General features: G+C 37.7%; 2 protein-coding genes across 3 annotated transcripts in view; one reads left to right on the forward strand and one right to left on the reverse strand.

Moving 5' to 3' along the window:
- Calx (sodium/calcium exchanger 3) overlaps positions 1-11,517 on the forward strand; it is a 94,175-nt gene extending 82,658 nt beyond the window's left edge. For both annotated transcript variants that reach the window (XM_034978250.2, XM_034978251.2), the window contains exons 7-8: positions 1,781-1,952; positions 3,563-11,517. In XM_034978250.2, coding sequence (XP_034834141.1) covers positions 1,781-1,952; positions 3,563-3,767 — 377 coding nt within the window. In that variant the 3' untranslated portion in view covers positions 3,768-11,517. The remainder of the gene's footprint in view (positions 1-1,780; positions 1,953-3,562) is intronic.
- A 19,793-nt stretch (positions 11,518-31,310) lies between these two features.
- Gcn2 (eukaryotic translation initiation factor 2 alpha kinase Gcn2) lies at positions 31,311-59,737 on the reverse strand. Its single transcript, XM_034978247.2, has 28 exons — positions 59,592-59,737; positions 59,048-59,208; positions 58,354-58,489; positions 57,502-57,618; positions 57,194-57,321; positions 56,433-56,578; positions 55,573-56,077; positions 53,856-53,975; positions 53,371-53,500; positions 52,478-52,600; positions 51,848-52,123; positions 50,993-51,102; positions 50,151-50,371; positions 49,218-49,355; positions 48,633-48,676; positions 47,903-48,135; positions 47,014-47,278; positions 46,043-46,194; positions 44,939-45,069; positions 44,154-44,333; positions 42,498-42,718; positions 40,863-41,002; positions 39,100-39,268; positions 38,647-38,864; positions 36,016-36,104; positions 34,037-34,155; positions 32,687-32,868; positions 31,311-31,893 (listed from the first exon to the last, which is right to left on the reverse strand). Exons 1-28 carry the CDS (start codon positions 59,643-59,645, stop codon positions 31,746-31,748), a joined length of 4,656 nt encoding a protein of 1,551 aa, XP_034834138.1. The 5' UTR covers positions 59,646-59,737; the 3' UTR covers positions 31,311-31,745.
- Between the last annotated feature and the right edge of the window lie 12,352 nt (positions 59,738-72,089).

The following is a 72,089-nucleotide window of genomic DNA, read 5'->3' on the forward strand; positions in this document are numbered from 1 at the left end:
ACTATTTGTTCGTTTCCAAATAAGCGCTTGACTGCGTTCTCGTTAACTGGTAAGTATTTAATGATGCACTCTAAGATGGAAAAGTGCAATCGGTTTATACGCGAAATTGTACTGGAAAATTAAGTCACTTAGCGGACAGATAATATATCAGTGGCGTTTTGGATAAGGACTTATACCAATACCCAAATCAAATGTATTAATTTCAGTTATCGGAATGTAAGCTATTGTGGATCTGGTTATTAGTATTTTTAGGGTTCCGTACCTCAAAAGGAAAAACGGAACCCTTATAGGATCACTTTGTTGTCTGTCTGTCTGTCTGTCAAGAAACCTACAGGGTACTTCCCGTTGACCTAGAATCATGAAATTTGGCAGGTAGGTAGATCTTATAGCTGACATTTGGGGAAAAATCTGAAAACCGTGAATTTAGGGTTAGATCACACAAAAAAAATTAAATTGTGGTCATGGACTAATAATTAGTATTTTCAACTTTTGAAGTAAGTGACCATATCAAGTGGGGTATCATATGAAAGGTCTTCACCTGTACATTCTAAAACAGATTTTTATTTATTTTTATGCATCATAGTTTTTGAATTATCGTGCAAAATGTCGAAAAATACGACTGTAGTACGGAACCCTCATTGCGCGAGCCTAACTCGCACTTGGCCGGTTTTTTATATGTGCCGCTACTTTCTCAAGGCTACACTTTCAACCGAAGACGACAGTTCTAGACGTACGTGCATTCATTCTTTGGAAAGCCTTTTTATGTAAGCTATTTTATTTCCAAATCTAAACAATAAAACTGGCAAGATAGTTGATGTAGGTGCCTACTTTTACAACTGTTTATTAATTGGTAGCATCCATCATGACACACCGCCGTAGATAAGTGGTTATCCTCCGCGACTATGATTTATAATGACATTATAATAGAGTGGCTGGCTCAAATGAAAAAAAATAGCATGCTCAAGAAAAAAAAAATTGTTAGAAATATCTTTTTGTCTCAGGAAGTCGCTTATCTTTAAAACAAAAATTGACTTTAAAAATATTATCGCTGTTTTTCTTTAGTGAAAGTCCAAGCATAACAATATTAGTATAGGTAGAGGTTTCTTATCCGGCCCTAAGGTTGAGATCTATAGAGCTCACTTTGACTTTGCTCAGACTTGAGACACTGCTAAATCGAGAAAGTGTTATATGTAGTGTATGATAGTGTTATATCGCTGGCATAAATCTATCTCGTTCTAACTGAAACTTAATTCTGAGCAAAGTCAAATTGCGCTATTATAGAGTTCAGCCTCAATGTTCACGAGATGGCACACGTTTTGATGAAGTTACTTACTCAAGAATCCTGACAATCGGTAGTTTGGATTGTCAATAGAACCCCTTTCATTGCATTATTTTAATCACGGATTAGAGAAATGTACTCTCGTGATTTTAATGAATGTTTCTGTGTTTTTTTTCGTGATTAAGTAATCCATATCCATACTAATATTATAAATGCGAAAGTGTGTCAGTCTGTCTGTCTGCTAGCTTTTCACGGCTCAACAGTTTAATCGATGTTGATGAAATTTGGTACGGAGTTAGCTTACATCCCGGGGATCCTTCCCCTAGGCTACATTTTATCCCGGAAAATCAAAGACTTCCCACCGGATTTTTGAAAACTCAAATCCACGCAGACGAAGTCGCGGGCATCATCTAGTATTAATATAATCACGCAAATTGGTTCAGAACTCTTGGAGGAATTGGTGTTTGTTTTTGTAGTTGTTGAAAAGCCTGTTCCTTTCAGATACCTTTGCAAGTAAGGTAGCAGCCATCCAGGACAAGCACGCGGATGCGTCAGTGGGCAACGTCACAGGGTCCAACGCTGTGAACGTCTTCCTGGGAATCGGCGTCGCGTGGACTTTGGCTGCCATAGTCCACTGGAGTAAAAACGAAACGTTTCACGTAGAACCTGGGAAGTAAGTATTGGCTGAATGTTCATAATATGCCCTGTTTGAAGTCTTGTTTCATGGAAGGCTCTTTAGGCTTCTGCTTGTCCCGCCAATTGCAATATTGGAACATTCAAGAGAAGAGTGAATAGACACCATCCTAAAGAGGCATTGCCTCGCAATGGATTTATTCATTGTGTTGTGTTGATTATCTAATGTAGTAAAAATCAGGGTGTAACCAAAACGCTGGTAAAACCGAAAACAGGTGACGGTACTGACGATTACTAATATGATACCATAAAAAAATCCTATAATTTTGTAAAACTTTACGATATATTGCAAATAAAATATCTGACTGAAGCGGGGTATTGACCCAAGTTTTGCACGCTAAACATTGCGGGTTTGAAAAATACTAAATCACTAAAACTACAAAATGAGGCAAATGGTTATTGGTATTGGATTGTGTTTAGGTAGTATAACAATAACGCTAAGTTTTTACTAGCGTTCTGGTTTGGGTGTACCCTGTGTGTATATCTACCTCAAGATGCCAGAACAAGTCGGTACATTTCATTTCCATGCGATTTCATTCTCATTTGCGAAATGTCCTATTTAGTGCTTAATAGACTTGTGCAAGCAATCGCAGCGCAATGGATGATGATGTAGCCTAATGTACTGCGCGCCTCGGAAATTTTCGAAAAATCTATTCAATGCCTTGAACGTACATTAGGAATGGAATATAGGACGAATTTTCGAAGGATATCTCCCTTAGAATGTGTACCTATCTATTAAAAATCTCTTGGCATAGTTTATATTCTGAAAATGACATCAGTACCCTTATTATAAATGCGAAAGTGTGTTTGTTTGTTGGTTTGTTGGTTTGTCCTTCAATCACGTCGCAAGGGTGCAACGGATTAACGTGAATTTTTGCACGGGTATAGATAAAGACCTTGAGAGTGACATAGGCAGAGATAATATATTAACAAGTATAATATATTATCTCTGACATAGGCTACTTTTTATCCCTGAAAATCATAGAGTTCCCATGGGATTTTTAAAAAACTAATTCCACGCGGACGAAGTCGCGGGCATCAGCTAGTAGGTTTTTAATTAGATTAGCTAGATAGATACATGTGTAATCTGCTCTGGGAATATCATAAGCCTACATTGTTAGATTAGTGTTTATTCTGCTGTAACAGATGTCTAGTTATATAAACGAGGTACTGGATACATGCGAAACCGTGTTCTGTGGAAATACGTTCTCTGTGCAGATCTACCTTACTACCTATATCTAGCCGTAGACGATAATTAGTTAAAACGACATTTATCTGTACCCTTATTATAAATGCGAAAGTGTGTTTGTTTATTGGTTTGTTGGTTTATCCTTCAATAACGTCACAACGGTGCAACGGATTAACGTGATTTTTTGCATGGGTATAGATAAAGACCTGGAGTGTGACATAGGCTATCCCGATATTTTTATCCCGAAAAATCAAAGAGTTCCCACATGATTTTTAAAAATCTAATTCCACGCGGACGAAATCGCGGGCATCAGCTAGTTATTAATATTTCGATTTTCAATCGGCTTTGAGATGTTCCCCATGTTAGTATGTTCCCACTTTTAATTAATATTTTGTTTACAGTTTAGCCTTCAGCGTTACCATGTTCTGCTCAGAAGCCGCCCTGGCTGTCCTAGTTCTAGTATTAAGAAGGAGAAAGTCCGTTGGTGGCGAGTTGGGAGGACCCCGTGGTATCAAAATCGTTACATCTATGTTCTTTTTCTCTCTATGGCTCATCTATCTTACTATGTCCACTTTAGAAGCTTATGGTTTTATTAAAGGGTTTTAAATCTATTGAAAGATATTTTATTGATGGTATAAAGTGCTGTTCGTTCAAGGATCGTAGTGCTATTCTCTAACACAGCTTCGACAACGCTGACACAACGATGTATCATGTAATAAAACACTTTGTAAAACCAACAGTTTTTTACACGATATTCAAATTAAGTTATTATATTATTGGTTGTCACTGAATCATTTTTGATTGTGAAGTTATCCAATCATCGAGAAAATGTATTTAAATTAGCGAATCGAAAAAATTACTTTGATATACTTAACTATCATATTATACTAAGTCGCTAAGTATTCGCCAAATCGTCCATCATTGCAGCCCACTTCGGAGATGGTGATATTTTTGTATTTGGCATGATAACTAATTTGATCATCGAATAGCGTTTCGAAAAATATGTATGAACGGCAAATTCAACGACGATACAGTGTTAGAGAATAACACAGATCAAATGAATGTGCAAAAAAGAACATATAAAATGTTTTACATGTGGGAATAGATATTTAAATAACGTTTTTTTGTGAATAGAATGTAGAAGGCATTAAAATATTTTCCTATTTGAATTGGGCGTCCAATTATTGTCATTGACAAACTAACGGCTTAGTTAAATACAAGACTAAAGTTCTTGTTACTCAGCAACGGGAAAATAATAATTCTTGTAGGTCGACAGTCGACACCCAGCAAATATTTCTGGTGGTTAATAATATTTATTGCAGATTACATGAAATATAATTTTGATCTAATCCCAGGCGAAAATCTATGGCTGAGCTGAGGCTGAGTGAGATTTATAGAGAATATTTTGACTTTGCTCAGACTTAAGATTCAGATAAAATGAGACAGATTTATGCCATAGATATAACGCTGTGTCGTTTTAACAGTGTCTTAAGTTTGAGCAAAGTCAAAGTGCGCTCTATATATCTTAACCTGAAGACTCACGTTCTTTGGCTTTGCTTAGACTTTACTTCTAAGTCCTAAAATGAGACAGGTTTATGTCAGAGACCACTGAAATGGACACTACAAGTACGCTGGAAAAGGTGTGCCATACCAAATGACATATTTTTTGTGCCGATTCGAAGCGCCCCACCGAGCGTACCTGGAACTAAAATTGAAACTTTGAGTCGTATGGTCTTCGCAATGACATTATGTTGACAGAACAAGCTAATCAAATCATTATTATTGCTACCTCGACTCTAATTGATGGATCATTCTAGTAGCTCAATACTAAGCAATTGATTATTGTGCGTCTGATAACAGTTGGAAGCTCAAATTGAAATGGGAAATCAGCGACAAAATTGAGGCAATGTGCTCAAATGTACAGATGTAGAGTCCATTCATGTTTCTTCTTCCTCTAGGCGTTTCTCTCTTTCACATTTCTGATATCATTAAGTATTATATAGCCTTAAAGGCTGTGGTATGAAGGTCTAATTAGATTACAAAATGAAATATATTATATAGATGTATGTAATTAAATGTTTTAAGCATAGGTACATTTGAGTTGACGTAGTCCATTTTTAGAGTATTTATTTAGGATTTATATTACTATCATACAGATTTATCTTGTGAGATTTTCTGCGATTCGAAGCGTATAAGCAAAGGGCCGATTTATACAAAAAGGAAGAATTAAAGATAAGATAAATAGCGAATCAATCGTACTATAAATAGGTACGATAGATACTATAGGCATATTTAGAAGATTTTGAGTAGGTACCTTATAAAGAGATCTGGAACTCTATCTGACCTTTGCTTTAAAAATAAGCCTGTTGGGTTACAGAATTGACACTTTTGAGTTTTGTCTAAACATACATAAGTTTAAAGGTAATCTAATCATGTACACATCATGTTTTTTATTTTAGTTAAAATTTTGTTATCGCATTTAATTATATATTATATCAAAGTTTTATAAGTAGATATACTTAATATATTATTGTATAAATAATAATACAAAAATAATTTTTGTCTCTATATGGCTCGCGTCTATGCGTTCGCGCATCATTCATCCGATTGAACTAAAACTTTGTGGTTCCAGTTGCTGTTGACACTTCTGTTAAGGTTTTTGACATAGTAATATCGTCAATAATAATCACTAGATGATGCCCGCGACTTTGTCCGCGTGGATTTAGGTTTTTAAAAATCCCGTGGGTACTCTTTGATTTTCCGGAATCAAAAGTAGCCTTCCCCGGGATGCAATCTTACTCTGCAGGTACCAAATTTCATCACAATCAGCTAAACTGTTGGGCCGTGAAAAGCTAGCAGACAGACAGACAGACACAGTTTCGCATTTATAATAGATATATTGCTGAACTAATATGGGATGACCTAATTTTTAACTTGAATATAAAAATAGTTGTGTACTCTAGTTAGCTTCAACATAATACATATTTAAATAACAAAGCCATTATAGGTGATAAAGACAACATCGTCGATAGATTTAATTAAAATTATTTATAGCGAGAATATGTGACGTTAATATGTGTTTATAAATAGTGTTTTTGTATATAAGTGTAATAGATATACTGTTTAGATAGATTAAATGTACGCTAATAGCAACTGAGTAGGCTGAGGTCTATAGAGCGCACTTTGATTTTGCTCAAACTTAAGACAGTGTTAAAACGAGATAGATTTATGTACAAATGTAAATCTATCTCGTTTTAACTCTGTCTTAGGTCTTAGGTCTGAGCAAATAAGTACGCTCTGTAGATCTAAGCCTTAGGCTGAGATCTATAGAGCGTATTTTGCCTTTGCTCAGACTCAAGACACTGTTAAAACGAGACAACATTAGGTATATATTATATCGCTGACGTAAATATTATGTCTCATTTTAAATTATATAATATTTATAAACTTAATTCTGAGCAAAATCAGAGTACAGTCTATAGATATCAGCCTAATACGTTAAGCGAATATAACATATGGCTGGTGTGTTCATTTTATAGAATTTTTGAATCAATTTAGCGTCGTCTTTATCATGTACACTTAATAAAGCGCATTAAATATAAATAAAGATTTGTTGTAAATTGTTATTATGAATAATATTGTTTATAATACTATATTATGTACCTACCTAGTATACGAGTAATTTCATTTGCCCATTTATTTTTACGTAATGACTTTAATTAAAATATGCAAGAATATGATATTATAAAAATAAATTACCTATATTATATTTTCAGCGAATATAAATAAATAATATTGATACATAGTATCAATCTTAATATTTTTTCTTTTCACAGTCCTATGTTCTTACTACATATATATATTGTTACTATCATAACAAGATTAAAAAAAAACCAATTAATCGCTTCAATTAAGTAAATATTTTACGGTTATTTTGCTTATTATTATTTCCGTAGGTAGTATTTTCTCCTAGAAATGTACTACTATTTCCTATTTCAAATAACTGCCTAATAATAACGACTTAGGTATCTGCATAAATAAATAAAATATGAAAAAGATCCTACGCTTTATAATGTATAGAAATATAATGTTAACAAGTTCACTATGACTGCGAGTTATTAAAAATTAGAATTCACTGTCCAATCACCAATTTATAAATCAATAAATTGCATCGATCAATCAAATTTTATGCTTGTAGTGTATAAAACTATCTATCACTAGTAGAGATCTCTTGATGAGTGCTTCCCCCTGTTCACCTCTTATCTTTTTATTTTTACCGTTACAGTTCTTGCAATTCACGAAGGCGAATCCATGCTTGTGTTTAAGTCGTATCGGTATAAGTAACGTACACTGAATGTGTGCATTTGCGAGCGCTCGCTCGCGACTGATTGGTCCGACATGCACGCACACTTACGCAATGCCCGTGTATCTGACGTAACCACAAGTAAAGTCCACTGGCCTTCGTGAATTGCAAGAACTGTACAAATTTTTGATACGAATAAAACATAACATTATAAGTATAGACTGGTGAATACATAACACTCTTCGCGTTGCGCAGATTTTACGGGAAAAAACGTACGGAATTTACCGTGGTGCGCGCTAGAGTTCTTAATTTTTGAAAGTTTCTTGTCTTGTCAATTTAGTTTGTTAACAGAACCGCAGCTGTTTTTCTTTAGTACTAATTTTGTGTATGGTGTCATGCTTAAAGTTTAGTTTCATGTCCTATCACCAATCTGTAGCTACACCAATACATACCTATTTGTTAATTTTTCCGTTCTTGCTATACATTCTCATCATTCTCTTGTCAAAATAAGTAAAAAAAATTCTCTTCGTTTATCTCATCTCGCTGGGAAGTGTAATAAACGAACACGTTCCAAAAAATGTTTTATGGTTCTAATCTGAATTTATGAATTTTTAAATCTATATTTACTGCTTCAGAACATTTTAACAATTTAGATCTTTGAATACAAAACTTGTCACTGAATATTAAAAAGAAAAATTATTAGCAAGTTTTTTGCCGGACTCATTAATTCATTTTATACACTTTACAGCCGTACTCAGAGTCGCTAATCGTTACTTTAGATTGAGTTAAAATGAGACAGATTTATGTGTGAGATATAGCTCTGTCTCGTTTTAACTAAACTTAAGTAACGATTAAGCGACTCTGAGTGCGGCAGTTAAAGTCTCTGTAGCTTTTTCATAAATGGACTTTCTACTCTGCCTGGTTTGGACCAATTCTCTTTTTTGAATTTATTAATCTATCTATTGGTAAATCTTGTACTATCTTTATTACTGTTTCTATGATATTTTAAAAGTTTTAACTATGAAATTTTATCATATATATTTCTACTCACTTTAGCAAAGACTTCGAAATGTTTTAACTCTTCACAGATTAATAAACTGTTTTATACATAGGTACTGTCTTTCTTTTGTCTTCTACACTACTTAGGTATATAAATTTTAAAAAATTCGCATTAAAAATAAGAGATTGCGATTTAGAGGATGTGTTATTTTGCATAGCATGGCTTGAAATGCGCTTATTTTTGATGAACTTAGTTTTTGATATGACCTAATATATTATTCTAGTCATATACCTACTACGCAAAATATTATCTTAATAAATGTATCTTTAAATACCTAATTGATTAACGGTTCTAGAGAAAACTCGAACCCATTGTTAGATTTTAAAAAAATATCGTGATATTTTGTGTGGCAGATAACTATGTCTCTATTTCTAATATGTTCTAAAAGAATGAATTTTATTTTATAAATATTGAAATTCAAGTTTATATTTAATTTTTTATGCCGTCCGCTTTTGAAAAAATGAAAAGCATAAATTAGTATATATAAAAACAAATACATACCTAGTCAGTACACATCGAATTAGAGTTAATAAAGTAATATATAAAAATAAAATGCTAATTTACCATTTTTATTTCCCAGAAAAATAGCAAGATTTTTGGTAAAACTAAAGTAGTAAAAAAAGACATTATGAATGTTGTAATAATATAATATGTAATTAATAAAGTTACAACTTGGTATATAATATTATCATATGTGAACATAAATTATTATTATATATTGCGTTGTATGTATTTTTAGTAATGAAAAATTAAATATTATATAATTATTTTTAAACTAAGGAATGAATGGAGTAGTACAAAAATGTTAAAATTATTGCAGTATTGGTATCAGAACAGTAATTATTAAGTGTATAATATTTTAATTTTTGTTTTCTTTTAAATGTCTTAAGCTTCATTCATTTTTAGTGTAGGTAGAATCCTAAATCAAATCAAATCAATTCATAAACTCTAATTAATTATGTACTATTATTACGATATGATCTGCCTTTTATAATATTAGCGTAACCACGTTCTAAAACACCATTCTTGGTAAATGCAATCTATGAAAAACCAAAACATGTCGCGATATCAAGTAATCAACCTCTCACCCGATTTACAAGTCAAATTACAAAAAAGTAGGTATCATTCATTCATTCCATAGGAATGAATCCCTATTCCATTATTCCTTTTCCATTCGTTTCTATAGGAGCTTTTTGTATTCCATACGTTGCGCTGAATTGCTTATGATATTCACTTCGAATGCTCGTTTTGAAACATTTCTTTGAGATTCTTAGTATGATATTTCATAAAACGACAAGATAATTGGCTAAGGGCGGTTCTTATTCGATTCGTTTTCGTTTTTGTAAAAATACGATTCAAAGTGGTTGATTTGTATTTTGACGGACACGTATAAATCCGAATCAAATGAGTGCAAATCGTATTTTTTACGAATCTAAATATATAAAAGGAAAAGGTGACTGACTCACTGACTGACTGACTGACTGATCTATCAACGCACAGTTCAAACTACTGGACGGATCGGGCTGAAATTTGGCATGCAGATAGCTATTATGATGTAGGCATCCGCTAAGAAAGGATTTTTGAAAATTCAACCCCTAAGGGAGTGAAATAGGGGTTTGAAATTTGGGTAGTCCATGCGGACGAAGTCGGGAGCATAAGCTAGTATGAATATAAATCGAATTCAAATGAGTACATAAAATAAACCCCGTCAGGCTAAGAACCATAAAGCGCAGTTTGACATTGCTCAGACTTAAGAGTTAAAACGAGACAGATTTATATGGGGATATAAATTTATCTTGTTTTGATTGTCTTAGCAAAGTTAAAACAAGCCATATAGATTTCAGTCGTAAAGTCATATATTTTTGATTCTGTACGTTTCACAATGTTCTAGCTAGGGGCACTGACTTTTGAAACAAGGCAGTTTAAGTTTTCGATACTTAGAGGTTAAGTTACGAAGAGCATAGAACGTGACGCTATTACAACCAACGTATGTCTAATAAAAACATGAAGCACCAATTAGGGTGGCATTTGAAATGAACACTTCACCTAATGAAGCAATAACATTTTATACTGATCGCACTTCAATCAGTTCGCGCCATAACCCTGCCCCTCAAGTTGTATCAATGTAAACCTCATCTGACGTAACGTTTGTCGAGGATCTTAAATGACATTCAAGTTTGAAACGCGTCCGCAATCGCATTTTTCATACAATAATTTTTATCGATAGTGTAAATGAACTGTCAAATGAATGATGTCTCTAAGAACCGTGCTACAAAAACCATATTTTGACATTGATGCACTCAATAAATGATAATTGAAAATTTCCGTATGTAAAAAGTACTCTGTGATGAAAACACTTACGGCGCGTACAGATGCTTAACACATAAAAATATTAGTTACATCATTAATCTTTTCAATATCTCAAGTCCGTATTTCAAAGACAATTTCAGTTTAGTGTTACTAACAATAAATTGGATTAACACTCTTAGAATGTAATAAATAAATACTTAAATAAAATAAAATAAAATATTATGTAAAAATTCTCTATACATTTTCTTGTTCCTCCTTACTACGTAGTTTTACTCGTACTATTAGTGATAAATTTCGGATTCCTGTCATTTCCAATTTATGTTATGAAGCACCGATTTCTCAATCGCCAAATGGATTTTATCTGACGAATAATTTTGACAGTTTGAAAGGTTTTTAATACAATGATGCCTATTCGGACTTACAAAATCTGCGAACTAAACTAATAGGCACCAACTGTCAAAATGACAAACTTATTCTACAGTGGAACATTTTACTGGCAATTGAAAAATCGGTTCTAAAAAGAGTATTGCTTAGTTATTATTACTTGTAATATTTATCTTTGATGTTGTAATAATATGTGTGTTGTAATTAGGTATTATATGAACGGCACGCCAATCAATCGTTGTAGTTATTTTGATAATTATTATTGTTATATATAAATTAAAGTGTTTGTTAAGTACTTAGAGTGGAGTTTTATTTTGAGACGACTCTATGCCTTTTCCAATTCAGGTGCTGTTTTTGGAAACTCTGTTCATTTAATTTAAGCTACGGCCTGACGTGCGCGTCATGAACGTGGGATGCGTGACGCGATGCGGGAGCGTCCACATATCACTACCCCTATTATAAATGCGAAAGTGTGTTTGTTTGTTGGTTTGTCCTTCAATCACGTCGCAACGAAGCAACGGATCGACGTGATAGTTTTCATGGGTATAGTTTAAGACCTGGAGAGTGACATAGGCTACTTTTTATCCCGGAAAATCAAAGAGTTCCCACGGGATTTTTAAAACCTAATTCAAGGCGTACGAAGCCGCAGGCATCAGCTAGTTATCTATAAGTGCACACCTACGCGGCTACAATGGGAATCGCGTCATTCGTTAGGGCATTATTGCTGATCACGAGATGTGTGCGTCACACTCTGCAGACGCGGTGGACTCTCGTTACTTCGCGTAGGTGGGAGGCGACAGCCACACAGCTCACGTTCCGCCTTCGTAGTCGCTTTGGTCGCGCAGGTTCGGATGATGCTTTACATAGGCCTACCTAACAAGCGCTTATGAAACGACAAATCTGATTTATAGGATTCCATAATAAAATAAGCCGTGATAGATTAGTAGTTACGAAGTCCGCCTTCTATTCGGAAGGTCGGGGGATCGATCCCGGGCAAGCACTCCTAACTTTTCGGAGTTATGTGCGTTTTAAGAAATGGGTCTTAATTTCTTTAATTTTCTAAAATCTTTATTGGTAGATTTAAAAAGGGGATAGACAATTATTCTATTAAATAAACTTAAATCTAAAAACAACATTAAATTAAAACTAAAATAAATTAAATATCACTCGCTTTAACGGTGTAGGAAAACATGGTGAGGAAACCAGCATGTCTGAGAGCTCTGCATAATGTCCTCAAATTTCATCCAACCAATTTATAGGGAAACAGATACATTATTTATTTTTACCGAGAATTTTCTTTGAATAACATTATCCCTAACCAAACATCGAAACCCCGTATTTCTATGCAAAATATTATGTATTACACGTAGGTATCTATTTAGGTAAATTGGATATCTACATAATCAAGTGATACCTCAAAGCACGCTACTAAGCTTGAAACACACAAATCGCACGACGGTGATAAAAAGACTATTCGGCTGATCATATTGCGGGCTCTGACCTGGGCGCGTTTGGATTTGGAACCCTGGTAGCTTTAGTTTAAAGTTTACTTAATAATTAATTATCGCCATTACATCATTATCTTCCCGGAGACAGTCATAGGCTACTTTTTATCCCGGAAAATCAACGAGTTTCCACGGGAGTAAAAAAATCTTAATACATAATATGCAGACGATTACGCGGATATCATCTAAATCTAAATATATAAAAGTAGAAGGTGACTGACTGATCTATCAACGCACAGCTTAAGCTACTGAACATATCGGGCTGAAACCCTTCAACTCCTAAGGGGGTAAAATATGGGTTTGAAATTTGTGTAGTCCACGCGGACGAAGTCGCGAGCATATAAGCTAGTTTAGTACAAAATAATAGTAAGAAAACGCATATTTTCCGTCACGAGTCGTGTTTGTTCCCGCCTTGCCCGACATTCGTGTATAACAAGGTATACAATTCCAAGGCAAAGCAATTTCTAGGAATGACGGAACGAGCCCAATTCAAGATAACCTCGTTGAAGGATAGGTAGAATAGGTTCTATTGTGTATACCAAACTTTTCGCACTGCGTATTGCGTGTACTGATAATACAAAAGATTGTAAGTAGGTAAACTTATAGCTGACTATTCTTTTCTTTTTCTTTAATTTTACGACTAGCGTTTGACTGCGTGATGGTACAAGAGTCATGAATCGTACTGAGGGATTAAAGTAATTATTGAAGCTGTGATAGCCTAGCGGTTAGGACGTCCGCCTTCTAATCGGAGGTCGTGGGTTCGATCCCGGGCACGCGCCTCTAACTTTTCTGAGTTATGTGCGTTTTAAATAATTAAATATCACTTGCTTTAATTGTGAAGGAAAACATCGTCAGGAAACCTGCATGCCTGAGAGTTCTCCATTATGTTCTCAAATGTGTGTGAAGTCTACCAATCTGCACATGGCCAGCGTGGTAGACTATGGCCAAAACCCTTCTCACTCTGAGAGAAGACCCGTGCTCTGTAGTGAGCCAGCTATGGGTTGATCATAATGACCATGATGAGCCACAGCCGAAGTCTTAGCCGAAGATTAGATGGCGGACGTCCTAACCACTAGGCTGTTACAGCTCCCGACTCAGCTCTGAGATTTCGGCTGTGGCTAGTGAGATATTATTTTCTTTAGCAGACTGTGTTCTAAATAAAATTTTAGAGGTTTAGTCATTGTACAATGTACATTAACTTTGCCAGCAGATATAACTTTTTGAAACAAACTTTACAACAACCAACGAAGTTTGAGACGTAAATCCGTAGCTTCGTAGACAGTTCGTAGAATGTATTTATCTCGTAGACCCTGATGCGCGGAATGCCTTCTCGTTTTTACCCTAATATTATACAGGGTAAAGTTTATAAGTTTGGATGTAGGAGGTAATCTCCGAAATGTTATGGTGGTAAAAAGGTGAAGGGTGGAACAAGATAACAAGAACAATTTTGATTTTAATGTAGTATAAGTAGTAAGCTGTGGTGGCCTAGTGGTTAGGACGTCCGCCTTCCAATCGGAGGTCGGGGGTTCGATCCCGGGCACGCACCTCTAACTTTTCGGAGTTGTGTGCGTTTTTAAGTAATTAAAATATCACTTGCTTTAACGGTGAAGGAAGACATCGTGAGGAAACCTACATGCTTGAGAGTTCTCCATAATGTTCCCAAAGGTGTGTGAAGTCTGCCAATTCGCACTTGGCCAGCGTGGTGGACAATGGCAAAATCCTTCTCATACTAAGAGCAGACCCGTGCTCTGTAGTGAGCCGGCGATACCTCTTATATCTAGCTACAGCCACGTAATCACAAACATCAAAATTCTACTGTAATTAAAAGAAATCTCATCACGTTATTAAAAAAATATCTTACGTTATTTTTTACGAAAAATCGTAATTTAGAAAGACTTAATTATTCAGAATCCGTCAAAAAATAAAATACAAATGTATCTCGCGGCTGTTCGCTCACAAATTCCCTCCGAATTCTAATTAGGGCCAATTAAGAAACGTATTCAGAGTTTCGTGTTTCTACTTGAGCAATACTTGGTTCATTTAAAACTCCTGTAGGTATAATATTGCAATAACTCAAAAGCATAATGGCCCAAAAAACCCATAAAAGAATACTACTTAGCGTCAATGAAAATAATATTCGTATTATTACGCGACAAGTTGAGATGGCAATCGGGTTGGGGACGCCCCGCACACCCGTGCAGTCCCCGTGCTAACCCGGTGCGGCTAAGCGTGGGTGACGTGCGGATGTACGGGGCGTCCTCCCGCTTCATACCCCGTGGGCCGTGTGCCATCCCGACCTGTCGCGTAATATAAGGTACCTAGTAATTTTGAATAGGTAAATACCTACCTTTGATTTTGTCTTTGACAATCAATACCTACGCGGCAGAAAGCATAGAAAGTTAGTAATTTACATCGGCCTTTAGAATGACATTTCAGCTTTGTAGAGCGTTGTCTCTGTCACTCATACCTATATAAAGTTTTGTCGGTCTCAACGACAGGGACAACGCTCTACAAATCTGCTATCTCTTTGTAAAGGTCGATGTACATTACTTTCGGCCGCGTACTGTACAAGATGGCGCGTGTGTTGTGACCACGCTAGTTTACGATAAATATAGCAAATCCGAAAACAATTGACTCACAAAGTTATGAGGTTATGATATGGAACAGTTGTTTACTCAAGGCAAAAAGGCAAAGCCAAATAGGCTCGTTGTTTGCAAAGTGCGTCCACACTCACTCGGTTGTTTGCACTATTTGTTTTGTTTTCATTTTCTCACTGTATTGTTTATAGTTTCATAATTCGGAGACTTGCACAACGAATTATTTACAAGGTCATTCTCTTCTTAACAAACTTCGGTGTGCTTCGGTTAAACCGTAAACTTGTCGTTACTTGCATCCTTACTTATTTTATACTTAATTGTCATTTTTTCGTCAAGTTTATTTATTTATTTATAAACATAATTAAAGTTTAAAAAAACATAATTTTACTTAACGTCGGTTTAGAGTCGCCGTCGCGTCGGCTGAAGGTTATTACAATAGCCGATTAATCGGCTTCGGCTTCGGCCAGAAATCGACCATCATCGGTCAGACACTACTACAATGTGACAAGTATTTTCGGGAAAAGTTTTTCGTAAAAAAAACAGTTTCAGAACATTTTCATAACAGATGTAGGTATTTATTCGTACCCCAAGTTAAACCATGCATCATAGTCATACTCATAATCAACGGTAAAGCTAATTTTTAACTCTCTTATTTAGGTCCAAAGCAAGCCTCTAATTTCCACTAGATATGCTTTCAGTGCGGAAAGTTAAAAAACTACGGACCGTATTAGGGCAGGCCCAGATAAGCGACTTTTTGTTACGAAACCTATTGTCTTGATGCTAAAATCTGCCAATTTGCAAGTTCAGAGTCAGAATTTAAAATGTTGCTGAAGGACTTTGTTTTAAAATAAATATTAAGTATAAAAGTATAATTTTTATTTATGTACTGTACATTGTACAATGTAGTAAGGTAATATTATAATATACGATCTTATACATCGTCTTCGTGGATTTAAATTTTTAAAACGTCATGGGAATTTGAAATTTTGCTTGCTTTGATTTAGCTGGACAAAAAATAGCCTATGTCACTCTCCGGGTCTTTAACTATATACACGATTGCCCACTATCTTAAATTTTTACATGAAAACCTAGCTTATGCTCGCGACTTCATCCGTGTGGACTACAAAAATTTCAAACCCCTATTTCACCCCCTTAGAGGTTGAATTTTCAAAAATCCTTTCTTAGCGGATGCGTACGTCATAATAGCTATATGCATGTCAAAATTCAGCCCGATCCGTACAGTAGTTTGAGCTGTACGTTGCTAGATCTATCAGTCAGTCAATCAGTCAGTCAGTGCTTTTATATATTTAGTCACCAGTCACCTATTTCTTTTATATATTTAGATAACAAAGTTCACATACATACATGAACCCTGCCTGAAAATATTACAACACTCTTTTTTGGGCAGTCGTCTAAAAATCAAGGCGATTTGTTACTCAGTTGCAGCGTGATTGAATGACAAACCAACAAACAAACACACTTTCACTTTATAATAATATAGATAGCCAAACCTAAACACTTTGTCGAGCGACAATATTGTCTGTGTCGCTAGTGTATATTTACGTGAAAGACGAAAAACTCAGAACCACATTTAATATCGGGTTTTTCGCTCCAGTAAATGGGGCGGGAAATTTAAAAGCTCACTTCGACTGCATTTCTGAAGTAAAAACTACATTTTCATGTAGCTTCTGACCTAGGCACTACTTTTCAGCTCTTTTACCTGCGGTTTTGCACGTGTGGAATGGCACGTGTAAAACAAAGGCAAAGACCCTTGTACACATTGGCCTAACGCACTCGGCCAACATACCTACACTACACGTACTGTAACAATCATGGACTCCCATACTAATGGTCTCCCATACTAATAAAGCAATAAGAAAATTTGTTGTAAAGAGTACAAAAATATTAGGTTAAAGTTTATAAAAATCAGTTTAGTAGATTATAATAATGCTGTACTAACACATAAAAACATAAAATAAAATGACTATTTTAGAAGGTCAAATTTACAAAACGTTATAAACACTCGTATAACGAGGAAAACTGCAGTTGGGAAGGTAGTACATGGGAACGACCCAGCGGTCGATGCCTAAATGCCAAATGAGTTGTCGCGGGTGTTGACGGACCACCGGCGCGGCGGTGCTTGCATACATTGAGTGCTAAGTGCAAGGGAACGTGCACAGAGGGAACACGTTCTTATCTGTAGGGCCACGCATGTGTCTGAAACTAGAATTGAATTGACTAGAGACACAGATAGGTCTGTTGATCTCTATGTTAAACAGATATTGCTTAAGTGCAAGGGAACGTGCACAGAGGGAACACGTTCTTATCTGTAGGGCCACGCATGTGTCTGAAACTAGAATTGAATTGACTAGAGACACAGATAGGTCTGTTGATCTCTATGTTAAACAGATATTGCTTGGAGTTCTGCACTCTTCTGATGGTTTTTATAAATACAAATACATAAATCAACTTTAGCGTTTGAAGACACTCATGCGAAGGAGGGTCGGAGCGCTCTGATGTTTGTACGTCCTGCCTAAAGGAAATCCTAGCGTCTCGGTGCTCTGAGAATCTTTTGCTAAAGTGATTTCTAACGTGAAATATTTTATCGCTTACATGTATAATACAAATACATCTAAAACCTAAAATTGTGTGGGGATAGTTATATACCCTTCTGAATGGCAATAATATATTAATACAAATGCATACACGACAAACTCGAAGGATTGGGGTCTGGCCTGCGAATATAGCTCGTTTCGACGATACCGTAGTGCTGCCGCTCATCCTTGCGATCTTCTAAAGATCAACTGTGGGAATGCACCACGATAAAAATGCAACTCATGTTCATATTCATGATCATTATCATTATCGTAATCATCTATTCTCGATCGAACATAAGCGGGACGCACCGCTTTAAATAGTATGCTTGCATACGTTGCGCTATACAAAAAATGATGACGTGTTGTGGGGGGGGAACTACTGTTCGTTGGTATTTCATGAGATAAATTGCTCTCTCAATAACTTGAGAAATCAAGAACAAACGATGGGATACTAAGGGAAGGTAGAAGTTCACCGTTGATGGCGTGGCGGAGCGATCAACCATCATTTATCTTTTAATCTTTTCACCCATAAGATAAATGATGCCAATACACAAAGCTCTTCTCCTGCTTCACCGGAGAACAGCTTGCACACGTCTAATAGATTCGGGTTTTAACTAATGTGTTCTTCTCGTTGTTTACGGCATGATTCTATCTTGTTGTCCATACAAAATTAAAGGAAGATTTACTTATTTAGATTCATGCTTAATAGGACTTAATACGTGAACCAACGGATTATTGTTTAGACAAATCCAATACACGAACGCACGTTTCAAAATAATGCGCGAACACATACTTTCAAAGCCCGAACGCGGTAGTCAGTTGAATTTCAATACGCAAACAACCGGATGATTGATTAGACAAATCCAATACACGAACGCGCGTTTAAAAATAATGTGTTAGTTATCAATATGTGAACACCCACTTCCTTTGCTCAAACCCCGTAAAATCATTTGTCTGATGAACTCATTACTTCTGATACTCTAAAAGTTCTTGGTTTATTATGGGCACAACACTGCCAAAAGATCCTTCTGCTAGATGATGCACGTGCCACTTTAAAATTAAATTAGGAGTAACATTTATAGGTAGTTCTGTATCTGAGGTAGGGCAGGGCTTTCTTAGGGAGGACCACAGGTTAGTTACAGTACCCATAGTCCGCGGCAGGTTGAGACGGCAATCGGGGTATGAGGCAGGGGGACGCCCGCGCGTCACCCGCGCTCGCCCGCACCGGGTTAGCGCGGGGGCTGTGCAGTTGTGCGGGGCGTACCATACCTACATTTGCCGCATACGACCATCACTGGTCCGCTTACTGATTATTGTGAGTTTTCGTACAAACATCAAAGGATATTGGCTCGGCGCAATTCGCAAACAATGTTTTACATAATATTGGCTAAAGTCTAAACCATTGTGCGATTGTGTACCTATTGGAGCATTCATTTTGAGATATGAAAAGACATTTCAACTTTGGCTAACGTATTGACATTGGCCATTGGGTCATTTTTACCCAACTACGACAAAGCCAAAAGGAAGGGTTATGATTTTAGCAGTCTATGAACCCTCGTAGCTTTAGTTTTAAGTACGTATTAATTATCACCACTATATCATCTTACAAATTAAAATTTTGACCATCAGTACCTAAGCGTAAAATTTTACCTATTCTGAATAAATAATTTGAGTTTGAGTTTGAATTATGTTATAATGTGAGTTACCGAAATAAGTTAAAGTTACAACTTGTCTTATGAGGGGATTATTACTTGATTATTCACGGAACTGTGGCACCCTCGTCGAGGCTCAGATGTCCTTGGCTTTCACTTAGTGCAAATTGAGAGTAAAACTCACCAGAACAGCCGTGAAAATTACCGCGCGGTTCGCGGGCTGACATGAAAACCTACTTTGCAGTTGTGTTAGTTTAGATAATTGTGTTTGTTGAACATAGGTACCTACCGTGAACTTTGAGTGACAAAGCATTCACCGCACGTTTTTTGCACCTATCTTGCCGAATACTTACAGTAGTGAATATACTTTTTTTTACTTTTTAGGGTTCCGTACCTCAAAAGGAAAAACGGAACCCTTATAGGATCACTTTGTTGTCTGTCTGTCTGTCTGTCTGTCAAGAAACCTACAGGGTACTTCCTGTTGACCTAGAATCATGAAATATGGCAGATAGGTAGATCTTATAGCTGATATTTGGGGAAAAATCTGAAAACCGGGAATTTAGGGTTAGATCACACAAAAAAAATTAAATTGTGGTCATGAACTAATAATTAGTATTTTTAACTTTCGAAGTGAGATAACTATATCAAGTGGGGTATCATATGAAAGGTCATTACCTGAACATTCTAAAACAGATTTTTATTTATTTTTGTGCATCATAGTTTTTGAATTATCGTGCAAAATGTCGAAAAAATACGACTGTAGTACGGAACCCTCATTGCGCGAGCCCGACTCGCACTTGGCCGGTTTTTTTTTTATTGTGATATAAGTAAGCCCTTGACTGCATTCTTACTGATGCAATGGTAAGTGATGATGCAGTCTAAGATGGGATGAGGGCGAACTTGGTAGTGGTACGGCAGTTTCATTAAAAAACCCATAATATACCTACCCCTGATTGGTTGCTACACGGTATTGTACCAGAACGGTAGGGTGGTAACTAGCCACGGCCGAAGCCTTCCACCAGACCGGACCATAGACTTATTTCATAAAATATAAATTCCCAAATCGCCGAGAATCGACCTACCTTATAAGACCACAGCGCTTACAACTGCACCTGGAAGATCGTCAAAAATATTATACTAAGTATAGAACCGTTTATCATCATCGTCAACCGATAGACGTCCACAGCTGGACATAGGTCTCTTGTAGGGACTTCCACACTGCATAGGCAGGCGGGCAGGCGGGTAGGTGGGCAGTTTAAAGCAAGCTCGCTTCTTGTCATAAAAAAAATTCTAGGTGTCCTAATTGCGATTTGCGAAAGTCTGATTTTTAATCTCGAAGCCAAACACGATTTAGGAGCGCTGTAAATTATTTTTCATTTTATCCCGGGTGTAATTGGGCTGACTCGTTTTCGTTCCTGCGATATTAAATAGCAACAGTGATTATTAATCAGGAAAGTTTCAGGGTAATAAATTATTTCAATTTTCAACGTTCGGACAGTATGCTTTAGCTTTAATATTTGTAATTTGAACTAAGAAGAATCTTCTTCATGTTCTTCTCCATTAAATAAATGATGGTTAGCACCTCTTAACTCAAAAATGGGTCACTGTATACCCATGGACATAGGTATAACGGTTGATATCCCGACTAATATTATAAAGGCGAAAGTTTGTATGTGTGTGTGTGTGTGTATGTTTGTTACTCCTTCACGCAAAAACTACTGGACGGATTTGGCTGAAATTCGGAATGAAGATAGATTATAATCTAGCCTATGTGTTAATCCAGGGTATACCCTGGATGAACGGAAAACGAAAGAGTTCCCGCGGGATTTTGAAAAACGTAAATCCACGCAGACGAAGTCGCGGGCATCAGCTAGTCATTATTAATAGCAAAATTATTATGCGTCATCATCATTGACAACGCGTAAAAATTTTGATTTTCTCCTTCACACCTAACCTACAGTTTTACTAAGGCTAGCATCCAAACGAAGTCTCACGCAAATATTATGAAGTCATTTTTGTGCGGCTCGAGATTTATGGCTCACTCTTTTTTTTTTTTTTTTTTTTTTAGCATTTTCCTCCCTCCGCATTATTGCGGGACCGCTTTTGTCTTTATGCTGATTATTGCCGCTTCGCTTTTGACGACGAGAAAGCTAATATTATAAAGTACCGATTTACGGGGTTTTTCATCTTTGTCCCTTGTAGATTATAACGCTCTATCTAAAGGACGTCTCCATGACTAAGTACTCTTTAAGGATGCGTTCCACTGATGCGGAGCTGGACGGAGTGGCGCGGAGAAGAGCAGTGAAAAGTGCCAAGTGTTTCTATTGAAGCGGAGTAAGGCGGAGTGGAGCTGAGCTGTGCTGACTAGAGCTACATTGAGCTTTAAATTTGTCTACCCTACTCGCTGCGCCACACCGTCCCGCTACCCTCCGCTTCGTGCCCGCTCGGCACTGACAGCATGCTCGACTCCGTTGGAAACGCACCAGCTGCGATTTATAAAGTGGTTCCGTGTCATAGTAAGATGGTTTCCGCAAGTCCAGTGATTTTTAGCGTTCTGTACCTCAAAAGGAAAAAAGGAACCCTTATAGGGTCATTTCGTTGTCTGTCTGTCCGTCTGTCATGTCTGTCAAGAAAACCTATAGGGTAGGTACTTCCGGTTGACCTAGAATCATGAAATTTGGACAAGTAAAGGAAAAAAATCTAAAAACAATACCAAAGTTATACGGAACCCTCGGTGCGCGAGTCTGACTCGCACTTAGCCGGTTTTTTTTTAATAATTAGTGTCAACTAGCGATACCCCAGTAGGTACAGCAGATTTCCGTCAAAATATCTAGTTTTAATTTTAAAGTTCGTTTGTGACGTTTCGCTCTATACTAGGGTTGCCATATTTGCTGAAAGGAAGACCGGGACATCCATCTATATGCATACTGATACTGTCAATTCGAAAGTGTCTGTCTGTTTGTTACGTTTTCACGGTTCTTTTAAACGGAGAAAAGAGAAGAAAGACACAGAGAAATCTTCATCTATACCTACCTACTAATATTATTAATGCGAAAGTTTATATCAAAACTGCCTACCAACAACAACAGAAAGATCAAACTGAACCGCTGAGTTCGCGCGGTGGACACACGTCATTCCGAACTCTCTCTAAAATAATCTCGTTTTTCGTTGCCGTCGCTTTGACGGCGGCGGTGGACAAACGCACTGACTGCCAAACCGGCGGGGTGATTACGTAGAACGTTGCAGTAGCGACAGCAACGCGACAGCAGTAGCAATGCGACAGTTCATTTGCTGTCGCTCTTCTTCTTCTTATTTAGCTTTGTGGCTATTGCTGTCTCTCTCTAGCCGGACCGGACGTTTGACAGCAATGATCGCGAGATACGCCTGTCGCAAGCCTGTCGCGAGATACGTAATTACCCCGCGGGACAACTAACTTATTGACCGGGACATCGGGACACAACGCTTCAGACCGGGGCTTGTCCCGGTGTACCGGGACGTATGGCAACCCTACTCTATACGTCTGTTAAAGTAGATCCACACATGCACACTTTACCGACGGTATGGAGCCAATTTTTTATATCATTGCTGCTGTAGGCCGCAGAAACCGCAGGATTAGAGATGCGACATCGCTCTTAAAAACATCGATGTCTGGAAACTTCGATGTTCCCACGACAAACATCGATGTTAAAAAAACATCGTTGATAACAACGATACATCGATATTTTTTGGGCATCAGTTTCTCGGACTTTCACATCGTGTGCCCTCAGCCTTAACTCCTCTTTAGATAATGTCTGAAATTGCGAATCGTTGAAGCTGTGAATTTCTCGGAAGGGGTGTCGAGTAGGTAGGTAATCTTCGCGAGCAAACAGTAATATTTTACCCACGATGACACGTTTATTCCAGCATTTCTTTGTTCTCGCAGAAAATTTATTTGGTTTAACGTACCTACCGACTTCCTGAACATTACAGTGCATAAAATACCTAAAGGATGAGGATTTTTTAAAAAGAATATTAGCCAATCCAAGTTTATCATGCTGACTAATATTCCCCTTCCCCTCCAATTAAGCGTAAAGCTTGTGCTAGGAGTAGGTACGACAATAGTGCAACGGGTGGAGTTTGAACCGGCGACCTTTCGGTTTTCAGTCCGCTCCTTTAACCGGTGAGCTATCAAGCCTTTGACAGGGATTTTCAAGGCAGCTACGCTCTAAAGATAAGATCCTAGTAGTAATTTTTCACATTGCTTTGGCCAATGTGTAGTAGGATCTTTATCGCGTTCGGCTCATGATTTTTGACGAATGTGAACAGTGTCGTTTGCATGAGATTTTTACACCTCACCAGTCACCAACGTCTAGCGACGAAATAGTTTAACGTCAGAGTAAAATGGTCCTAAAGGTCTAAGAAATTTCAATAGGCAGGTAGTTTCATTTCACCTGTTTCATACCTATATTACTTTGAAAGTACAACTTTCGTGATACAAAAACTGGCATCTTCATCATCGCCAACCGATATACGTACCTACCTACACTGCTGGACTTAGGTCTCTTGTAGGGACGTTCGATGTTACCTTCCTCCTAATGGGAGGTCTGCCACGCTTTCCTTTGCATGATCGCCATTCTAGCATGGTATGGCATATAGGTATGCCATTGTGCCCTTCTCATTGCCACTTCAGCTTTGCAACCCGTTGAGGTACGTAAGCTGTGATAGCCTAGTGGTAAGGACGTCCGCCTTCTAATCGGAGGTCGGGGGTTCGATTCCGGACACGCACCTAAAACTTTTCGGAGCTATTTGCGTTTTAATAAAATAAATGTCACTTGCTTTAACGGTGAAGGAAAACATCGTGAGGAAACCTGCATGCCTGAGAGTTCTGCATAATGTTCTCAAAGGTGCGTGAAGTCTACCAATCCGCACATGGCCAGCGTGGTAGACTATGGCCAAAACCCTTCTCACTCTGAGAGGAGACCCGTGCTCTGTAGTGAGCCGGCGATGGGTTGATCATGATGATGATGATGATGAGCTATATCACTTAGTCCTCATCACAACAACTATATAGTTAATAGTAAATAGCAGTCTGATAATAATGTGTTATTAATGTTTAGAGCGTTGTAATAATATTCCCTAAAAGACAAATAGGTCATAGGTTCGTGGTCACCACGTTAACGAGCGTGTTGAACTAAATAAACAATTATTAATCTATATTCTATCAGTATATCCATTGTTTCGTTGTTCACGACTCATCAATTGAGCGGACTGTCCAAATTATTGGAACTATTGGACAATGCCTGATTAGTTGTGCCGGAAATAAGTAGAATAAACAAAGCTATTTTGGTAGGTAACTAGGTAAATTGCATTTAAATTAATTATAGGTAGCATTCGTGAATTTGTCCGCGTGGATTTAGGTTTTTAAAAATCCCATGGGAACTTTTAGTAGTAAAAAGTAGCCTATACGTATGTACAAGCCGGGATGCATCATGCAAGCAATATAAAGCTAGAAGAAGTATCTACCAAATATCAAAATCTATTAAATGAATGGCCTGTGAAAAGACTTAAGAGACACAGACAAATTGTTATTTTATTTAACAGAGAATATTAACTATCAAAAACACATATATATATAAAATTTAGTTAGAGTTCGATTTTTAGCAAATGTTTAGTTATGTTTTCTTTCATTATAGTACCTAAGTACAGGTAATGTCTAATAGTAGATAAGTATAGTGACACGTCCGATTATAACTGCTTCTCTACACACTTTTTTTTGGAGTTACTAGTTTTATAATTCATGGCATATATTACTCAGTTAGTTATTATTGTCATAATCTGTATTGTGTGTTTAATCCATACTAATATTATAAATGCGAAAGTGTGTCTGTCTGTCTGCTAGCCTTTCACGTCCCATCTGTTCAATCGATTTTGACGAAAATTGGTACAGCGATAGCTTGCATCCCGGGGAAGGACATAGGACTACTTTTTATCCCGGAAAATCAAGAATTCCTGCGGGATTTTTAAAAACCTAAATTCACGCCGATGAGTCGCGGGCATCGTCTAGTAAATAAATAAATATAGGTAAGCAAACGTATTGACTATTGACGCTTCCAAAAACCAAGTCAATTTTCATTCACTATAAGTTACGTTAACTAGATAGGTACCTAAGTAATCTGTGCCGATATTAAGTATAAATAAATTACTTACCTAATTAATTTAAAGTATTTGATTAGAGTTTCAGAGCCTCAATAGCTCAACCGGCATAGGAGTGGACTGAGAACCGAAAGGTCGACGGTTCGGGCCCCGCCCGTTGCACTATTGTCGTACCTACTCCTAGCACAAGCCTGACGCTTAATTGAAGAGGAAAGGGGAATATTAGTCATTTAACATGGCTAATATTCTTTATTAAAAAAAAATATTATTTATATTGGTTCCTACGAACTACTACTTATCTACTTAATTACTATTGATGAAAGTTAATGGTAAGTAATAAATTACTTATATAAGTATTTTTAGATACCTAATGATTATAATCACCCACATTGCTGACTAGTTTTGTGTTAATTTACTACACAGATTTACTAATAAAAAAAATGTTCTCGGTGGTGTGTGAAGTCTGCCAATCCGCACTAGGCTAGCGTGGTCTACCACGAATGAGAATCAGAATGAGAATGGTTTGTTTATTTATTTTAGTGAATCATTTATTGCTAGCGATAGAATGAGAGCTGTGTAGGTCTGAGTTTTTGGAAAAATAATTGCCGTTTTCAAAATTTTAGGCGCTTCCACTCTGACGCACATTGATGTGTAGCTATTTAAACTAGAAAGTCCTCAGGTTCGATTTCCATCTGGTTCAATTTTTGTATTCATAAATTATGTAGGTAATATATTTTTATAAATTGGATCCTTAAAATTTTCATACAAAGCAAGTCTTGCTATTCAAGTTCTCCTTTCTACTAGTAAGTAGTTAGGTACTCGTATACATAGAAAGACATGTAGGCACAACACATTCGTATTGTTTCATCCACCTTGAACCGGCAGTCTTTCGATAACCTGTTTATGATAACTTTAGCGGATAACCCACCTCTATTCTTGAGTTTAATTAATAAGTCATACTTACCTACTTTAATTACCTAATTAATTAAAATAAACCTAGGGGTTCCGTACCCGAAGGTTTTCACGTGATGTGTATTGCCATTATAACAACAGATTTACAAGTAGGTACCTACTTAAGTAAAAATTTCAAAATGGCCGACATGAAAATTTTAAGTGTTGTTCCTTGTAATGTGCTGGGTAGGTAATTCCCTTCGTGTACCAGTCCGACTCGCACTTGACCAATTTTTCATAATGTAAGGTACCTAGCTATTGGATTTTTATGACGTCGCATTTTAGGTAGCAGTTACCTATCTACCTACGAATATAGGATAGGTCGAGATGGCAATCGGGGTATGAGGCGGGGGGACGCCCCGCAAACCCGCACATCACCCGCACCGGGTTAGCGTTCCCTCCCCGATTGCCAGCTCGACCTGTCGCGTACTATACACACAAACATATACCTAAGCGTGGCAGTCTGCTAAAAGTTTAAATTCCCTTATCTATTACTACTTAATTGGGTAATAATATAAGTACTTACCTACATAATTAGATAAGTATAGGTTCAATTAAGATATATACTATAGTAAGACTAAGTATACTGTTGTTAGGTGTGCTCTGAGGCACTTGACTGTGCTATTATTAGGTCCGCCACCGCAGAGTGCATGCGGGTTCTGTAGGTACTCTTTCACACTTATCAGAATTAGCAGGTCAGATCAGTCTTGTTGCACTCAAGTGGGTCGTGTTGAGAATAATACATTAGACTTACCTACTTATTTATAAATTATAATAAAATTTAAATATTAATAGACTCCCAATAAATTTGAATTTTAAAATCACAATAAATAATTGGCGCGTGCAATAAAACCAAGAATGCATAAAAACGAGCACAGCAATCCAAAATAATTCAAAAAACTGGACTGGTTTTAGGAGGTGATCAAGTGTTTTTAAATGTCAAAAAATTTTGGAAAACGCAGTGTGATTATTACTTAGATTATTATACGTAGGTAGGTCGTAGCAGTTTGTGTATTAAAATATATAAAAAAATATTTCGTGATTCTACGTTAAAATCAAGACCTTAGTTTTCGAAGATTTTATTGTGTGACTTGTTTTTATTATGGATCCAGAAAGACAGCCTTTATTAGCTCCGACAGCCTCACAAGTCGCAATCAAAAAGTCTAGGTAAGTAGGTACCTACTGATATCTATTGACCTATAGGTATGATCGATGCCTACATACAGTGTGCGGCCGAAAGTAATGTACATCGGCCTTTAGAATGACATTTCGGCTTTGAAGAGCATTTTTTTTAAAGAATATTAGCCATGTTAAATGACTAATATTCCCCTTTCCTCTCCAACTAAGCGTAAAGCTTGTGCTAGGAGTAGGTACGACAATAGTGCAACGGGCCGGGTTTGAACCGTCGACCTTTCGGTTTTCAGTCCACTCCTTTACCGGTTGAGCTATTGAGGCTCTGTTACTTATTATAAGTTTCACTGATTTAACTAGTCTTCATAATATACCTACTGTTTGTTAATTTCAGACCACTGAACTACGAACAGATCCAGCACTATCAAGCCAACCTACCCTGGCGTGGTGCAAGACTCGGCCTGGTGCTGGTATTCTGGGCAACCCTGGCTTTGCTCCTCTCCATCATCGCATCGTTGCTGATGCAGCATGACTGCTCCCTGCAGCTCGAAACCGTGCCGTCGGTCCCACCTGTGCATATGTCCTTAGTGCCCTTGATGCATTGATAATATTATCGTGGTGATTCGATAGCTCAGTGTCTAACACTGAATGATAGCCACCGAGCTCGTTTGACATTGGTTGGTACTACGTTGCTGCTTCATTGAGTGATATTAATTTTTTTAATAAAAATAAAATGTCAAATGAGCTCGATGGCTAAGACACTGAGTTAGCAAATCAGTAGGCTGGAGTTCCACAAACCGACGCCAAAATTTATGTCTATTAAATTAAGTATTAACTCATTCAAATGTATAATATCAAGGGTGGACGACGCTGCTGGATAAAGAAGACTGAGAACAGGGTGTTTTTTAATTTTTTTTTAGCCAAGTTCATCATGATGACTAATATTCCTTTTCCCCTTCAACTAAGCGAAAAGCTTGTGCTAGGTGTAGAGATGAACCATTTTACAGGTAGCATGTAAAAAGCATTTTCATATTATGTAACACCTGTGAGTCAAGCACTAACTTGTGATGGAATAAAAAAATAAGACTGGCAGAAACGTTTTGACTCACAAGTTATGTAGTTTTGTGTATTTTGCATATACATTTTGTATATACCATTGCACCTTGAATAATTTTTGTTTTTTGTGTTTTCACTATTTTGGAAAGTTTTAGCTACTTTTTGTATTATTTTACTTATATGATTAATAATTGTTCCATGTAAATTGTGTGAATGTGCATGTAGTGTTTGCTTTCAAATGATTTTACATACAACGTCATGTAATTTAACTTTATGTAATTTAAGATCATTTTTGTAAAAATCGCTAGCGAACCTAAAAATAAAATAAAATTTTTATGTTACGTATGTTTATGTAAGTTGTTTTAATATATGTGTATGCCGCAGGCTAAGTATTAGGTAGAATGTCTATGTTAAATAAAACTTTCTGAGTTTTATATTATGTATTTTATTTAAAATATAAATTTCTTTTGTACTCATACAAAATGCCATTTAGTATGACTGCGTAATCAATAGGTACATTAATATTAAAGATATAAAATGTATAAACTTAAACATTTATTTAATAACAAACATCTTTGTCTATGAGATGAGATAATCTATGATATACATAGGGTGTAACCAGAACGCTAGCGAAAACTTAGCGTTATTGTTATACTACCTAAACACAATCCAATACCAATAACCATTTTCCTCATTTTGTAGTTTTATTGATTTAGAATTTCTCAAACCAGCAATGTATAGCGTGCAAAACTCAGGTCAATGCCCCGCCTACGACGCAGCATTGTATCCGAGTGGCTTACTCACGCAACGTTCGTTGACTTCTAGCGTCAGTCAGATGTTTTATTTGCAATATATATTGTTAACTTTTACAAAATTACAGGATTTTTTTATAATTTTTTCCGGTTGTTTTTGCGGCATCATATCAGCATTTATGTAATTTTGGTGAAACAATAAATGATTATGATATTTTTTATAGCAATCATCAGTAGTATAACATATCTTCATTTTTGCCAGCGTTCTGGTTACATCCTGTATATCATAATATTATAAATTATTGTTCTCTATCACAAAACTGAATGGATTATTATTACTAAAATACTTTTCAGAATTTCCATATAATAGTACAATCTCACTAGCAAAAGATCATTAGATCAGTTTAAAATCGAGACCATGGCTTTGAAGTTACGCTTACACGGGCAACTGAAAATCCGCAATTTCAGGCAATTTACTTATGGATCATCGGGAACAATTATTTTGCATACCATTGCTGAACATTTTTATTATTGCTGGATATTGCAGTAAATTGCTTCATGTGGTCGTGACGTCATAATTGGCTAAATTGTCTGGAATTGCGCAATTTCAATTGCCCGTGCAAGCGTACTTTAAGCACTAGGAACACACAGGAATTCAATATGAGGCCGTGATTTAGATTTTATATGAAACTAGACGATGCCCGCGATTTCGTCCGCGTGGATTTAGGTTTTTTGAAATCCCGTGGGAACTCTTCAACTTTCCGGGATAAAAAGTAGCCCCGGGATATAAGCTAACTCTGTACCAAATTTCATCAAAATAGGTTAAACGGTTGGGCCGTGAAAAGCTAGCAGCCAGACACACAGACACACTTACGCATTTATAATATTAGTATGGATATTTGCCCGGTAGGTACACGTAAAAAACAGCAAAACAAATCAATTATTTCTTTTAAATACTTTAGTCAACATAACCTCACTTCACGTCGTTTGTCAAGATCTTACGTACAAATAACAAAATACATCTTGAAAAACAAAAAAAGTGACTACGGTGATAAGGAAAAAAACATAATCATTTTGTCACGTTCTAATAAGAGCTTTTAAATGCACTTAGCTATCTCGCTCTAACAGTAAGATTCACAATAGGGCTACTTCTAAATGTATTTATTCTGAGTTCGAAACCCATTTGAATAGAATAGAATAGAATAGAATAGAATAATGTTTATTCGAGGTATATAGGTGGTACATGGTGTAGGCAATATCGTCCTGTACAGCAGTGCAACACCTCGAACAGGTAGGCCACTCAGCTTGTGTTGAGACGTCGGGCCCCTCAGACACAAACCTCTAGAGCAAATATCTGAGGTACCAGATGCCCCAACGCTGATTTTCAGTGACCGCCTTTTAAATATTACCTAAACGTCAGTGGCATAGAATATATAAAGTTGGCGAGTAAATGGATAAATAAAATGAAATAAAGTGTTTACAGTTTTTAAATTTATAGTGATATAGGACATAAAAGAAGAAATAAGAAATAATACATTGAAATAGATGTTGTAAATTGTAAGAATAGGAAAATTGTACGATATTTTTTTTTTGTAAGTATAATAAAGAAAAAATAAAATAAAATAAAATAGCTCGCAAGGTGTGGATGAGAAAGTAAAGTTTGGTAAGATAAATAAATTAAATATTTGCTCATTTGCTCGCTGTTTTATAAAAAAAATCGATTAAAGGGTGCACCCAACACGGATACCATGGGCACCCAACACGGATACCATGGGCAATCGACATGTTTCACACAGAATTAGTCCTTCCCGTGTGACTAGTGCTTTATAGGTAATTAGGTATAGTGCATTCAAAATAAACTGGCGTGTTTCCACTTGAGATCGTCATTAACAATATCAATAGGATTAACTCGTGGCGGGTGAATTCAAAAGTATCAACACCAACACAACAAAGGAGCCGGTTCAACCTCATAAGGTTGAACCGGCTTTAAAAATGGACTATATGAGTGTGGTTTATTACCCCTATTGTTTACGTGGCATGTCGAATGTAATCCTATTGTTATTGCTAATCACGGTCTAGAGTGGAAACACGCCAGTTTATTTTGAACGCACTATACTACATTTTGAATCGAGCATATATTTTCCTATACAAATATCAAGTAATCATACGACATAAGGAATCGGGTATTGAAAAGAGAGCGTATAGCTGCGTCTCATCTGGACTCCTGCTTTGATTCACTTGTTTGGCGATGTTGGTTAACTCTCGGAGGGCTTCTTCTAGAATGTTCTGGCGTTTGAAATACCTGGGAAAGAAGTAATATCATTTTAATGATGACGATGATGTGAAGCTGTGATAGCCTGGTGGTTAGGACGTCCGCCTCTCGATCGGAGGTCGGGGGTTCGGTCCTGCGCACGCACGTCTAACTTTTAAGAATTATCAATTAAATATCCCTTGGTATAACGGTGAAGGAAAACATCGTGAGGAAACCTGCATGCCTGAGAGTTCTCCATAATGTTCTCAAAGGTGTGTGAAGTCTACCAATCCGCACATGGCCAGCGTGGTAAACTATGGCTAAAACCCTTCTCACTCTGAGAGGCGACCTGTGCTCTGTAGTGAGCCCGCGATGGGTTGATCATGATGATGATGGATTTAATAGTAATATCACCTGTATTTTTTGGTATTCACAAGCACCCTATCACAAATCTTCAGACGAGAATAGACGTATTGCAAAGTGCATAAAGCCGAGTCTTACTTATCAGAAAGAAATCGGCTCCCCTTCCATCTCTATCATCTAAGCGACAGCGAAGCGAGCGAAGCGAGCGAATGAAAAGGGTTTAGGTTGACCTAAACCCTTTTCATTCTGAAAGCTTCAATAGCTCAACCGGTAAAGGAGTGGACTGAAAACCGAAAGGTCGACGGTTCAAACCCCGCCCGTTGCACTATTGTCGTACCTACTCCTAGCACAAGCTTGACGCTTAGTTTGGAGAGGAAAGGGGAATATTGGTCATTTAACATGGCTAATATGCTTTTTTAGAAAAAAAGAGACCGTGCTCAGTAGTGAGCCAGCGACGGGTTGATGATGAAGTAATACTGACGTGTCACAGACGGGCTGGAACGCATGTTGGAGGTATGGCAAGTCGATGGGCACGCTGAGGTTGGCCGCTAGTGCGCGCACGCAGCTCGCCTCGCACGCTAGCGCCAGCACGTTCACTCGCACTCGGCTCAGTACTGGCAGGAGACCTAGGTTCACTAGGATTGAGGTCATTTGGTTGTTTATCTGTGAAACAACAAATTTTTAAATATATAAAAGGAAAAGCTGATTGACTGACTGGCTGCAACAGAAGCAATTAATGACGTAACAATGCGTAAAATACAAATATTTTTCTATTTTTTAACATAAAAAAAAATCCAACAGAAATTACTCTATTTTTTATGTTAAATAGTTGAAAAATATTTGCCGTTTACGGATTGTAACGTCATTATTCGGTTTCCGTACAGCGTGACGTTAATAATTAATTATGTTAAAAATTAATAAAAATCATGAAAAAAAACAGTGTAACTAATTTCTGCTGGAATTTTTTTTGTTAAAAAATAGAAAAATATTTTCCGTTAACGGATTGTGACGTCATTATTCGGTTTCCGTACAGCGTGACGTTGATAATTAATTATGTTAAAAATGAATAAAAATCATGAAAAAAAAAACAGAGTAACTTATCTGCTGGAAATTTTTTATGTTAAAAAATAGAAAAATATTTGTCGTTTATCATGTGTTTTTTAAATTATTCTCTTCAATAATGATTTCTAGTCCCATAAACTACGGCTATAGACCTGGGCGCGTTTGGAACCCTCGTAGCTTTAGTTTTAAGTTTGCGTAATAATTATCACCACTATATCTCACAAATCCAACATCTGACCTATTTTGAATGAATCACATTTGGCTTTTGACTTTTGACTTTTACACAAAAAGCTAGCTTATGCTCGCGACTTCGTCCGCGTGGACGACACAAATTTCAAACCCCTATTTCATTCCCTTAGGGGTTGAATTTTCAAAAATCCTTTCTTAGCGGATGCCTACGTCATAATAGCTATCTGCATGCCAAATTTCAGCCCGATCCGTCCAGTAGTTTGAGCTGTGCGTTGATAGATCAGTCAATCAATGATAGATGAGCCTCATAATAGCTCAACCGGTAAAGGAGTGGACTGAAAACCGAAAGGTCGACGGTTCAAACCCCGCCCGTTGCACTATTGTCGTACCTACTCCTAGCACAAGCCTGACGCTTAGTTGGAGAGGAAAGGGGAATATTAGTCATTTAACATGGCTGATATTCTTTAAAAAAAAAACAGTCAATCAGTCAGTCAGTCAGTCACCTTTTCCTTTTATATATTTAGATGACATCATTTTATTACTACAGTCCAAAACCCTTTTCTGATAATCTCACACTTACTTGTACTTCGCATTGTCTTTTGCTGCTTTTGGTGATCCTTTCGCTCGCGGTGATGAATGTGACAGCTATGGTCGGACTGTTCGACTTCTCACCCTCGGGCCAACTTGTAGTTCGAGTCCCTGTAAGGAAAGCCTTTTGTGACTAGCTGATGTCTGTGACTTTGTCCGCGTTATTTCAGGCGTTTCGAAATTCCGTGAAGTCTTGGAAGTCAGGATGGAGATCTGGTGGGAGGCTTCAGCCGTGGCTAGTTTCCACCCTACCGGCAAAGCCGTGCCGCCAAGCGATTTAGCGTTCCGGTACGATGCCGTGTAATAACTAAAGGGGCATGGGTTTATTAAAAATTACCATACCCCTTCCAGGTTAGCCCAGTTCCATCTTGACTGCATCGTCACTTACCACCAGATGACATTGGCTAACTTGTATCTGAATAAAATAAAGTAAATCTTCACTCTGGCGGAATTCCTGCAATTTCTTTCTTATCCTATTGCTGTGGAATGTCAGGGCCTTTGGGACAAACCGCGTGTTATCTTGACACACGCGGACCTAGTAGCGCAGTGTACGTCGGCTACGGATAAAGCCCGAATTTTGGCGGTATCCGAAAAGGAGTCGGATCACTGGCTACACGCTCTGCCATCTCATAGCTTGGGGACGATTCTCGACCAGACAGCGCTTCGTGTGGCCGTTTGCCTACGCTTGGGAATCAAGGTATGTGAGCCTCATTATTGCCCTTGCGGCAGCCACGTGGATCGGTTTGGTCACCATGGACTCAGTTGTATTCGGAGTGCAGGCCGCTTATATCGACATGGTGCTATTAATGATATAGTCCGTCGCGCTCTGGCCACTGCCTCCATCCCAGCTCAGCTAGAACCTTCCGGCTTGTTCAGGGATGACGGCAAGAGGCCAGATGGGATGACTATAGTACCATGGTCGATGGGGCGTGCGCTGGTGTGGGATGCGACCTGCGTCGACACGTTGGCAGCGTCCCATTTATCGGGCACGTGAAAAAAAGCGGCTGCAGCAGCCGAGTCAGCTCAAGAGCTTAAGCGCCGTAAATACTCAGTCATTAGTAAGGACTATGTATTTGCGGCGCTTGCGTTTGAGACTCTGGGCCCATGGTCAACGGACACGAAAGCTTTTATAAACATCGTGTCCCAAAAGCTGATCCACGCGTCTGGTGACCCAAGAGCTGGTGCTTATTTCGCTCAACGGTTGAGCCTTGCCGTTCAGCGAGGTAATAGCGCCAGTGTTTTGGGCACAATGCCCATAAATGACCATTTGGACGGCGTATATTTTTTGTAAAAATGTAACATGTACTTTTAAATATTATGTTTTAGTCATTGATAGTTTCTTAGTTAAGATCTTTGTTATAGAGAAAAACCTATATGCAAAATCCCAAGTCTCTAGAGAAAGCGGTTTGAGCCACACGTTGATACGCCAGTCAGTTAGTTTTTGCTCTATACCAGGGTGAGGAAACTTTCGGATTGATCCTGAATCAACGATATGTCATTGGTGACGTGAAATCAAAGAAAAATAGGAACGTTTGACGCCTACCAGTGACGTCGATGCCTCGACATTCTGATACAAGGTACAGTACGCGACAGAAAGTAATGTACATCGGCCTTTAGAATGACATTTCGGCTTTGTAGAGCGTTGTCTCTGTCACTTATACCTACATGACGTTTTGTCGGTCTCAACAATGCTCTACAAATGTGCTATCTATAAAGGTCGATGTACATTACTTTCAGCCACGAACTGTATGTAGCTAACTGTCGTGAACTGTGTCTTGTACCTATATCAAATATTTGAAAAGAGCAACCGCCGAGTTTCTTGCTGGTTCTTCTCGGTAGGAAAGGCATTCCGAACCAGTGGTAGATGCATCCGACTATTCGTAAGTACTTGTAAAAGTTTATTCGAATAAAAAAGTTTTTTATTTTATTTTATACAAAAGCAGAATTCAAGAAAAATAAATGGAAACTTACCACAATCAGGATTCCGAATGATATCAGGACTCAATTTCTGTTTGACAAACTCTATTATTTCTGTTGCACATACTTTGAATTCGCGTACTCTGAAACATACAGTAAAAGAGTTTCTGGTCAGCTTAGTCACAGAATCTGCTTTTTGAATCAGTATAGAGTCCTGGCATAATCTAAATATATAAAAGGAAAAGGTGACTGACTGACTGACCTATCAACGCACAGCTCAAACTACTGGACGGATCGGGCTGAAATTTGGCATGCAAATAGCTATTATGACATAGGCATCGGCTAAGAAAGGATTTTTCAAAATTCAACCCCTAAGGGGGTGAAATAGGGGTTTGAAATTTGAGTAGTCCACGCGGACGAAGTCGCGAGCATAGCTAGTATTGTTACAAATACCAAGTCCCGAAGCATCAAGTACCTACGTGTTTGGGTTCTTTTTTTATTTTATTTTTATTCACATACAAGTTAGCCCTTGACTGCAATCTCACCTGGTGGTAAGTGATGATGCAGTCTAAGATGATAGCGGGCTAACCTGGAAGGGGTATGGCAGTTTTTAGTAAACCCATACCCCTTTGGTTTCTACACGGCATCGTACCGGAACGCTAAATCGCTTGGCGGCACGGCTTTGCCGGTAGGGTGGTAACTAGCCACGGCCGAAGCCTCCCACCAGACCAGACCAGAAATTTAGAAATTATAAAATTCCAAACCCCTGCCAGGAATCGAACCCGGGACCTCCCACTAATAAGACCACAGCGCTCACCACTGCGCCAGGGAGGTCGTCAATACTTTGAACCTACCTGACTGTTTTCATTGTTTCGTATTTTCGAGTACAGTTCTTGCAATTCACGAAGGCGAGTGGACTTTACTTGTGGTTACGTCGGATACACGGGCATTGCGTAAGTGTGCGTGCATGTCGGACCAATCAGTCGCGAGCGAGCGCTCGCAAACGCACACATTCAGTGTACGTTACTTATACCGATACGACTTAAACGCAAGCATGAGCCACTCGCCTTCGTGAATTGCAAAAACTGTACGTTCATTTGTTTACATAAAATTCAAAGTCCTGACTGACTGACTGACATATATATCAACGCACAGCCTAAACCGCTGGTCCTAGAGACATGAAATTTGGAGGGTGTGTTCTTTGTAAAGAGTAGGCATCTACTAAGAAAGGATTTTTTGAAATTCCACCCCTAAGTGGGTTAAATGGGGGATGGAAGTTTGTATGAAAGTCCGTCATTTTTCAAGTTATTTGCATGAAAATTGGTATTTGAGTTTTCGGCAACAAATGAAGAAATATGTATTTCAGGATTTTTGGAAACTCCATCCTCACCTCAATTTTCTAAATTCCACCCAAGCGAAGCCGGGGCGGGTCAGCTAGTTTGTTTACATAATTTTAGCGTAGGTACCTTTTTAATTGCCTTGTTGGAAGCTTCGAAGGTTGTTTACGTTTCATATAATTTTATTTATATATGAAGGACAGTTTACAGTTTACAGTTTTTTTTTTTTATTCAGATACAAGTTAGCCCTTGACTGCAATCTCACCTGGTGGTAAGTGATGATGCAGTCTAAGATGATAGCGGGCTAACCTGGAAGGGGTATGGCAGATTTTATTAAACCCATGCCCCTTTGGTTTCTACACGGCATCGTACCGGAACGCTAAATCGCTTGGCGGCACGGCTTTGCCGGTAGGGTGGTAACTAGCCACGGCCGAAGCCTCCCACCAGACCAGACCAGAAATTTAGAAATTATAAAATTCCAAACCCCTGCCAGGAATCGAACCCGGGACCTCCCACTAATAAGACCACAGCGCTCACCACTGCGCCAGGGAGGTCGTCAATACTTTGAACCTACCTGACTGTTTTCATTGTTTCGTATTTTCGAGTACAGTTCTTGCAATGCACGAAGGCGAGTGGACTTTACTTGGTGTTACGTCGGATACACGGGCATTGCGTAAGTGTGCGTGCATGTCGGACCAATCAGAGCGCTCGCAAACGCACACATTCAGTGTACGTTACTTATACCGATAAGACTTAAACGCAAGCATGAGCCACTCGCCTTCGTGAATTGCAAAAACTGTACGTTCATTTGTTTACATAAAATTCAAAGTCCTGACTGACTGACTGACATATATATTAACGCACAGCCTAAACCGCTGGTCCTAGAGACATGAAATTTGGAGGGTGTGTTCTTTGTAAAGAGTAGGTATCTACTAAGAAAGGAATTTTTGAAATTCCACCCCTAAGTGGGTTAAATGGGGGATGGAAGTTTGTATGAAAGTCCGTCATTTTTCAAGTTATTTGCATGAAAATTGGTATTTGAGTTTTCGGCAACAAATGAAGAAATATGTATTTCAGGATTTTTGGAAATTCCATCCCCACCTCAATTTTCTAAATTCCACCCGAGCGAAGCCGGGGCGGGTCAGCTAGTTTGTTTACATAATTTTAGCGTAGGTACCTTTTTAATTGCCTTGTTGGAAGCTTCGAGGGTTGTTTACGTTTCATATAATTTTATTTATATATGAAGGACAGTTTACAGTTTACAGTTTACAACAAGTTCAGGTGTAATCATAAACTCATACTATAACCTATTCTAAAACTTCTTAGTTCATTAACTTGAAACGCTTACCGATTCCCCTCCCAGCAAGACACCAACACGTAAAGGCTGTCATGCACCAACACCATAGGAGACTTCGTCAGGTCGTGGGCATCCGACGGATTGGCAGACCAACATAAAGCTGAATGCCCACTGGCCCAGAGCTCGCGAGCGATCCGCGCACGTTTCACCTCTGAACCGTCGCGAACAGCCTTGTTGCCGTTGCATACACAAACGCAGATTGTGTTGCACTGTTTTGAAAAAAAAAATGTTTGTAATAAAAAAAGCTGGAGCGAAAAAACCGGCCTAGTGCGAGTCGGGCCTCGCTCTTTTAGTGTTCCGTACATAATTCTGACTGACAACTTTAACAACCCCCCCCCCCCCATTTTATTTTTTATGGGGCGTATTTTTGCTATGAAAATATAAACAAATCAGCGTATCAATTTAGGACCAACACTGTCCAACGTTTACTTTACAAAGCCTTACCTCACTGTTTTTAATAACAGGTGGTATTTCGATCTCCATGTTTTTCAAGATGGCCGCCATCCTCTCCAGAGACATGGAGAAGCCGACAGAGGTACATTTCAACTCTGCGTTATTATGGTCCTTTTCTACGCGGGCCACTTTCCAGAATTCTTCTACTAGGTTGTCATATCTAAATTAATACAAATATATATAGGTAATTAGATTTTTGATGATTAACGAATTATATTATTTAAACTAGCTTATGCTCGCGACTTCGTCCGCGTGGACTACACAAATTTCAAACCCCTATTTCACCCCCTTAGGAGTTGAATTTTTAAAAATACTTTCTTAGCGGATGCCTACTTTATAATAGCTATCTGCATGCCAAATTTCAGCCCGATCCGTCCAGTAGTTTGAGCTGTGCGTTGATAGATCAGTCAGTCAGTCAGTCAGTCACCTTTTCCTTTTATATATTTAGAAGATTAGTAGTTATATAAAAGCAGAAAATAAAGTAGTGTTACATTGTGGCTAATTCCGTTGTACACAATCTCTAAACTAAACTAAAATGGCATGTCTAAATCTATTGCTATCCCTTTCATAATGTTGCTTGCGGAAAGGGATAGCACCAGATTTAGACCTGTTAATTATTTTAGTTTAGAGATTGTGTACAAGGGAATCGGCCCCATTGTGGCTAATTCTGTTGTACGAAATCAGGTCAAACGTATGGCTATCCCTTTAATAATGCTCTCTGCCGTGGAAAAGAATAGTACAAGATTTAGACGTGCCAATTTAGATAAGAGATTGTATGATAGATGTAGATGTACAACGAATTAGCTACAATGTTTCTTGAGGGAAATAAAAATACTGATGTTTAGTAATTATGAAATAGGTAAGATTAGTGTATATACTATACTAGCGACCCGCCCCGGCTTCGCATGGGTGCAATGTAGATAGGTACTAATGTGGTGTCATTGAGGTGTATTTGCTTTGGAAACTCTCAAATGAGAGGATTTTTCCGACCTAATTCACATTATTTCAATTTCTCTAGGGATCTCAAATTTTTTGAGAACTAAACTATAGCTATTCTTATATTCAACCTTCCTCTTGTATCACTCTATCTATTGGTGAAAACCGCATTTAAATCCGTTGCGTAGTTTAAAAGATCTACGCGTTCATACATACAGACAGCGGGAAGACACTTTATTTTATACTATGTAGAGATACTTAAAATATAAGAGATACATCTTATCTCTTAGATTGTAATTGGGAGTAATAAATGGTATTCAATTCTGAACGGTCCTTTTCAATATCATCAATTTCTCCTAATGGCGACCTTGCCAGCGTGCGTGCGCGCGCGTTATTTTATGCATATGCGTGCGTGCCTGATAAAATACAGGTGAAGTACAAAAATCGCTTTCAAATTTAAAGGAAGATTGCTTTATTAGAAATTATTTATAAGAGATGATTTAGAGAGAAATTCTTTAGAGAATTTTTCATAATCAACAGAAATTAAGGATGTTTATTAACTTTACTGTTAATAAACATCCTTAATTTCTGAATGAAAATATATACAGTAAGAATTAAAAAATAATTAAAAAATAGTGATGACATAAATAATAGTGATGATATATAAATATAAATGTAAATAAGTTTTGTCTTTTTGATTCTATTAAAATATTGTATATACTGAATATTATAATAAAATGTAATTGCATGTAATGTTTTCAGTAAATAAAGGCTATATTATTATTATTATTATTATTATTAACTTTACTAAAAAATACCTGCCGCCAGCTGCGATCAGGTCCCTGGAGCGATGTTTAGTAGTGGGCCGGTGCTCGTGCCTGACTACAGATATTTGCCAGAATACTCCGCAGTGCTGGGTTGCGTTGTATGCGAAAAAGGGAGCCACCGTTATTGGTACCTGAAAAGATCTAAATGTATAAAAGGAAAAGGTGACTGACTGATTGATTCATGAACGCACAGCTCAAACAACTGGACGGATCGGGCTGAAATTTTGCATGCAGATAGCTATTATGACGTAGGCATCTGCTAAGAAAGGATTTTTGAAAATTCAACCCCTAAGGGGGGTGAAATAGGGGGTTGCAATTAGTGTAGTCCACGCAGACGAAGTCGCGAGCATAAGCTAGTATGTTATAAATTGTTAAACTACTCGCTCTTATTACGTACATTAGTATAAACTAGCTGATACCCGCGACTTCGTCCGCGTGGATTTACGTTTTTCAAAATCCCGCGATAACTCTTTGATTTTCCGGTATAAAAAGTTGCCTATGTGTTAATCCAGGGTATAATCTATCTCTTTTCTAAATTACAGCCAAATCCGCCCAGTAGTTTTTGCGTGAAGAAGTAACAAACATACACACACACACACATACAAACTTTCGCTTTTATAATATTAGTGTGATAGTGTGATTGAACGAGGTCGCCATTGCAACATCTTGAGAACCCAACGTCTATCAGTTTCTTCGATCTCGTCATCGATCTTAAGAAGGAGACAACAGATTTGTAGAGCACTGTCTCGGTCGTTAAGACCGACAAAGTGTCATATAAGTATGAGTGACAGAGACAACGCTCTACAAAGATGAAATGTCATTGTAAAGGCCGATGTTCATCACTTTTAGCCGTGTACTGTACCAGGACATCACAACAGCAAAGAAGATACTCACATCACATCCCAAGGCCACGGCGTGACTGCATACAGCCTCCAACTGCCTTATCGCACGTTCTAAAGTCGACCCCCACTTGTTTCTGACCATTGAACCGACTAACTCCCGCACTTGCTTGATAGCTCAACCTTCGTCCCAAAATAAAAAGTACCAGGACATCATAACAGCAAAGAAGATACTCACATCACATCCCAAGGCCACGGCGTGACTGCATACAGCCTCCAACTGCCTTATCGCACGTTCTAAAGTCGACCCCCACTTGTTCCTGACCATTGAACCGACTAACTCCCGCACTTGCTTGATAGCTCAACCTTCGTCCCAAAATAAAAAGTACCAGGACATCATAACAGCAAAGAAGATACTCACATCACATCCCAAGGCCACGGCGTGACTGCATACAGCCTCCAACTGCCTTATCGCACGTTCTAAAGTCGACCCCCACTTGTTTCTGACCATTGAACCGACTAACTCCCGCACTTGCTTGATAGCTCAACCTTCGTCCCAAAATAAAAAGTACCAGGACATCATAACAGCAAAGAAGATACTCACATCACATCCCAAGGCCACGGCGTGACTGCATACAGCCTCCAACTGCCTTATCGCACGTTCTAGAGTCGACCCCCACTTGTTCCTGCCCATTGAACCGACTAACTCCCGCAGTTGCTTGATAGCTCAACCTTCGTCCCAAAATAAAAAGTACCAGGACATCATAACAGCAAAGAAGATACTCACATCACATCCCAAGGCCACGGCGTGACTGCATACAGCCTCCAACTGCCTTATCGCACGTTCTAAAGTCGACCCCCACTTGTCCCTGCCCATTGAACCGACTAACTCCCGCACTTGCTTGATAGATACGTCAGCTTCCATCAAACGCAGCATGTTGGTTATGTCTCGATTCGTAACGCATAGTGTCGTGAGATGAGTTTGTAGTTGTAGACTTGTTATCCGACCTGAAACATTGTTTTGAAAATTTTTCACAAAATATTTGAATTCATGGCTCAAGAATATCAAGGCCTCCATACTGTGGTTTGATACAGCCCCCCCCAATTATGTAAGAAAAACGTATCGTTCGTAATCGTTATCGTAATCGCCAAAAAATTCTGCCCTTTGATTGGCTGTGAAAAAATGTAAACAGCGAATCAACCAATCATAGTGGAGAATTTTTTGACGATTACAATAACGATGAATACGTTTTTCTTACACAATCGGGTGGCAGATTGGAAGTTTTTAAATCTGTATTAAACCAGTATTATCAAGAAAAAGCTTCTCTGGATTTTTGTCGGAATATGTGATATGTCGATCTTGTCTTGAGGCCGTATGTGACCAACAAAATGTACCGGAATTCGTAAAATTGTAAAGAATTTTAATTAGATCGGTATGAAGTTAGAAGTTGACATCGTATAAAACTAGGGATGAGTTTAGGAAAAACACAAAGAATTTAACCTCAAGAGGGTTATAATAGGGTCATAGTCAAGGTTTTCCATGAAAACAAAACCGTAAAATGTTGGCGGGGGATAGGTGAGAATGCTTTGTTTGATTGGTGGACTCAAAAGTCACGTAATTAAGACAATGTGCGGAATGAGGGTACCGAACGGGCGTGGGCCGACATTATGCTAAGTCACTGCCTAAGCTTGGCGATCGGGGGTGTCCGGCTATTAGGCATTTATAGGTGGTCTGTGAGGAAAAATAACATTGTTAACAATCTCGACTACAGTACACGGCCGAAAGTTAATGTACATCGGCCTTTAGAATGACATTTCGTCTTTGTAGGGCGTTGTCTCTGTCACTCATACCTATATGACATTTTGTCGGTCTCAATGACTGGGACAACGCTCTACAAATCTGCTATCTCCTTCTAAATGTTGATGTACATTACTTTCGGCCGCGTACTGTACTTTTTATTATAGAAAGAATATTAGCCATGTTAAAATGACTAATATTCCCCTTTCCTCTTCCCCTTTCCTAAGCGTGAAGCTTGTGCTAGGAGTAGGTACGACAATAGTGCAACGGGCGGGGTTTGAACCGTCGACAGTTTTCGAAGGTTTTCAGTTCACCTTTACCAGTTGAGCTATTGGCACCGATTCTAAGCACGACCTAATTTTAGAGTATTCGCACCCTCTTCTTACTATTGTAATATGAAATGGACAGAAGCAGTTTGACATTTCTAAATTTAATTTTTAGATGGTAAAACCCGTGATTTTAGCACGCACTCGCGAACCTACTGTTTAAATTTGTATTGTGCACTAAAATTTAGAGTCTTTAAATGCGAAAGTCATGTTCCGTTCCTTTTTTAGCATTAGTAAAAAGAAAAGGATGCAGATACTCTAAATTTAGTTTAGAGAGAGACTAAAGAATCGGGGCCATTGAGGCTCTAAACTTACTAACCTAAACTAACATCCACTAGAACAGGGTAAATAACAGCGTGTTTGTCTTGGGGGACTCCACAGGATAGGAGCAGTATTTTCAGCAGATCCGTATGATTCAGCTGTATCGTCACTTTGAGGGAACTCTCCATGGCCGCTCGGCTCGCTACCACCAGCAGCTCAGCGTCGGGCCAGAGGGTTTCTACAACAATTAAGATCTAATATTTATTATTATAGGTTATAACATTATGATGGACATTAAAATGGTAATGGCGTTGATTGGGATGAAGATTTTTTTTCATTTTATTCATTTATTTGTAATCAAAAGCGTTACAGATAATATAATTTTACATAATATCAGACTTAAAATAAGGCCAAATAGGATTACAATTTTGTTAAACAGATTACTTAATAAAAAAAAATCAAAAAAAAAAAAAAAACCGACTTCAATAACCACAAACACTAAAAAGTAAAAAATAATTTAATTTATTACGCAATATATTATATATACAAGAGTTATTGTAGTTCTATAGTAATATTTTTTGGAGCCGGTGCCAATTAGCCGCACGAACCGTCTATCTACTCTTCATATTGTTTTGTGACTCCACATTGGCACCGACTATGACGATGACGACGATAAGTTGCAAGTGGCTTATTAATGCTATCCTTTTCAGCAATGATCACAGCGAAAAGGACAGTTGTTTACAGCACTATTGGTGCCAACGATGATGAAAAATACCACAATATTGATGAAGATACAGAAACAGTTGGAAGATAATGAAATTGAAGGTAGTAAAAGTAAAGTACCTGTCTTAGGAGTCACGATATCGAACGCACACTCGATCATTTCCCGAGGATGGAAGCCTTTTAACGTTTCTCTGTACACACGATCGACTAAATAGCGGCGCATATATTTCGTTCCCGAATATGCGATGTGTCTAGAACAATTTTCAATAATAATTCAGTAAAATGTTATAACCAATCAAAAATGCTTGATCGGTAAACGTGGACACTATGGCTGAGAACTATAGAGTGCACTTTGACTTTGCTCAGACTTAAGATTGAGTTAAAAGACAAATTTATGTGAGAGTTGTAGATTAGTAGTTAAAACGAGATAGATTTAATATTTACAAGAAATTGTAAGGAAGACGCGCGAACAAGTACTAATCGAGAGAGTTATATATAGCGTATACGGCTTCGCCCGTGGCTAGTTACCACCATACCGGCAAAGGGATGCCGCCAAGCGATTTAGCGTTCCGGTACGATGCCGTCTAGAACCCAAAGGGGTATGGGTTTAATAAATACTTACCCCTTCCAGGTTAGCCCGCATCCATCTTAAATTGCAACATCACTTACCATCAGGTGAGATTGCAGTCAAGGGCTAACTTGTATCTGTATTTTTAAAAGCGGGTGCCGAGCGGCATGAAATGTATGGCATCGAGCCCGCTGCCCGCCCCGCTGCCATCTGGGCCGCAGGCTCAAAATTAGCTTATTTTTCAATTATTAGTTACAAACTGAGCAATAATTTTGACAGATTCAAAATGTCAAATTGAGATTAAGAATAATTATTTGAAAATTCAAAATTCAGCTCTAAACAAAGCTAATAAATCTATATATATATAAGGAGAAGGTGACTGACTGACTGACTGACTGATCTATCAACGCACAGCTCAAACTACTGGACGGATCGGGCTGAAATTTGGCATGCAGATAGCTATTATGACGTAGGCATCCACTAAGAAAGGATTGTTGAAAATTCAACTCCTAAGGGGGTTAAATAGGGATTTGAAATTTTGTAGTCCATGCGGACGAAGTCGCGAGCATAAGCTAGTCACTATTAAAACTTAAAAGCCAGGCAAAATAAGAAAAAAAAAAACTAGTAAAATAAAATCACAAACCAATACTTCATACCTCGCAAATGGTAACCTTAGGTCATGGGGTAGATGGCACACTGAACCAGTTGAGGTCATAATTCTGACCGCATTGGGGTATTGATCCCATCGTTTGGTGCGCGGAATCATTAGTGGTGGGGTGAACTCTGTCGCTCCGTGGCTTTCGAATATCTCGAACAAGAATAAAAAATATAGATAAAAAAACCAGCCAAGATTTTTTCGATATTTTGCAAGATAAATTAAAAACAATGATGCATAAAAATAAATAAAAATGTACCAAAAAATTTACAAAAATTTTAGTAGATCGATAAGACTAGTAATGCATTAACATTTTTCATCGTCACAAAAACGCTACCCGCTATCTTTTCAGTAGGGCGATTGTCTAAAACCTGCATCAATCATTATTACAATCTCAATTGTTCTAATTGGCTGAATTTGTGCGATTCTTGTTCCAACAATGCATTGTAGCCAATAGTGAGCGAGCATTAACCAATCAGAGATGATTACGATCGTGACATTGTAGCTGTCAAACAACCGCGGTAGGGTCACGGGTTCATGAGCTGTCATGACGTCACACGGATTGGTAAGCAACTGTGTTTTCGTGAAATACATTACAACTTCAAACCGTGCGACGTCACAATCGGAATTCATCATGGCGTCATCAGCTTCGTGTATTTAGAATATTTTGTAGAACATATAAAAAAATGAAATCTTAAAAATTAATTATATCATTTCATAAACTGAAATTAGCATTAGTATCTTGTTTATACATTTTTAGATTTTTTCGCGCTTGGTGTAAAATACCATATTGTCAACATTTCAAATGTTCGATAATCTTCTAAAATAGGTTAAAAACTACCAGGGCAACGTAACAGCATAGAAAGTATTTACATTTCAACTCCATAAAACTGTACGATATCCCAATAGAAACTTCAGATACAAGATAAAAAGTACCAGGAGATAATGACAGAGAAGATAACTGTTACTAACCTTAATAACCACATCCTTTAAAGCAGCGAGGACGTCCATAGGTTTGGTTTTCATACCGCTATGGTACAAAAAGTCCTCAGCAGGGGAAGGCTTCTGCTCTAGACATGCTGTGACGAGACGCTGGTAATTTCTGGACCCTCGCTCACTGAGGGTATGAGATAGGACCCCAGAAAACGTGCCTTCGGGAACTGCTCGAGGCACATGTTTTGACGCCAAAAGTTCTGCGCTTGTTGGGCGTAAACTTGGGTCGTGGTCTAATAGCCATCTGTAAATGTAATAGTTAGAACTCCTATCAGATTCAAACGTCTTTTTAGTAAAAACAGAAAGTCAAAACGTTTTGAGGTCTTCCTTTTAGTTTAAAACAATGAAGAAACTTGTTTAGTAAAAAAACGGGTACTGTGGTGTAGTTTGGTAATAACTATAAGCTGTGATAGCCAAGTGGTTAGGACGTCCGCCTTCTAATCGAAAGTCGGGGGTTCGATCCCGGGCACGCACCTCTACCTTTTCGGAGTTATGTGCGTTTTAAGTAATTAAATATCGCTTGCTTTAACGGTAAAGGAAAATATCGTGAAGAAACCCGCATGCCTGAGAGTTCTCTATAATGTTCTCAAAGGTGTGTGAAGTCTACCAATCCGCACATTGTGGTAGATTAAGCCCAAAACCCTTCTTACTCCGAGAGGAGACTCGTGCTCTGTAGTAAGCCGGCGATGGGTTGATCATGATGGTGATGATTTAGTTTAGAGATTTTGTATATACATATAACAGCGTTTTCCACTGCCTGACTAAAGTACAGATTTCCTTTTCCAATTGGATAGATTTTTTTGGAGAATTCAAAGGAAAGTTGTGGGTTTTACAATTTTGCCAAACCCTTCAAAGTAACTTAACATACCTTATAACATGTATTTGTTTGGAATTCTCTTCCCTCTGAAAATCCTTTGGTATACCAATCTCCTTTTTCCTCAAATTAGTGAGTACGGAAATTCTTTCGGTGCCAGTGTCAAATGGAGAGTGAAACATCTCGAATAAAATTATGCCTAAAGAGTAGATGTCGACTTTTTGGTTGTATATCCCTTTAATGGCAGACTGTTGAAGCTCAGGCGCTACGTATAGGGTCGTGCCAACCTGCAATTTTTTTTATTTTTTAGTTTTCTTGTTTTTGTCTTGTTTGTTTCATGTTTTGTGTGCAATAAAGTTTTTCTACCTATATATTTTTGATTTAGGCATACGGTGCACATTATTCTGACACAATTTATTCTAGCGTTCTATTTGGCGTTTATTCATTCTATGATGTGTCACATAATCTCTATATACTATAGAAATGAATCGCTGAATGTGTTGCTGATCGCAAATCTCGAGAACGGCTGAACCGATTGCGCTAATTTTTTTTAATAATATTCCTTGAAGTACGAGGATCGTTCTTACGGAGAGAAAAAATTAAAAAATTGTCTGGATAATAATAGATTGTTAGGCGGTGCGAAGTTCGCCGGGGCAACTAGTTTATAGTAACGTTTACAAAGTACGACGTTGATTCTTTCTTGCCCAGTAACAACTTTAGTACTAAACCAATAATAATGGCAAAATTTTAAAAAAGAAAAATAATAAAACAAAGTTTAGTTTACCTTTCCGGTTAAAAGACCGTCGCCGTCTTCCTGTGATTGAATATCTAAAAAATTTAAAAAAAAAAATCTTAAAAAGAATTTTCAATTATTAAAAATCATGTTTATTTTTTCTGAAAACATGTGAAAAAGATAACAATAGATCGGGCTCGGTCGCAATGATTCAGTGGTATCAAGGGCCTGTATAGCCCCAAAGAAGAAGAAGAACATTAGAGGCAGATCAGAGAAACAGTAGAAGTTCAGGTGATATCATGTCACACTTTTTGGACCGGTTCTAGTGATGTCATTAAAAAAATTCAAAATTTGAATGACTGCATGAGTTGACTGCAATGCATGCTGATTGACACATGTTTAACCATTTTGAGTCCAACTATATAAAAAGAAAAGGTGTTGACTGATCTATCAACGTACAGCTCAAATTACTGGACGGATCTGGCTGAAATTTGGCATGTAGATAGCTATTATGACGTAGGCATCCGCAAAGAAAGGATTTTTGAAAATTCAACCTCTAAGCGGGTGAAATAGGGGTTTGAAATTTGTTTAGTCCACACAGTCGCGAGCATAAGCTAGTTTCAAATAATTTCTTACCTTCGACTTGAAGACCACTGAATACTTTAGTGGCGAGACCGAAGTCACCAATCTTGACGTGGTCGTTTGAATCCAAGAATATGTTGACCGGCTTCAAATCTCTGTGAATCATACCCTGTTGATGCACGTGGGCTAAGCCTATAAGAAAACACTGTTTTAAACTTATAGATTTTCCTAGCTATTAAGAAATGGCTTGGAAAAGACTATTTTACCAAACAAATTTTTGAATGTTAACATTCTGATATTTTAGAGGGGTGTCCGATTTGTGGTCACCTTTTTAAGGTTACGTATCTTAAGTTGCTTTAACGGTAAAGAAAAACATCGTAAGGAAATCAATAATTCTGAGTCTCAAAGGTTCACACCTTTGAGACTTTATGGAAATCCACGCAAGCCCGGCGTGGTGGATTATGTCCTCAACCCTTTTCATTCTGATTTCTGAGAGATGGCTTTAGATAATAATGATATTAGAAATGACCTTAAATACTAGGGCTTTAACCTGTGCTATATATATATTTAATTCATTATATGTATACGCTTGACCACAATCACACCTGATGGGAAGTGATGATGTGGCCTAAGATGGGACGCATTTACCCAGAAGATGCCTATTCACTCTCGTTTTAAAGATACCCGGGTTGTAATTGGTAGGAAACACATATCGCGGAAGAGTATTCCAAACCTTAGCCATACGTATGGGGAATGATGACGCAAAACGTTTCGTGCGTGTAGATGGAATGTCGACGACATAAGGATGGAAACTCGCCCGACGTCTTGCGGTTCGGTGGTACAATGGTGAAGGGGGGACAAGATCGAAAAGCTCCTGAGCACACTGTCCGATATATCCTATAAAACACTGATAAGCCGGCGACCTTGCGGCGGTGATCGAGACTTAGGAGCATCATTGATCGCACAGCATTGCTAACTCACACTCACCTTCCAAGATCTCCCTAAAAAGCCTCCAAGCCCTAACATTTTCCTGATACAACCCATTATCGATAGCTTGCCTCAAAGTATTCTTCTCACAAAACTCCATCTGTATGTAGAGAACTTGTTTCGACATTGGCGACTGTATCGTGGTCTCTTCAGATGGCAAGGTTTCAGATTGTTTCGAGTTTACTTCGAATTCTATTTCACTGCTTGACTCTTCTTCTTGCCTAAAATTTAATTAAGACAAAAATATATAAAACATTTCTCATAAGGTGATTTTAAAACGAATACTGATTTATTGACTTTAAAAGAAATTATTTATTGACTTTCAAAGAAATTATTTATTGACTTTAAAAGAAATTATTTATTGACTTTAAAAGAAATTTTCTCGAAATCAATATGTGGCTTGGTACTTGGTAACAGAACTCTAAGTTTGATCCTGAATAGACGATATTATGTCAAATATATGTCATGGAATAAATATGGTGAAATCAAAGAAAAATAGGGGACAGGTCGCGACAGGTCGAGATGGCTATTGGGATATGAGGCGGGGGACGCCCCGCACACCCGCACTTCAGCCGTTTTCTTCCACACCGGGTTAGCGCGGGGGCTGTGCGGGTGTGCGGGGCGTTCCCTCCCCGATTCCCGTCTCTTGTCGACCTGTCGCATACAAAAGTCCAATTATACAGATGAGTATCCTGAAGTTAGCTATTCATTATTAGGGATTACATCGTTGACCAAGATTATTCAGAGTTAAAACTAAATTTTTTAATTCATTCTTTTCATGTTTAGGAGGTGCGATGAACATTTTTCTTTTTTGGAAATTTAAATATGCCTTCTACACTCACTTCATAATATTGAACCAAGGCTCATCGTCATCGTCAGAATCCTCTTCAGTCTCGGATGATTCGTCCCTCACTTGCACCGGCCCGCCCGACATCGACCACGTGAGATTCAACTGAAATATGATTGATTTACAGTACGTGGCCGAAACTACCGACCTTTAGGAGATATCAGATTTGTAGAGCGTTGTCCCTGTCGTACAGACCGACAAAACGTCATATAGGTATGAGTGACAGAGACAACGCTCTACAAAGTCGAAATGTCATTCTAAAGGCCGATGTACATTACTTTCTGCCGCGTACTGTAGCATGCCTAACATTCTTTAAAAAAAACCGGCCAAGTGCGAGTTAGGCTCGCGCAATGAGGGTTCCGTACTACAGTCGTATTTTTTCGACATTTTGCACGATAATTCAAAAATTGATACATAAAAATAAATAAAAATCTGTTTTAGAATGCACAAGTGAAGACCTTTCATATGATGCCCTATTTGAATAGTTATCTTACTTAGAAAATTGAAAATACTAATTATTAGTTCATGACCACAATTTAATTTTCGTGTGTGATCTAACCCTAAATCCACGGTTTTCAGATTTTTCACCAAATGTCAGCTATAAGATCTACTTACCTGCCAAATTTCATGATTCTAGGTCAACGGGAAGTACCCTGTAGGTTTCTTGACAGACAGACAGACAGACAACAAAGTGATCCTATAAGGGTTCCGTTTTTTCCTTTTGAGGTACGGAACCCTAAAAATACAAAAAAAATATTAACAACGCTGCTTTCTTGGTCTTTCCTTCCTTCCTCCGTGATCGTCTCAATCTCACTACGTTTTTATACTTTAGACACGACAAAAAACTGACCTTAACATCTTGTCCAAGCTTCGCAACGACCTCAAGTAAGCTGTCCCCTTTATTCTTTACAGGAGCATTTACAACGCTGCTTTCTTGGACCTCTCCTCCTTCCTCAGTCTCCGTGATTGTCTCAATCCAAGCATTGTAGTACCTCACTACGTTCTCATGGTTTAAACGCGACAACAGTTTGACCTCTCGAGTGATTTTTTTATTTAGTTCCACACTTTTAGGGTTCAGTTTGATGTGCTTGATCGCGTAGAAACCGCCGTCGAGTTTGTTCTTCACCTAAAATATTCAGTCTACGCGATAATTTTGATTTAGTTTCAAATAGGATTTTAAGGTTTTTCAATATTTTATCAATCAATATCAATGGATTATGAATTTGCCTTATAGTTGGCAATTATTACAACAGTATAGCAATCAAACAGTGCATTTAAATACACTGTCATTAAAACGCACTATTTGATCAATGCATCAGTCATCCTGGATGAAACATTTCAAAACACGGCCCCACAATCTTGTGTACTAACTCATTCACTCGAAAGAAACATGTTTTTTCCAAGTTTAATTTTGAACTGTACGATAGCTAAACTATGTTACCATTGTGATAAATTATTACAAACAATCCATAGGGGTTACCTTTAATACATCACCAAAAGCACCTTTTCCAATCCAATTCAGAACTTCAAATTCGATATTAAGACGTGAATGGCCGTTAACTAACGCGCTGAAATCACGTAACTTCTTTGAACCATCTTCATCCTAAAAATATAAACTCAAAGTGAAAGAAAATACAACATCAACCCATCCTTTTTCGCCAAGAACATTATGACAAGGAAGGCCTAATTTTTACGCCCAAAAATATCTGTCTGCTATACCAGTAACTGAGTAATTGATTAATTCATTTTTAGGTCATTTCGAAAATGGATTTCATTATTTTCAGGATCAACCAATTTTTCTAACCATACTTGCAAACTAATATTATAAATGCGAATGTGTGTTTGTCTGTCTGTCTGTCTGACTGCTAGCCTTTCACGGTCCATCCGTTCAACCAATTTTGACGAAATTTGATACAGCAATAGCTTTCATCCCGCGAAAGGACATAATGCTACTTTTTATCGCGGAAAATCAAAGAGTTCCCACGGTAAACTATAAGTTTTACATCAGGTCTACCATTAATAGATAGTTAAGTTACTAGTAAGTCATCGTCGTTGTCGTCAACCGATAGACGTCCAATACTAGATATGGGTCTCTTGTAGAGAATTCCATACGCTGTGGTCTTGTACCCTCCAGGATCGAGCGGTTTCTTGCGAGTCGTTTGACGTCTGTCCACCAAGCTGGTAGCTCAGATTCTCTCAGCAGGATGCTCGAAGTTTCTCTACGTGATCAAATAAGGAGATCAGTAGAAAAATCAGAGCAACACACAGCTCAATGGGTTGCGAAGCTGAAGTGGCAATGGACGGGGCAAATTGTTTGTAGGACTGGTAGTCCTCGGGACGCATTGGCAAAAGCACTGATTTTGAATCTTTTACCTCAGATTCAGTGTCAGGATCTACTTTTTCTTTACCATTAGGCAATTTGGTTGGAGATGCGTCTAATAAAAATCCGTGTTCCACTAACTGGTCTGCCGACCATTGGTAATGTTCGTCTTCTGTTAAACACCTAAAAGAAAGGTTATTTTGAGAAATTAGAAGTTTTTAATCTACATTTGTATAATAGTGAAAAATATATATGAAAAACTCTTAATCAAATAGGTCCAAGAGACCTTAGCTGTGCTGCATTCATAGAAGATAAAATCTATTAGTTAAAATGAATTACAGTACGCGGCAGAGAGTAATGTACATCGGCCTTTAGAATGACATTTCGGCTATGTAGAGCGTTATCTCTGTCACTCATACCTATATGACGTTTTGTCGGTCTCAACGACAGAGACAATGCTCTACAATCTCCTTCTAAATATCGATGTACATTACTTTCTTCCACGTACTTGTACCTTTGGGGTAGAACTGGGACGTACCTTGAAAAGAAGTCTTTAGCCGAGCCGGGCAATTCTGGTGGTATTTCATACCCCGATTCTTCTGTCAGAATCGAGAGCAAAAGCTGGGCAGCAGCGTAGATGTCATGCGCTTTCGTCTGTCTAGGTACAGAAAAGTTATTAATTTCAGGTTGGGCTAGAAGTAATCCATTCTTTATATTTTTATGTATTCCACACAGAAAAGGTACTCCTATATAAAGGCTATATTTGTTCTTAAATGCATATTTAAGAACAAATATACAACCGTGACTATGGTTTTCGTGGGGTTTATATGCATTTTTATTGCACTTATCGATCGGTTTTTTGATCGAGTATAATAGGAACTGTAGTAATAAAATGATATAACTTTTTGTATAGTAGTTGTATAGTGGTAGTTTATGGGGCTAGAATTTATTATTAAAGCGAATAATTAAAAAAATCATGATTTTTATTGAATGACGTCACGACAAATTTTTCAGTTCTTTAACATATAAAATATGTAGGCTCGCCGCCATTTAATTGTAAACACTTTGCTCATTGAACATCGCGTCATCGTCCCCACCGTCATTGTGAGATTATAAAATGAGATGCGCAGTGTGTCACGAGACTTTATTCGTGTGGCTCTTGCCGATGGCACTTCTCAGTAGACACTATGTGTGTCGTACTGTAAGTTATTATAATTGTTGTTGTGACCTAATGTGGTTTAAGACGTAAGGTTACAGTACTAGGTTGTGAAAGGTGCTGTGAAAGTGTGTGTGACAGTGTAGTGTGTGTTCACTAGCTGTGTATCGGTAAGTCCTTCTTGTATCGTTCCAATTTGTATTAGACTAACGTGATTGTTGTAGTTGAGGTTAATTGAACTAAGTGTGGTGTGCTAGGTTAGCTGGTTGGTCTGGGGCCGGTATGGGGATGGTTGGAGCCGGTCGCTAGGTAGGGACTTAGCTAGTGTTAGTTAGCGATGTCTAGTCTCATAAGAGACGTTGTTATCATGACTTATTATTGACGGTAGGTTAATAGTTGAGGGTTGCTGTAGTTATCTTCGAGTGTGTTCTGTGATATCTCTCGTAGTGTGCAAGAATGATGTTAGTATGCCCACGAAGGCTCGGTTAATCTAAAGGTTGTAATCCTGACGTATCTGTATCTTTTAGTGGTTTAGTCTTCAATTTCGATAATAATAACATACTTCTGGTGGTGACGAGCCTATAAATATATTATGATAAAAATAGAGTAATTCCTGCGGAAAAATATTTTTTATGTTAAAAAATTTATAAAGATTCGTCGTTTACGCCATGTGACGTCATTAGTCGCTTTCCATACAGGCGTGACGTTAGTAATTAACAATTTTAAAAATTAATGAAAATCTTTTTTTTTTCTTAAATTATTCTCTTTATTAATGAATTCTAGCCCCATAAACTACCGCTATACAAAAAATCACGTCATTTTATTACTATAGTCCAAGACCCTATTAGAGCGTGGATTTGACCTGCAGCTCGTTCCAGCAACGCACAGGACTGCAAATACTATTTTATACATGGCATAATCTTGTACCTATATCAAATATTTGAAAAGAGCAACCGCCGAGTTTCTTGCTAGTTCTTCTCGGTAGGAAAGGCATTCCGAACCAGTGGTAGATGCATCCGACTATTCGAAAGTACTTATGAAAGTTTATTTGAATAAAAAATATTTTTATTTTATTTATTTATTTATTGATGAAACTTACCGGTCACAATAGTTTTCTTCCTCCATCACCTCAGCCAATCTGACATCCAGGGCCGCACCAACCAATTTGACAGTGCCACTATCTTCCAAAAACACTGTCTCACTCCTAACATCCCTATGCAGCACATTGACACTATGCAATTCCTTCAACGCACTAAAAACACCCAGCCCTACATGCCGAACTAATTTCAACCTTTCTAACTTGTCCCCAAAGTTCGATTTCTCTTGTAAATACTTTAGGGATGTCCCTAATACAAAGTCTCGGAAAATGTACACATTTTGTCGACCCGTCCGTTTTGATTCTGTATACGTTTCCATGGCAACGTACGGCACTAGGGATGTGTGATTCAATCGACACATGGATTTTAGGTCTTGTTGGAAAGCGGTTAGTTGTCGATTTCGAGTTTGATAGTCTGTGGCGATAGGGAGGTACCACTTTTTGGCGATAATTCTTTCTCCGTCGTCGTCTATCGCTAGGAATGTTGTGGAGCCGTTTGATGAGTGACCTGGAAGGTACAAAAAGGTCAACAGCTGGTCAATATGGTCTGGGTTTCGTATACTAGCCATATGACACGGTTCACTTTTGCCACTCAATTTTGTATCGTCATAGTCTACCGATAGACATCATTTAAGAGTCTCAATAGCTCAACCGGTAAAGGAGTGGACTGAAAACCGAAAGGCCGACGACGGTTCAAACCCCGCCCGTTGCACTATTGTCGTACCTACTCCTAGCACAAGCCTGACGCTTAGTTGGAGAGGAAAGCGGAGTATTAGTCATTTAACATGGCTAATATTCTTTTATAAAAAAAAAACTGCTGGGCATAGGTCTCTTCTAGGGACTTCTACACGCCACGAACTTACCTATGCAGTTCCCAATATAAACTTTTTTGTTATTCTTCTGTGTATATCGCAACACCTTTGCCCCTTTAATGTTGCACGTACAAGGGACTGCGCCAGAGCTCTTTTTAGAGATCTTTTTCGCTGCCAACATTCTGTCGTCGGCATAACTAAGGACAATAAAACATTTGTTAGTAGTTGGATTGCTAACTTGAACTTTTGTTAAGGCTCAAAGCACACCAGCAGAATAAAGTGTAAATATTTATTTACTTAAGCATAACAGCGACAGCGCGCCACATGTTCTTAGTCTCCTCCTTATCTACTAATCACTACTAATCAGTACCCTTATTATAAATGCGAAAGTGTGTTTGTTTGTTGGTTTATTGGTTTGCCCTTCACTTGCCAATCACGTCGCAACGGTGCAACGAATCAACGTGATTTTTTACATAGGTACAATTAAAGACCTGGAGAGTGACATAGGCTATTTTTAGACTGAAAATCAAAGAGTTCCCACAGCGTTTTGAAACCCCTAAATCAACGTAGCCGAAGTCGCAGGCATCAGCTATTTAATGATATGTGAAAGTATCTAGAGCTGAGTTTAAGTTGTTATTAAAAAAGTCACCTCCACTCCACTCTGTCTATATGCGTTGGCCCTTAGTGTCTTTGCTCATGACAACCATGATGCTATGAATGAAATTAAAATTGATGGTTATAGACTACCAGGGGGACTGCATTTTATCGTAAGTTTTTTTTTGTCTAGTTAAAGTAAAGTAAAGCAAACTTACTATAAAAGTTTGGGCGCATCACCCTCACCGTTCCTATGTTCACTATTTAAGTCTGAACTGCATGAACTATCTACACTACCTCGCATCGCTTTTTGACAACGTTGAATCTCGTCTTTCATTTTTTGGAGCTAAAACAAAATGTTTACATACATTAATCATATTTTTTTTTACAAAAATGATAAAATCCGACTTCAATACCTAACCACTTGTTCTGGAAAACCAGCGATTTCCATATGATTTAAAAAAAAAACGTAAATCCACGCGGATGAAGTCACAAGCATTATTAAGTTTTAAATATATATACATACCTCCTCATTTTCCTTAACTTGGATGTCATGTTGTTTTAATTTTTCCATTTCATCTTTCTCTTTAACCATTTCTTCATAAAAAGATAGTATTGGTTTATTGTGGCTATCTAAAAATTGCTGAAAGAATAACAGTTTTCAGGTCCTTTTCTCCTTTTGAGGTACATAACCCTAAAAAGGAACCCTTATAGGATTACTTCGTCGTCTGTCTGTCTGTCCGTCTATTCATCGTGTCTGTCAAGAAAACCTATAGAGTACTTCCTGTTGACCTATAATCATGAAATTTGGTAGGTGGGTAGGTCTTATAGCACATGAAAAGGAATAAATCCGAAAACCGTTAATTTGTGATTACAAACAAAAACAAACAAAAATTAAAATGAACAAATAATTAGTATTTTTAACTTTCAAATATGACGTTCAATATAACTAAAAATACCAAGTGGCCATATGAAATATTTTTATGCATAATAGTTTTGCAAAATGTAAAAAAAATACGACTGTAATACTGAACCCTCGATGCGCGAGTCTGCCTTTGCACTTGGCCGGTTTTTTGGTAAAGAGACTTCAACCTCAAGAGTATGCAAGGTTGTAACAAGGTTGTATGTAACAAGGTTTTGCATGAAAACAAATTCGTAAAATTTTGATGGGGTATAGGGGAGAAAGCTTTGTTGTAATTGGTGGACTCAACAGTCACGTAATCAAGACAATGTGCGGAATCAGGATACCGAATGAACGCGGGCCGACTTTTATGCTAAGCAACTGCCTAAACTTGGTGATTGGGGGTGTCCAGCTATTAGGCATCTATAAGTGGTGGTGGTCTGTGGGTAATTCAACTAATTGTTATTTGTAACTCACCTCTGTATGTTGAGCTAGCTGAAATATCATAACCTCACCACACAACTCGTCAGCTAGTTTTTGCAATTCTTTCAATAGTTTCTGTGTGTTGTCATCTGAGAGTCCAAAGCTTTTGTTTATTTGTATATTTGGTGGTCTGAAAAAGTTATATGAAGAATGTTTAAATTACAAAGTGATCAGGGACCAGACTTGGAGGATGGAGTCAAATTTCGATAAGAATTGAGAAGCGGGCAATAAGAACTGAACCAGTCCACAAAATTAAAGTTTAGAGAATGAGATTCCATATATACACAATGCCTGTATACATACACACAGTGACAACACACAACATACACACACAGTAACAATACACACATGCAACTAAACTAAAATTCCTTTCATAATGCTCTCTGGGGAAAATGATAGCACTAGATTTAGGCCAGTTCATTTAGAGTTTGTATCCCTTCCCTCTTCTGGCATCAGTTTTCATCTCCACTTAAAATATGGGTTTCTTCAAGTCAAGATTGAATAGGCATCTTCTAGGCAAGCGCACTCTATCTTAGGCTGCATCATCACTTGCCAGCAGGTCTCATTGCAGCCATGCGCTAGTATATAAAAAAATAAAAAAATTATACAACAAAATTGACCACATTGTTAACATCTTTGTTAACTGGTTTCAGTAGATTATTACCTACTTCAAAATGATATGACTTACTTATCTGGATAGTTATGACAGCACTCAAATTGCAAGGTAGCACCACAATGGATTCCTGCACTAGTATTGGAAGGTTGCAAGGTCAAGAGAACATTCAGAGGGCGCCACTCATTCCACACTGGCTTCCTTCTGTTATCTACCACTGCTTCCTCGTAGATTGACTGGAAAAACATATTGACATATAGTTCAGCTGTTGTACACAAAAAGTAATAAAAACAAATAGATAGGACTGAAATTGTGGCTTTCTTTGTATGTAGGTACTTATTTTGATGGTTAGATACTACTATCTCAAGTAATAGATTGCAATTTGTTTAATAAACTATACAATTCCTTCAAATAAACAATTTTCTAGACGAGTAGCATATCTTCTGTGTTATTGCATATTTTGTCTATAAAACAAATATGTAATCGAAATCAAAGCGTGTGTAACTAATTACAGAGTTTTCTTGCCAATTTATACAGTTTATCAAGGATTAAACTCAAAACAGTTAATAATTTTGGCTCCTTTTCAATGTAAGATGTTGTGAAAACTTAAGTATTTCACCTGTAACGCGACTAGTTCGCTGTCTTGGCGCTCTTGGTTAGTTTCGTCACACATTTTAGAAACACTGAAGTCTCACATAATAAAATAATTAATAATTTAATTCGCTTTTAATTAAATATTTCGATTCCTAGCCCTACTCCTACTGTTTTGTTTTCTTGAGGCGAAGAAAATTTCTTCGTTCAGTAAAGTTAAACGTCATCGTCAACCACAGACCAAAGTACGTCAACTTAAATAGTGTTGCCAGACATGAATTTTTAAAAATCCGTAGAGTAACGGATTATTTGCGGGACTTAGTTATAGGTTTTTGCATTGTAGAGTTTACAGTCATGTTGGTTTGCCTACTGTTGTGCGCATGTACAGGATTTGAGCATGCGCAGTTGCTTAAACTTGAAGCAAATGTCACTTGTCAGAGACTGACAATTGACATTATTATTGGTGACAAATGTTATTGGTTTGTGGTGCGCACATACACACAAAGTGAAGCAAACGAACACAGCTATCATCTCCGGAAAATATTCCGTTGTCGGAGCGAAACGTACGTTGAGTTGTTCTAAAAGACATATTTTTGTGGCGGTAGTTAGTGGTGGTATTTGCTTGTTTTTCCTGTTTCTTTAATAGTGGTAGGGCGGGCGATACATTTTAACCTCTACATGACGTCATAGCGGTAACAGATTTTTGTTTATTTTTATGCATTATAGTTTTTGATTTATCATGCAAAATATCGAAAAATTACGACTGCAGTACGGAACCCTCGGTGCACGAGTCTTTCTCGCATTTGGCCATTTATTATAGGTATTTGTTTGCTATTAACATCCGTAGATGAAGCCAAAAATCCGCAGATCTACGGACAAATCTGTAAGCTTGGCAACACTCAACATTAACTGACAGGAAATGATGGTTGACACTTGACAGTAGACGTCATCATCAAAGATGCGCCAAAGAGTAAAACGTTTAGTAATTTCAACTCAGAAAATAACAATCAAGAATATTTATTAGTATTTATTAATAGCTTATGCCCGCAACTTCATCCGTGTGGACTACACAATTTCAATCCCCTGTTTTACCATTTAAAGATAGATTTTTCAAAATTGTTAATATTTTGTCGTTTTGAGCGATAAAGACGTTAAATTATTTAAATAAAAAATAAAATGTGATCATTCTTATGAAAACGAAAAACATAATACCTAACTATTTTATTTCATGCCGATCAGAGGTATATTTATGTAGGTAACTAGGTAGTAGGTACATCCTATGCACTATGCCGTATGCAGGTCTGTATTGAAGGCTTAATTATGACAAATCAAAGCTCTACATAGAGATAGTAATACTATCATACCTAGTACCTACGTATAAAACATTTTATCCAAGAAGCTCTACCATCAGTTCGGAAAGCAGATTATACTGGAAAGAATCTGCTTTCTTATACAACTCTCTGTAACTTTTGTAACTTTTACAAAAGATCAAACTAAAAGGAAGCTGCTCTTACAGGACTGGAGTGCTAATTATCATACTCACTTGACCTAAAATTAAATATTCAGAAAATTATTTGAATTTACACATTGAAAACATTATTAAGTAAGGTAGGTTATAGGTACCTAAGTAGATCTTTATTAGGTACGTTTCTTGAATTTACTCCTCAATCCCCTTAAATATTATTCCGTTATCTATAAATTAATACCATGATTAATACCTTGGATGAATAATAGGCTACTTGACAATTTTTTTAAGTTGGTCTTAAATGGTTAATATTTGTCCTATTATATCAAAAAAATTAACACTATATTTTTTTGCGCCCTAAAAACCGTAAAACTTTAATTTAAAAAAATATTTTTCTTAGACAGGTGAAAACACTGTCGGCCATGTTTGGCCGATAGATTATCTGTGCTCTGACGTCATGCATTTGTAAACAACAGCATAACCACAGAGTACATTATATATACTGAGCATAACCTACCAAAGTTTAATAAACATGACTTCTATACTAGTTTACATGAAAAATATAGTAATTATCGTTATTGCATCATCCGAGAATGTAAAAAACGCATCGATAAAGACCACAGGAAAGTTGTGGATTAGAGTGCCCAGTGAAATAAATATACGTAACACGCAAAGACTTGCTTAAAGGGATCCTATATGACTAACGACTTCAACCCAAATTTATTTTTGCAAAGATCACTTTGTTGTAAGTCTTACTTAATAACTTATTCAATTTATAAAGAGAAAATGATATTTTTTACGTTTACTATGAGTTTTTAGAAATATATAAAAACTAGCTTATGCTCGTGACTTCGCCCGCGTGGACTTCATAAATTTCAAACCTCCATTTAACCCACTCAGAGGTGGAATTTCAAAAAATCCTTTCCTAGTGGATACCTTCTCTTTACCTACAAAGAACACACTCACCAAATTTCATGTATCTAGGCCCAGCTGTTTAGATGTTTAGGCTGTGCGTTGATATATAAGTTAGTCAGGACTCTAAATTTTATATATATGGATACTACGTTAGTCCCCGCGTGACATAGGAATGACATTTCTTTGTTTACATATTTAATGACGTCACATCATGGCTGACAGCGTTTTCTGCGTTTCAAATAAAAATAAAAATTGTATTTTTTTAAATTGGATTTATATATCCATCCTGCGTTTTTAATAATTGTTATTGATATATTTCGTTGTTTTAAGCAAAATACTATATAAATAATCATTTATTGGACGAAATTAGATATGAGTCAAGTAGCCTATTAATACGGTCGACACACGACAAGTGGGAAGGGTGGACACCTGTCAAATTTTGTCGGATTGCGCGGACCTTTATCTGGCGAGCACTATGGGCGAGCACTTGTCAGGAGACACTTCGAATTTTGAAAAGTGGTCCAACTCATAAGTCTTCTTCCAAAGATTAATAATTATTGGTCTCGTCTTCTTCTTTAGGCACGCATGGGCTTGGGATGGTTGAAAACTGAAAACCGTGTTACCGACATGTTATTATTAATAATTAACTACATGTAAAAAGAGTAACTAAGTTACCTAATGTTGTTTTAATTTACAATTAATTATGATATTTTCATGTTTGATGCTAAAATTCATTTGAAAATCCAATAAAAAAACACATTTCATAATTATTGTAAGTTTTCATTTCTGTCGGCATTTCCCGTGACTTATCCCACAGACTGCCAATTTTTTATGTAAGCTTAAGGCAAAAATAATGTTACCCCAGAAACATTAAATCAATTCCTTAAAGGGTATTAAACGCTGATTATGTCCTTTTTAACAGGATATCCAAGACTTAGAATTATTTTTAGTACCTATCTACCTAAAGTAAAAATCAAGTCGCTTATACATTGCGCCACACATACACCTGAGTCAATCGGAATACTAATAAAGTTTTTACGCTAACCCTTTCAAATCTAAAAGGGTCAAATCTGTCACTACAGACGTTGATAAAATAATGCCCTTTTTGCTCAGCCTGGTACGTGCTGGATTTCGCTCAGCTTAACCGCAAGTTTGGAATCGTAAAAAGGTTTCCTAGATTTTCGGCGATAGGGTAAAGGGTTAAAACTGAAATAAATCTTCAAACGATAGGAAGTACCTACCATACTAGTTATAAGTCCCGCAAATTGCTAATGCCCGTGGCCGCCGTTTTAGTGACGTCAGCACTAGACTGAAGTTTCGAGCTCATCAATACAGTATAATACTTACTATTTCGGCTGACGTCAAAATGACGTCATTTCATTCAATTTGTGGGACTTATACGCCTAAGAAAATGTTGGCCTCTTCGCTCAGCGTTAGAAAAGAGAAATTTGAACTACACTCATATGTAGGTACAAATAATGTACATATGCGATATGCTTACCGTTTTAAGCAATTAAATATTACTTACTTTAACGGTGAAGGAAATCTCGAGGAAACCTGCATGCCTGGGAGTCCTCCATAATATTCTCAAAGGTGTGTGAAGTCTACCTATCCACACTTGGCCATTCTGAGAGGAAGTCCGTGCTCAGTATAGTGAGCCAGCGATGGGTTGGTTGATGATGATGTATGCACAGTACGTGACAGGTCGAGATGGCAATCGAGGAGGGAAATGCCTCGCACACCCACACAGCTGGTCCGGCTGTTTGTCTGCTAGCTTTTCACGGCCCAACAGTTTAACCGATTTTGCTGAAATTTGGTATAAAGTTAGCTTACATCCCGGGGAAGGACGTAGGCTACTATTTATCCCAGAAAAGAAACGAGTTCCCACGGGATTTTTAAAAACCTAAATCCACGCGGACGACGTCACGGGCATCACCTAGTTGGCTATAGATGTTAGCCCGTTGAATTTAGTCAAATCGCCAAACGAAAGGAAAGGGCAGGTAGCAGAGGCAGATTATCTCTAAGGCAAACTAGGTACATGCCTAGGGGCACGGGGTTACGAAGGGGCGTGCGCGATAATGTAGAGTTCCATTACCTGGCCTACCTAATTATCCTTACTAATATTGTCTTGGAATGACCGAAACTACCTTTTTTTAAATATAGCAAAGTGTCATGACGTGATAATCTTCACTCATTCACATAATCGCCAACTACCAGCTGTGCAATGAGACGATTCCTGGTTCTTTCAAAGTTAGTTAGTAAAACTTTTAATATGGCTGTTAGAGGGGCGCCTATATTGTGAGGCGCTCTCGACATTGAATCCGCCTCTGGCAGGTAGATACAACATTAGGTACATTAGGTGATGATTAAAAAGCATTTTAGCAGTATCTAAAGGTGCCGACATTAAAAATAAACGTTCAACAGTAAAACCTTAATGGCATCAACAATCAGTCGGGACCTTTAGGCTTTAACATTGAATACGTATTTACTGTTACTTTTACGAGGGTTTAGGTATCCGATAAACTCCGGATAGGAATTGCTTTCTCAAAGGGGTAAAATACTGTCATGAGATAAAATGGAAAGGCTCCCAAAGACCTTTTGTTTGTCAATGAATATAAAAGTTCAAGCAATTTAGTTGTGTATTATGTGTCTAAAGGGTTAAATCCCATGAAACCTATAAACGTGGGCAAAATTATTTTTGGTGAAACCTTTGGACTTCTTTTGATCCAGAAATTGCGAAATGAGTAGGCGAACTACCTCCCTGTACTCAAAGTGAAAGTCAAATTATCAGAATAGGTAAAATGTTACGCTTACCTCCGACCTCCGATTAGGAGGCGGACGTCCTAACCATAAAATCCTCAATAGCTCAACCGGTATAGGAGTGGACTGAAAACCGTAAGGTCGACGGTTCAAACCCCGCCCGTTGCATTATTGTCATACCTACTCCTAGCACAAGCCTGACGCTTAATTGGAGAGGTAAGGGGAATATTAGTCATTTAAGATGGCTAATATTCTTTTAAAAAAAAAGGTTATCACAGCTTGTGAAATATTTTACCTAACTTCCTCTTTAAGAATACCACGCATGTCAAAAATGACAAACTACCCACATTCAAATTACGCGTTTATAATAAAACACTAGTAAATTGATGGGATATATTATGTTTTGGAGTCTCTATTAGCTTACTCAATTTAAAAACTATGCCGACACAATGATGTTTCTTGCTCTTGGTAGATATTTCTTACTCTTGTGGCTAGTTAGGGATCTCCTCCTTAATTTCTCCGGCTATAATACGGCCATTGTTAAAGAAATGCTTAAATACTGCATAGCTAAGTTCCTGCAGACGCATTTGCACGGACACTTAGCTCGGGAACCTCGTTATAAACCAATTAAGGGCCACCTGGCGACGCGAATCGTTGGAAAATTGCGATTTTATTTCTCTCACAGCTGCAATTGAATTGCAAACAAAACTACTAATGTATAAAATAAATGCACGTTTTAAATAAATTATATTATTTAATAATCTCGCACAAACATAAATACATCCAATAATTATAATTGTACCTATATTTTGCTATACCCTTACAGGGTCTCACATGACTTACATTTATCATTGTTATTTTTGTATTTAGATAAAATATTATGTAAAACGCATAAATAAAGAATAAAGAAAATAAACAAAAATAAACTTGATCGTGTAAGGCCAGAATTGAAACGCATAAAGGAAATTAATTTCACCCCCGATATCAGCTCAGCAATCGTCTAGACTAGACGGTGGTGACATCTGGTGGTTAGTTTCCGCCTCTTTGAATGAACGAGCCTAGAGATAGTAAGTCGAGATTGAAAGAAGACATTTGAAGTTTGCGAATGTTGAATATCTACCTACTTAGTTTGTTAATTATTTTTTTGTCATCTAAGTATAGTCCGCGCCAATTAAATAGTCATTCTTGAAGTTAACCGCAAGACGCGTCGCAATAGTATTTTTAGACGTCAGTAAAGCGCGACGCTATGGAGTGGAACATACGAGACGCGCCGCACCCCGAGTTCGCCATTTGCATTAGTGTGAGTGCTACATTCGTACACAGTACACGAGCACGTGGAACAATATCTGCGTGAGAATAATAATAATTAATCTATCTGTAACTAATCTTTCATCAAGCATTAAGTTTCCTACCGGAACGCTATAACTATATTTTTACTATTTTTTATTTTTATTTTTTATTATTGTTTGATGCCACTTGGTGTTTGCTGGTAAAGTGGTATCCGTAGTTCCCTAATCCTAGGTGGTAGGTACCTATCTACGCCTGCAACCAGACCTGAGACAATTTTTAAATTCCCGAATTGCCCTTTCCAAGTTATATTTAAGACCACTTCATCGCTCTTTAGGTAGGTAAGTATATTATGGAGTTTCGAGTTTTATGACCTTAAGCATAATTATTAGGTATAGTAATAGAGCATAATATAATCTACTAGAATATCTTTAAATATCCATAGAGTTAACAAGATAGACACCTCCAGTCCCCGGCCAGACTAAACGACCAAAGATTATAGTCAAAGTTCTAGAACTACAGCGAACTAGACGTCTGCAGATGTCCGTTTAATTGAGGACCCTGATGGCACCAAGTTCATGAATATGTAAGGTTATTGATGAAATTCTACTCGGGAACCATTGAGTATGACTATGGAGTAGCTAATCTTATACATTATGCAACGAGAAAACACGCCTTTTGTAATGACTAGCTGATCCGTCCCGGCTTCGCTTAAGCGTGAAATTTTTGAAAATTGGTGAGAGGTGGAAATTTAAAATAACCTTGACACCGCTTTTCTTCATTTTTAACAAAAATCTAAAATACAATTTTTTGGCGGGTATAATTTTAATCTTGAAAAATGACGGCCTTTCATAGAAAATTTCATCGCCTACTTAATAACTTTCTTCATCATCATCATCATCATCAAGCGATAGATGTCCACTGCTGGACATAGGTCTCTTGAAGGGACTTCCACACGCCACGGTCTTACGCCGCCTGAGTCCAGCGGCTCCCTGCGACTCGTCTGATGTCGTCCATCCACATAGTAGGGGATCTTCCAACGCTGCGTCTTCCGGTGCGAGGTCGCCATTCCAGCACCTTGGGACCCCAACGTCTATCGGTTTCATGAATAATAATTATCCCCGTATCACCATCATCATCATCGTGTGCCTTCTTCGAAACGAAGTTTGGAGCTCATCATGCGAAAAGCTTCTCTATTAAAAGCCGCCTCTTTTTAACTTTGGGTAACTAAGTCCTGTCCACCCCCTTATATCGTCTAACCATTTGCGTCTTTGGCGACCTGGAGCCCTTTTGCCTTCAATTCTATCCCCGCATAGGGGCGGAATTGCCAAAAAAAAACCCTAAGTGCTTACGTCATAAAAGGAACCTATCACTATCACAGACATGATCCATACTGGGGTTAGAAACTACCTACCCTACCCTAGCGGATTAGGCTGTGCGTTATTGATAGATTAGTCAGTCCCTGACAGTCTTTTGGCGGCAAGGTACCTGTTCTTGTTGGAACACAAGAGTTGACTGGTGAACTTGTTCAACCTTCAAATTTAATTTAAATTGTGAGACATTAAATGTTGCTCTAGCAATAAGACAACTCTCGTTCAGAATCAGTTTTTGAATCTACTTTGAAACGCTTTGCAAATCTAACGATGTTGTCTTTTTCTTCGCAGTATTTCGACACCCTTGCCAGCTGCATTTTCGCTTGTTTTATGTTCATTTGGTTTGATGTAGGTAGATACACGAATATTTTTCGCTTATCCAAATCATTTGATTATTTTTCTCCTTTTTCAAATTCGTTCCTATCGGGAGGTTGGAAATCTTTACTAATTGCAAAAAAGGTACAATGTTACAAAACTGTATATGTATGCAAGAACTTGATTGTGATTTTAGTACTTAATGGTTTCTGCAATGTTAGTTAATACCTACCTAATAAGTACTTGAGGTTTTATTTTATCGACTAGGTTTTGTCTAATTTTTAGATCTATACATAACAAATGAATTAATAAGCTACGCTGATTCCTAGTTCCATGACTACCGAACGTTCACTATTACTAATTATTGTCCTCTGCCGTCATGATGGCACCATTGCTTTGTTTGCTTTATTCCTTAGAATTTAGGGTTTATTATTGTGTGATTTGCAATGGTGCCAACATAATGTCAGATGACCAGTTATTGTTAACGGTCTGTTGATATAGGTACATTGTTATTTGTCAATTTTGCATCAGACAAAAAATTACAAGTAGGCTTCGAGTTATTAAACTCATGATAATCAATTTCCATCAATCAAACTTTGATTAAAACCGTTTAAATACATTTACAGCTGATCAAAGTTTTATGCCGTGTGATAGCATGAGCAAATTCTACCAATTAATCACTTTTAAATTACTTTTAAATCGAAAAAAAATCACATTAACTAGGTATTTAAACTAGGTAATATTTCAACGAAGCCATTTTAATCAAAAACCGAATGTTCCAAAAGTGTCAAAGTTTACCGCCAGATGTCGCCACAGTCTAGACGAGTGGTATCGGCAGGGACTAATAACTTCTTACCCCTAAATATTGGAGGGTTGGCCGCCGGTATTGGGAATTAAATTAAATAAATATTTATTAGGCACAACACACATCTGCAGATACTAATCCATACTTCCATACTAATAAGTATTATAAATGCGAATGTGTGTCTGTATGTCTGTCCGTCTGTCTGTCTGTCTGTCTGCTAGCCCTTCACGGTCCATCCGTTCAACCGATTTTGACGAAATTTGGTGCAACGATAGCTTGCACCCCGGGGAAGGACATAGGTTACTTTTTATCCAGGAAAATCAAAGAGTTCCCACGGTATTTTTAAAAAACTAAATTCACGTGGACGAAGTCGCGGGCAAATTCTAGTATTAATTAACTATCAGTGTGAAAGTACTAATGTGTCTGTCTGTTACCTTTTCAAACTTTGACAAAATTCTAAACATACCGGAAGCTGTGATGGCCTAGTGGTTAGATGGTTAGGACGTCCACCTCCTAATCGGAGGTCGGGAGTTATCACCTCTCACCCGAGCACGCACCTCTAACTTTTCGGAGCTATGTGCGTTTTAAGCAGTGTGAGAGGCTGACATACATAAATGTAAAAGCCTGCTAATAAAAAATAAAAAAAAAGCAGTGTGAAGGAAAATATCGCGAGGAAACCCCTCATGTCTGAAAGTTCTCCATAATGTTCTCAAAGGTGTGTGAAGTCTGCCAATCCGCAATGCCTGTGTGGTAAACTATAGCCAAAAACCTTCTCACCAATACTTACGGTACTCGGCCGAAAGTAATGTACATCGACCTTTAGAAAGCATAGTCTCTGTCGTTGAGACCATAGAGCAGAAAAAAACTTTGTTTCTGCTCTATGGTTGAGACCGACAAAACGTCATATTATATCTAGATATGAGTGACAGAGACAACGTTCTACAAAGCCGAAATGTCCTTCTAATGGCCGATGTACATTACTTTCGGCCGCGTACTATAAGTAGGTAGGTTAGGTAGTCTATTTAGATGACACACGGATCGGGTGTCTATCCCAGTTTATAGCAACTAAAAGCTTTGTATTTTATCACATAATTGAATCACTCTATATAAGCTCCCAACTGTCCGCTACAGCCTCCGCAAAGTGCGGGGCAACTAAGCGGCAGAATACTGCCTTTTAACTACTAACATGTTTTAATTGAAACACTTATTTTGAAGCATGGTATAATAAGTGTCACATACTTAGGTAGTTAGTTGTATCATCATAATCATTGAACTCTTATTTTCCGGCATCAAATAGCCTAAAAATAAATAATAATAATGTAAAAATTACGTTGATCCGTTTTCCTGTTGCGGAAAAACTGAAGGACAACACAACTAACACACACTTCCGTATTTATAATATTAGAAGGGAATGTAGGGGGATTTTCCTAATTTTAACACGTGGCTTACTGTGGATTTTTACATGTGGCTTATTCTTTTAGGAAGTCGGTAATTTCCACCATGCTACCGCACTCTGCTCAAAATAATACGCAACAGGTCGAGATGGCAATCGGGGATGGAACGCCCCGCACACCCGCAAAGCCCCCGCGGTAACTCGTTGCGGTCGAGCGCGGGTCACATGCGGGTGTACGAGGCGCCCCCCTGATACCCCGATTGCCATCTCAACCTGTCGCGGACTACAGGTATACGAAATTACACTTGACGAAATTAATTTGACATCAAATAATGTCTTATAAAACTTAATTAACTTGAGCGTTACTGTTTCAGACGGTGAAATTAATTTTATAACATTATATAGGTACTAGGGTAACCATACTATAGAATTTTAATCAAATACCGGAAATGGAATATCACAAGATGGAAACTCATTGTCCTCCTAATCCTGAGCAGATATAGGAATTGGATCAAATCCTTATCAGTACCCTTATTATAAATGCGAAAGTGTGTTTGTTTGTTGGTTTGTTGGTTTGTCCTTCAATCACGTCGCAACGGTGCAACGGATTGACGTGATTTTTTGCATGGGTATAGACAAAGACCTGGAAAGTGACATAGGCTACTTTTTATCCCGGAAAATCAAAGAGTTCCCACGGGATTTTTAAAAAACCTAATTCCACGCGGACGAAATCGCGGGCATCAGCTAGTACTTAATATTAAACGCAAAAGTGCGTCTGTCTGCTAGCTTTTCATGGCCCATCTATCTGAGCGATTTTGACGAAATTTGGTACAGAGACAGCTTGCATCCCGGAAATGGACATTATATTGCTTTGTGCCCCGAAAAATCAAAGAGCTCCCACAGGATTCTTTAAAACCTAAACCCACACAGAAAAAGTTGTGGGCACCATCTAGTATCCTATCCTAGATTTGCATTAAATTATGATAAAATGAACGTAGATAATATGGCACTTCGACGCCAAACGGTCTTGTCTTCCAAATATCTAGAGTCTTTCTTTAAAACGTGTAAGTACTAAGCCAAAAGCTCACGAAGGAGGTCCTGAACGAAGTTAACCTACGAGACCAAGTAAAGCAAAGGGGAAGGTGAGGAGGTATACGTACACAATGACATAGAAACAAAATATGCATATCAGAGCGTGCCATAGAAATGAATTGAATTGAAATATGCTTTATTGTACACCATCATAAAAAGAAACACAATTTCCATTATTTAAAAAAAACATTATCCAGGTTAAAATAATAAAAAAAGGCTTTTCAAAACCCTCGTCATTCTTTGAAAAGTTCAGAACTTGTCCTACTAAATCAATATCTTTTGGTAACTGTACATTTAACGTTAAACGCATGCGACGGTTAAAATTAAGTTTTAATTTATATAAAACGAAATCGTTCCGCCATTATTATATTATTATTTAATTAAAAGTCGTACATATACGGTGGGAAATGGGATGATTTCCCGCGAGAAATTTCTGTCTTGATGTTTTTCGAAATTAATTAATACGAGTATTTTCTTGTATTTTGTTAGGTTAGTAGGTTCGTGTTCAACTTAAAATTTCCAATTTTAGGTTGAATTGTCTTCTAACATGTATAGTTAGGTGTAGGTACTTGTTTGTAACATAGCTAAGGACTTATTTGTGTATTCATAGAACTGAAAAGGTAGACGTTGTTAATAGATAGGTTCAGCTAGTTACTAAAAACATAATTAATCTAGAAATACATATATTGGTAACTTAAAATTAAGAGGGAATTGGCATCTTCTAGACAATCGTACTTCATCTTAGGCTATATCATCAGTCTCAGATATCCTCATTTCTGATTTGATCACGTAGAGAAACTTCAAGCAAAGCTCTCTCCGCCGCTCGCTGAGTGAGTCTGAACTAACTAGGATAGACTGGATAGAGTATAGATTTTTTTCAATAAGCAAAACCCGAAATCACCCTCCAAAACACGCAGTTAATTTTCAATTATTATTCAGTCGCAAATGACATCAATTTTCTATTAAAAAGCTCACACATAAGGTCATTGTGTGCGACATTTCCTGAAATTGAGGGGTTTTTCGAGTGTACCCCTCAATCATTCCCTTTGTGAATGGCAAGCGATATTTAATTTGTACGTACCCGATTGTTGGATAAGTGCGAAAAAACCGCTTGTTCATGT

This window comes from Maniola hyperantus, chromosome 18 (assembly GCF_902806685.2).
Source record: "Maniola hyperantus chromosome 18, iAphHyp1.2, whole genome shotgun sequence".
Taxonomy (NCBI): Eukaryota; Metazoa; Arthropoda; class Insecta; order Lepidoptera; family Nymphalidae; genus Maniola; species Maniola hyperantus.

Bases quoted from the DNA above. Each gene is read 5' to 3' on its own strand.
- Gcn2 (XM_034978247.2), bottom strand. From the start codon at position 59,645: ATGTGTGACGAAACTAACCAAGAGCGCCAAGACAGCGAACTAGTCGCG. The intron at 42,719-44,153 runs GTTAGTAAGTTT...ACAATGTTTCAG, and splicing joins TCTAGTGGATGTTAGTTTAG to GTCGGATAACAAGTCTACAA. The intron at 38,865-39,099 runs GTAAGGCTTTGT...TTTTCAAAACAG, and splicing joins CTGTTATTAAAAACAGTGAG to TGCAACACAATCTGCGTTTG.